At 58.5% G+C, this 63,484-nt stretch overlaps 5 protein-coding genes across 5 annotated transcripts; 2 read left to right on the top strand and 3 right to left on the bottom strand.

Annotated features, from left to right (window-relative positions):
- Nucleotides 1-10,790: 10,790 nt before the first annotated feature.
- Nucleotides 10,791-19,970, bottom strand: BXZ73DRAFT_82618 (uncharacterized protein; the record flags this gene model as incomplete). Its single annotated transcript, XM_048023747.1, has 28 exons — nt 10,791-10,836; nt 10,992-11,539; nt 11,577-11,825; nt 12,084-12,307; nt 12,708-12,941; nt 13,327-13,482; nt 13,637-13,848; nt 14,180-14,237; nt 14,503-14,605; nt 14,660-14,819; nt 14,864-15,183; nt 15,241-15,272; nt 15,333-15,465; nt 15,526-15,741; nt 15,797-16,058; nt 16,098-16,180; nt 16,225-16,452; nt 16,541-16,577; nt 16,758-16,962; nt 17,020-17,330; nt 17,523-18,093; nt 18,237-18,294; nt 18,350-18,508; nt 18,578-18,790; nt 18,850-19,016; nt 19,159-19,306; nt 19,363-19,671; nt 19,719-19,970. 28 exons carry the CDS (start codon nt 19,968-19,970, stop codon nt 10,791-10,793), a joined length of 5,694 nt encoding a protein of 1,897 aa, XP_047871570.1.
- A 3,388-nt stretch (nt 19,971-23,358) lies between these two features.
- Nucleotides 23,359-23,523, bottom strand: BXZ73DRAFT_56758 (uncharacterized protein; the record flags this gene model as incomplete). The annotated part of the gene is made up of 1 exon (XM_048021505.1): nt 23,359-23,523. A coding segment is annotated over one exon (165 nt), but the record flags the coding sequence as incomplete, so codon positions are not given.
- Nucleotides 23,524-26,291: 2,768 nt separating this feature from the next.
- BXZ73DRAFT_56741 (Dus-domain-containing protein) lies at nt 26,292-27,701 on the top strand (the record flags this gene model as incomplete). The annotated part of the gene is made up of 6 exons (XM_048021504.1): nt 26,292-26,327; nt 26,382-26,411; nt 26,482-26,744; nt 26,794-26,953; nt 27,004-27,509; nt 27,632-27,701. Coding segments are annotated over 6 exons (1,065 nt in total), but the record flags the coding sequence as incomplete, so codon positions are not given.
- Nucleotides 27,702-27,714: 13 nt separating this feature from the next.
- On the top strand, nt 27,715-28,373 carry BXZ73DRAFT_12618 (uncharacterized protein; the record flags this gene model as incomplete). Its single annotated transcript, XM_048017469.1, is given in 2 exon segments — nt 27,715-27,800; nt 27,812-28,373. Coding segments are annotated over 2 exon segments (648 nt in total), but the record flags the coding sequence as incomplete, so codon positions are not given.
- Nucleotides 28,374-28,673: 300 nt separating this feature from the next.
- BXZ73DRAFT_107807 (uncharacterized protein) lies at nt 28,674-30,857 on the bottom strand (the record flags this gene model as incomplete). The annotated part of the gene is made up of 9 exons (XM_048017008.1): nt 28,674-29,147; nt 29,201-29,455; nt 29,511-29,680; nt 29,738-29,803; nt 29,864-29,984; nt 30,035-30,307; nt 30,366-30,458; nt 30,520-30,699; nt 30,756-30,857. The coding sequence occupies 9 exons, from the start codon at nt 30,855-30,857 to the stop codon at nt 28,674-28,676; spliced, it is 1,734 nt and encodes a 577-aa protein (XP_047871566.1).
- Between the last annotated feature and the right edge of the window lie 32,627 nt (nt 30,858-63,484).

Here is a 63,484-nt window from a genome sequence, read left to right as displayed (position 1 = left end):
TCACGTTGTCGCCGCGGTGAGGATAGCGAAGAAGTTGTTCTTGTCCGTTCCGCTCAGTAGCTCCGAGCCGCCACCGAACCTGGGGAACCTCGTGAGCGAGACAAGCACGGAGAGGTGCATACACGGGCACTCACACCATATCGACATGTAATCGCACCTGCATGCGTGTCAGAAGCTGACGACGACATCAGATGCGTAGGACACTCACGAGAAGCGTTCGAACCACTCGTCGATGCAGATTTCTGTGCCCTTAAACTCGCCCAGGCGATCGACGAGCATCCGAGCCCGCCGGGAGACCATCACCTCGTAGTCTTTCAGCGCCGCCTGGGAGAGCCCGCGCTGCCACGAGCGCCGACGCTGCACATGCTCGTCCGCGTCTTGGATCGCGATCATGGTGAGCGGTTCCGCTTTCAGGTGGATGCCTTTCATGTCTGCGCGGTTGTCGAGGTGTGGTGAGCACTTCTTACTGATCGAGCGCGCGGCGACTTACGAGGGCCTTTCCGATTCAGCCCGGACGAGCCCAGAATCGCAGGCACGGCAGCTGGGTCGCGGATCGAAAGCTCGTTGGGACCTGCGATGTGCGAGCCTCGGTTAGCCGGGCGCGCGGGCAGTGCAGGAGTGATGGACTGACCGATGCGCACGATGTCCGATGCGTAGCGTTCGTGTAGGTTCTGGACGTACAGGTGCTGGCGGCCTACAGCAGCGATGGTGGCCATCCAGAACTTGGAAAGTTTGCATCCCAGAGGTCCGGGATATTGCGCGAGTGGGTGGAAGGGCGAGAGGCGGTAGATTAGCGTCGAGAGAACGAGCGATGCAACGTAGGTAGGAAGGACGAGGATGGATGCACGCGCGAGCGTGAGCGAAGGAGAGGTGACCACGATGGCGTTGACGAGGGACACCGGCGGGAGCAACAAAAGGGAGACATCGATACCGAGGGATACGCTGTCGTACCGTCTGAACAGCTGATGGACTATCTATGTGGAACTGCGAATCAACGGACTGGTTGATACCCCGTACTGAGGGGACTTACGAGAGCAACGCCAATGCTGGCGAGTTGAACGTGGGACATAGCGTGCAGAAGAGAAGAGCAACCAGCCAGAGATATCGACAGGGGGACGATAGTGTTGATATAAGCAGGCGGCGAGCGAAGTCGCGGTGGGCCTGTGGTGTGTAGGCTGATAGAAGGGGAGGGATTATATAAGTAAGTCAGCGTGCGACAAAGAACACGCACTTTTTGCTCGTAGGAGTGGGCAGCCTCTTCAGGCCGGCCGGAGAGTAGCCTTCGTCTTCGTGGTCCACGAGAGAAGGGTGCCCTCTGCCCTCTTTATATCTGCCGAGACTCGTCGGCAGCGCCAAATAGTACTGCTGCCATCACACTTGTGAAACCCACCGCTAGATCTCTTTCCCGAGTCTCACTCATGCAGCCCAAGGGCCAAGGCTCGCAAAGTGAAAAGTTTCATTTGTGCCCTGATCACGGCAGCTCAACGCATAAAAACCCCATGTTTGAAGTCACGCATACGGCGGAGGAGTATCCGCGCGGCACAATTTTCAAGCTCGATGAGCGAAGGCGGGAGTTCGAGTACCACACTTATAATTACTCTGAGACTGGCCCGGTCTAAACCGCAGCCAAGCCAAAAACGATGCTCAAAAACGACGTTGTGTCTCAGATCTCGATCTCAGCCCCTGGCACACTCCGTCTTCCGCCGTCGTCCCATGCACGAGGCGGAACGCGTGAGAACGCGTGGTGCCGCGCAGTGCCGCGCGCGGTCGGGACTCGGCGAGTGTCACGGCGAGCTCTAGGAAATGGTCCGATCTGCAGGGAAGAGGCAACTTCAAGTTGATGTCAGAGCAGAGGTTAGGATGACGCTGGCACCTCGGGCGTAGACATGTAAGTATTGTGGCGAGGGAAAGCCGTGGGAATTTGAAGTAAAATGCAAGCGTGAGCGATAAGCGAGCACAGACGGAAGAGCGTTCGTCAGTGGTCACCCACAGCGCGGCTCGGAGCGAGACCGCGGGACCGGGGCGTGGGGGCTTGCGTTGGGTACGGCTCGGGACGTGCGCGGGGGGTGGCAGCGCCTCGTCTTGGAGCAGCAGTCAGCGTGCTGACGGACATAACCGTGTCGAGATACACCGTGCCATTGCTGCGATCGACCTTGAGGCGCAGGGGGTCGTATACGTGCAGGTGCGTTAAAGCGCGAGGTAACAGAATCCAAGACGGCTTCCGAGTCGTCCTCGACAGCGAGCATGGCGTCCTCGACGTGTTTCGTGGGCGGGGTGGGCGCGCGTCTGACCAGCCCGACGCAGCCTGGCTCCCAAGGTCGGCGTGGCGTCAGCGCTGGCGGGCCGAAAGCGAGTGAGTACGTGCCACTACGCAGGTTGAGGCATCTTTCAGTGTTTTCCAAAACATGTTTTGCCAGTCTTCACAGGTGTGGAGCGAGGAATGGCACGAGACAAGGCGGGCGAGCGAGACAAGGCGCTGCAAAGCGGGAAGACAAGACGTGGCCGAGCATACAAAAGGTCCAAGGATACTCCCAAAGCCGGCCACCGACGGGTTCATGGCAACGGCAGACGTCGAATCTGCGTCGAGGAACTCGGTCGACGCGATGGATGGCACTGCGGCGCCAGCGGATGGGTGGCGCGAGCAAGCAGCACCAAACAACAAAGTCCGAGACGGCCGGAGTGGCCCAGCTCCCCTCTTCGCCTTGTCGAAGTCCCATCCACGACCGCAACTTGTTCACCGCCTCGCGATCGGCCACCCGCCAGAGCTCTCTCGCTGAGCTCGATTGGCACCACGCCTTGTCTTCTTCTTGTCATCGCTCTCTCTCTCCCGCCGTCGATGGCTCCCTGTCTTGCACCCTCCATGACCCTTATCAGCCATTCGTTTGGCGCATATTCTCCAGCCATTGACAGGTTCGAGCCCGCCGGGCCGTTACCATGGCCAGACCATCTGCAATATCTTGAAGCTGCAGATGTGCGCCATTGTGCTATTGCGATAGTCTATACAGTGACAGCGCACCCAGTTCCTCATCGGTACGTTCCCCTCCATCTCTCGCGCATACAGCCGGATACATACACAAGCTCTCTAGTAGGGCCCAGAAAACTATCCTTCCGAGACCCGCCCCTCACCCCGTCTGGACTTGAAACATGACCCGGATTTTCGAAAGCCCGCGTACGTCCTTGACAATCGCTCTCTTGCGCATTTGCTCATTCCCGGTAATAGAGCTGGGAAAAACTTCCTTGATTGCCATGCGCTCGACACGTCTGCACCGACGGATTTCGCCGACGTCCTGATCGCCCGTTCTTCCCGGAGCCCCTCCAACGCCAGGTTCACCATCTCCATGTACGCACCCCACCGTCCTCCACTGCCTCGGGTCACGACGCATCTCGCATGGTGCGTGGACTTCTAGCCACGTTAACTGCGAATTCCACTTGACGCAGCGCCTCGAAGCCTGGGGACACCAACGCCGCGCACAGCGCGCCAAAGGCGTCAGACCGGGGCCGCTTGGGCAGCGGGTCTCCGGCGCCCGCGCGCAGAGTCAACGCGAAGGCCTCGAGACCGAGAAAACGTGCGACGCCATCGGGGCGGGCGCGTACACGAACGCCTCGCGAGGCTCAGGCGTGGACGAAGATGTCGGCACGGGTGGGGGGCTGCAACGGACGGGCAGTACGTGCAGCACGGTGCACGTTCAGAGGAGGGCGGACGAAGGAGGCGAAGCGCAATTTGGAGCGCGCGCGGCGAAAAACACAGGCTACAAGGGCCAGTTCGCGCAGTTGATGTTGAAGTACGGGTATGGAGGCGGGCCGTGTCCGACGAGGATGTGAGGCAGGCTTCACCGGCACCCACAGGGTGAGTATAGGCATGGTGTTCCTGTACGACAAGACTGTTTGTAGCCATTCACCGAAGTTGATAAGATACGTGTCCTCTACTGCATTCAATGTGCGAGGCCTGTTCCACAGTGATTCCAGGAAGGATGCACCATGTAGTTGAGCAGAGCCCTTCGTCCTCTCCCTCTCAAGCACGACGAGCGAGCTCGCGCGGCTACTCAGGGGGCAATATCTAATCTAATCAATATCGCCCTTGGCGCTGATAAGCCGGAGCAGGCAGCCTCCTGTTTCCGCTTCGTCACATACCACCACGACGTGCGGAGTACACAGGTAACAGACCATCCAGATAACGCTCTTGTGCGTATATGTGCTGACGAATATTCTCCTTCTTGCAGCAGGTAAATGCCCCCGATTCCGAGTACTCTCCACTCCAGGGCAAGTGCTACCTTGTGGATATCACTCACGAAAACGTGCTAATTTATCCCATTCCACATCCCAGCCATGGAAACTCCCATAGATCGTCTCAACGACGATGTTCTGCTCATCATCCTCTCCTATCTCGAGAAGCGAGATCTCTGCGCCTCTTCGCTCACCTGCAAACACTTCCATATGGTTTCCTCTCCAAGACTCTGGACAGTTCTTCCGATAGATCGGGCCTTCTTCGTATCCTGGTGGCATGGTAATCTCGGCACGAACGCTCATCATGTCCGTGAGATAGTGATCCATCCCAACTTCGACAAGCCACCTACGCTTCCCGATGTCCTGTTCGCAACCAAGAACATCCGTTCACTCAAAATAACCCATATGTCTCTCCACTATGACGACCCGCGTCTTTCTATCGCTCTCGCAGAACTGCGCGAGCTCCGGACACTCTCTTGCAACTGGATCGAGGACAAAATGCTGCCGACGATCCAAAGCATCCCCTCTTCCAATCTCACAAGCCTCAGTCTAGCCTACGAAAGCGACACAAACGCTTGCGTCGACCTCCCCTCCATCATCTCCGTCGTCAGATCCTTCCCTCGCCTGCATGATCTAAAGCTGGAGTTCCTGAAGCCGACCACTGCCATCGACATCACCAGCTACCCGCCTTTCACCTCCATCCGGCAGCTCACCCTCAACGGAGTCACCGGACCTGTGACAGACATCATCTATCTCTGCCCCAACCTCATCTTCCTGAAACTCAGTGTCGAATATCTTCGCGAAGGGGACCCTCACCAATCCCGACCGAGATGGCGCCCTTCGCCGATCCCTCGACTCACCCTCACGGTTCCGCGCACGCAGGCCAAAGACCCCATTGTCTCGTTGCTGGAGCGACGGGCCTTGCGCGCGGCACACGTTCGATTCGCCATGCTGTGGAAGTTCACGGAAGACGGTATTTCGCTCACGAAGGGCGAAGCCACGTCGCGACTCACGCGCATCCTCGACGTACTCAAACCGCACTCCCTCCACCTGGAAATGTCAGCGATGTGGACCGCCAATCTGTCTGATCGCACGGGAACGCTCTGGAAAGAGGTCGCCGCAGCCGCGCCGCACCTGCGCGCGCTCGTGCTCGATGTGGACTCATCCTACGACAATACCGAGCACGAGGGGCCGCGGATGTGGTCGCCCCCGGTACGTCGCGCTCCGTCCGATTCGAGCGCGCCCCATGCTCACCCGATATTCTCCACCCGCCAGAACGCGCTCGCGGCGGAGCTCGCGCGCCTCCCGCTCGTCTGCGTCCATCTCAAGGCGGATCCAGAACCGCTCGAGCCGAAGGGAGACGCGGACCGCCAACGCCTCCGCGCGCTCGCCGCGTTCTCCGGGAGGCTCGCCGCGGCGATCCCCACACTGCGCGTCGTGGGCGTGTCGGACGGGTGGCGCCAGGAGCGGAGCGTGCGGTCCACGCGGTGGTGGCGCGTCGAGCGCGGCGACGGCGCGTCGCGGTGGCTGGTCGAGCTCTGGCGCGAGGACGGGGAGCGGGCGCTGCGGCTCGTGCAGAACGAGGCGTTTTGCATGTCCGATCTTGACGGTGAGGAGATGACTTGAGCTCTCATCTTATGCAGCGGCTGACTTGTTTTCCTGTAGACATCTACTCGGAGAAGTGCCGTTACGTGCCGAGGTAAGCGGGGAGCACGCCGAGCGGGCCGCGAAGACATTCGGAACCCCGCTGTCGCCGCGCGAATGCGGGAGACCGGACGTGAGGGGACTGTCGTCTCGCGCGCCGCGGGCTCGTTCGTCACTCCGAAGACGGCAGAGCCCCGCGTGCGGGCTCTCGCGCGGGGATCGCTCGCGGATGGGACGTTGGTGCCGAATCAGGCCGAGGTGCTCACGGGCGATATGGAGGGGATACCGGATGGTCTCGCGAGGATCTCGGGGGGAAGGTGGGCGGGACGAAGCTTTGGTCCCAAGACAACGATAGGAGGCGGTACTTAAAAACGCAGCAGCGTGCGGCGTGCTGTAAGCTGGCCATCTATTCACTAGTATTACAGAGTTGTCGCAATGTCGCCAACTGCCACCCTGGATTTTGATCGACGGTGTCCAACAAACCATAGTAGGAGCGCGAGCGTCGTTAAGTGCCGTGACGAGAGTAGAGTAACGGTGAAGCATGTGAAGTAACACCAAAACATGTCCAATGAGAGCACCGCGACCGCGACCTCACGCCCCGCCACTGAATCCGTACTTGGCCGTGAACTTCGCGAACTCGGCCTCGCGCGCCCGCCGCGCCACGTCCTTCCTCCGCTCCTCCTCCGTCATCGGTGGCGGCGCGGGCTTCGACTTGCGCGCGGGGCTCGACTGCGACGGCGCACCGAGCGCGCGCTTCAGCCACGAGGGAGAGTTTGAGCGGTGCGGTGCGGGAGGGGATGGCGTCGGGGACGCGAGGCCGTACTGCGATTGGAGGGTGCCGAACGCGGACTCGTAGTCCTTCGGTTTTGAGCCGGGGCGAAGTGGGGTGGTGGAGACGGCGGTGGAGGTGCTCGCGAGCGATGCGAGGGACGGAGAGGATGGGAAGGAAGTCTGGGTGATGGTTGCGGACATTGCGGAGGTGGTCTGGGTCTGGGCGGTGGTTGCGAGAGGGAGGTGGACCGGAATGGTGGGCGCAGAAGTAGGAGGAAGATGCGCGGAGAGGTGCCGATGCGGTTGAAGGGGTATGCGTAGTTGTGGCGAGTGGTGGGCGAGGCGACGATCTTATATCGACCTCAGACTCACGAACGACGATTAGGTGTGCCCAGGCGTCCACCTGAGGTCCGGGTTTGACTCCACGGGGCGCCTGTTGGTGAAGTGGCACTGCGCACTCATCGCAAGAACCCTGGATACAGCTGTGCGCACTATGACTCGCCTGACAGTTCGCCGCACCGAAATCGGGTTTTGTCGGAGATGCAACGGCGGCGTGAAGGCACTGATACGATTCAGGAGCTTCGGGAATCGGGATGCTTAAGGGGCGTAGACTGGAAGGACCGAGGTCTTCTTCGGGGCGGTACAAACTCTGAAAGACAGCGTTCGCCGAGTCACCGACCGGGAGCCTCGCGAGAGGACGCTCGTCATATCGCAGCCGGCCAGAAGCAGAACCATTGAGCGCCTGAAGACGGGAAGCAGGACTAACCGGATGGTGTGCACCTTACAGTGACCCAGCATGCAGCAGTACCCTGCGCCTCCCGCTGACGTGCCGCGTTGTGTGGTAAACATAGCGTCGATGCGTTCCGCTTCGGAAGACCGGCCGGGGACGATTCCGCGCGGCAATGGCTGGCACTTGCATGCAAATTCGAGGCACATAGATGCTGCACGAATAGGTCCATCAGTATTTGTTCCTCACAAAAGCAAACCCAGACCAAGACGCACCTGACCTGTCCAGCGACGCATGTATTGGCATCGCGTGCACCGCGGAGAGGCCGTCTCCATGTTGATCTACGGATCCACCCGGGAAACCACTTAACGCCATGTCGCACGGGTCCTGGGCGATATGAGCAGTGCAAAGTTGACGCCAACGATGGCCTGAGGCTCATGGAAATGGAAACGGACGGTCAAATGGAAACCACAGGTATACGGCGGGGGCGACCAGGGAACAGGGTTATCCCAGGGAAATAACTCACTCAGTATGAAATGAGACCGCCATTTCTCAGCGCACCAGGTCACACAGTGCCCACGACGAACGCTGTCCTCCCATACCACACTTCGTCAATTTGCATCGGCGAGCTGTTGCAAGGTTCTGGGCGTCCAAGATCGTGCGAGACTTGCGGAGATGCTTGGCAGAAATGCACGTTCTTGAAATCGAGACGCGCGTGGGGAAGTGCGAGGGTCTGAGGGATCGGGTGCGCAGCCGGGGATTCGAGGAGGAGGACGGAGGAAGAGAGCATGGGTGGCTGACTGGCGCCGGCCGAATCGGACTCGGAGCCCCGGCCTCCGCGGTTACCGGGCCCGTGGTCGGAGCGCGGTCAGGCTGACTGCGGCAGATCCGGGGACCGCGATGACTCTTTCCACATCCTCCAGTTCACAGTGTGCTCGGATTCGTGCCCAGGTGTCGCACGCGAGGCATCCACCATCCAGAAACAGCTCAAGTGCATATGTGATAACGAGGGTTCTCCTTGAGCAGCAGGTAAAGGCTCCGGATTCCGAGTTCGACCTCACGTTTCTACACTCCAAGGTAAGTGCGATCTGGCAGGCATTACTTATGCCAACGTGCTCATCTATCCCTGTGCAGGACCAAGTCATGGCACTCTCAGCCATCGATATTCTCAACGACGATATTCTCCTCATCATCCTTTCCTACCTCCAGCAGCGAGACCTCTGTGCCTTGTCGCTCACCTGCAAACACTTCCACACGCTTTCCTCTCCAGGGATCTGGAAAGCCGTTCCGATAACATGGGCTTTCTTCATCTCCCGGTCTCATGAGAATATCTACACCAATGCTCATTATGTTCGTGAGATAGTGATCTATGTCCACAACAACGCACCTCAGGTCTCCGATGTCTCGTTCGCAACCAAAAACATCCGTTCCCTCAAGATAGCCTATCTATCCCTCCTCTCTGACGACCCGCGTTTTTCTAGAGCTCTCTCAAGGCTGGGCGAGCTCCGGAAGCTCTCTTGCCATTGTGTCGATGACAAAATGCTGCCGACGATCCAAAGCATCCCCTCTCCCAATCTCACAAGCCTCAGTCTAGGCCATAAAGGCGCTCCCGTCGACCTCCCCTCCCTCATATCCGTCATCAGATCCTTCCCTCGCTTGTATACTCTCATTATAGAGGACCTCAAGCTTACCAGGGCGGTCGACATCACTAGCCACCCGCCATTCGCCTCCATCCAGCAGCTCACCCTCGACAGGGTCACCGAACCTGCGACAGATCTCATTTACCTCTGTCCCAACCTCAGTTCCCTGGACCTTGGTGTCGACTACACTGGCAAAAGGGACCCTCGCCGATCCCTACAGAGATGGCGCCCCTCGCCAATCCCTCGACTCTATCTCACGGTTCTGCGCATGCAGGACAGAGACATCATAGTCTCGTTGCTGGAACAACGAGCCTTGCGCGCGGCACACGTTTGATTCGCCATGCTATGGAATTTCACGGAAGACGGTATTTCGCTCAGGAAGGGCGAAGCCACGTCCCGACTCACGCGCGTTCTCGACGTGCTCAAGCCGAGCCGTCTGGCCCCGCGGGAACTCTCTGGCAAGAGGTCGCCGCGGTCGCGCCGCACCTGCGCGCGCTCGTGCTCGTCGTAGAATCGTTCGGCGGCGGCGGTACCGAGGACGGGGGGTGGTCGCAGATGTGGACACCCCCGGTACGTCGCGCGCCGTCTGCTTCGAGCGCGCCGCATGCTCACCCGATTCTCCACCCGCCAGGACGCGCTCGAGGCCAAGCTCGCCCGACTACCGCTCGTCTGCGTCCATCTCGAGCTCGAGATGGACCCAGACCTGTTCTATCGGCGGCCTGGGGACGCGTCGGAGCACCCACGGGAACGCGCGCTCGCCGTGTTCCCCGGGAAGCTCGCCGCGGCGATCCCACACTGCGCGTCATGGGCGTGTCGGACGAGTGGCGCAAGTTGGGGGGCTTGCGGTCCACGCAGTGGTGGCGCGTCGAGCGCGGCGAAGACGGCGGCGGCGACGCGTCGGCGTCCCTGGTCGAGCTCTGGCGCGAGGACGGGGAGCGGGTGCTGCGGTTCGTGCAGAACGAGGGTTTTTGCATGTCCGATCTTGACGGTGAGGAAATGGCGTGAGTTATAGTTTTATCCAGTGGTTGACTTGCTTTCCTATAGAAATCTACTCGGAGAAGTGCAGTTACGTGAGGGGGTAAAGTTGGGGCAAAGGGGGAGCACTCGGGGCGCCACGAAGGCGTTCGACGCGGCCCGCTCCCGGCGTCGTTCGCACTAGAGGCCACGCCGTGCAGTGTGTGGCTTCCTGAACTGTCACTGTGTGGTCGCCTATCTTTCACATGCGCCTATCCACCCCCTGCAGAACAACTATCCAGGCTATACATCGCCTATCCAACCTATCACACGTCTGTACCAATGGGTTTGAAGGGCTTTGCAAATTTGTGAATAGATTCCGCTCAGATGATCTAACCTCGTGCTGTCCCAGGTTTGATAGATTTTCAATTACGAACCCTCACAAACGGCCTATCCGCGAATGTGATGGTTGGAGGATGTATGCCGTATCCTGCCTAGCCACAGCGTGATTAATGGCCTATCCCCCTCATGCAAAGGGCACGTCCACACCCTGGGGGACTCGAGGACACCGCAACAAGTCAGCTCGTGCAACTTCCCGGGTCCCCAGTTTGACGTGCAGCTCGACATGGGGCTGCTGTGGTAGCGTCATAAGCCGTCCTCTGATGTAGCCGTACATATATTTAATGCACGTTGGGCTTGTATGCACGGGGTGGGCACACGTACGGGTCTCTGGATCTACTGGTTCTCAGGGTCGGCCGTGGCAGGCGCATCAGGAAAACCCCAACATGCGGATTCGCACTAACAGCGTGGAATTGGTCGTAATGGAACGACTAACTAGTTTCTACGTGAGGGGCCCAAGTAGTATGCCGGGGGGAGCTGTGCATATGGAGTCATGAGTGCATTTGCAGACACAACCATGATTACGACAAGCTTAAGCTTGTAGGTGGGAGGCTGATGTATCGTACACACCCAAGCCCGAGCAAGACCAGGTCGGGGAAGCCGGTCTCGCTTCCAAGGTCGGAGAGGCTCACCGTGAGCGGGCTCCCTCGCGACTCGCAAGGCGTGCGGCGAGCGCGTGACCCTGAGCAGGCTCGTGAGGTGGGTAGAGCGGAGGTACTGCGCGATCGTCTGCTACGGGAAGTTGACTGAACGGCGGCAATGGGGGCTGGTCCGAGATCGTCGTCGATTTCGAGTAGATCGAGCTCTCCCGCCTCGCGTCTGTGGTCGGACGCGGAGATCCGAACCCCCGTGCGTCGTGGACTCGTGCTCCGCAGCGGAATGCGCACCCATCGGCTGGTGAGAGCGGGCCTTGTGCAGCCTGCTTCTGCGCCTGCATGCTCCGTTGGATCTCCTCTGCGAGCGTGTCGACGGAGGAACGCGAAACCATGTCCACCTCATCCTCAGTCTCTGGTGACGGTGCGGGTTCGGGCTCGGGTGTAGGCGACTTCAGGCGCGTGCGAGAGCTGCTGGGTGCAGAGTCGTGCCCATAGCTGGTCGCATACGACGTTTTGCGGGACCGCGTCTGCTGCTCGACAGGGGCATGGGCGCGGATAATTTCGGATATCGAGGGTGCCACCGTCTTGGGCGCCGTCGGGGGATCGGTGGGCCATGGGTACCTGGGGAACTCGGTCGCCGCAGGCCCGGGGCTCGTGGACGGGGATGCGACGCGTCCGTTGGCCTTTCGCGAGCGCGGATGTGGAGAGCGGGTGCGAGTCCTCATCCGCGTCCGAGTTGCTGTCGCGTTCCCACTCTCGCTCTCGCTCCCGCGTTTTTTTTTGCGGGGGGAGAGCCCCACCGAGCTTGACGCCAGGCGGAGGCTTGGGCAGCGGGGGCTGGTAGATCGGGAGGAAGCCGACCTTCAGAGTCTGCATATCCGCCGAAGCCGTTCATCCCATCAACGAGGGTGTCCATCGTTTCCACTGCCGCGACGAGTGCGGCCACGACAACCAGCCCGAACGCGGGGTCGTGGAAGAAGAGCTAGTCGTCGACTGGCGTTGACGGTGTTAGGTCCTCGAAGTGGGAGAGGGAGGACGGGTTGGAGTCGCGGACGGGGTACGAGCTGCTGCCATAGCTGGTGAGACTGGTGATGTGCGTGAAGGGCCGGAGCGTGCGCGAGAGCGCACCTTATTCGAGCTCTCGTCCGGGCTGTGGGGAGCGCGGGGCTCGGCGGAGGGGAACTCGAGGAAGCTCTGGACGTGTTCAGGCAGCTCGTCGTCATCGTCGTCGTCGGCTCTGTCGTCCCAGCCTCGGTCCTGGTCCCGGTCAGGCTGGTTCCAGTCTCGCTCTGTGTCCCACGGGCGGCTGGAGGACTTGGGTGTTGGGAAGCTCAGTTCGTGGCGCAGGCTGGCTGTCTTGGACGAGCGGCGGCCATGTGTGCGGCGTGCGCGGAGGATCGGGCACGCGGGATGTCACGGGGGTGGGGTAGTCCTGGAGAGCATGGGAAGAGAAGGGTGATGTGGATTTTGCGGGGGGAGAACGGCTGGTGGGGGAGGCGGGGTATGGTTCCGTGGAGGCAGGTTGGTCACGACGGAGGGAGAGGAAGGATGATCTACGGGGGCCTTCTGAGAGAATGACGAGGGCGGGTCCTGGGCCCACACGCGGCTTGACATCTGGGGTGTGGCACGTCTTGACACTAGCGAGCGAGCGCGTGGAAGGAGCGGTGGATGTATGAGAACAGGAAACGACCGAGGACCGTGTGGTCGACGCCCTTGCTGCCGCACCCGTATAACTTCCCCTCGCGCACCTACGTGCTGTGCACGAGCCGCTGAGCGACCCACCGCGGAACTTGACGGAGAGCATGACGAGGTTCATCGCGATGCGGTTACCAGGTGGGCGCGCCTGGACGACGAGCCTGTTTCCCTTCGGCCAGATATCGAGCTCGTCATGCACGATGGTGAGGTAGTGGCCGACGGGGAGAGGGTTTAAGAGCGAGTTGCGCACAGTGTTGAAGAAAGGCGTCAGAGCGGGAATGTGGGGTCGAGCTGTGTGGACGCTCCTGTTGATGAATGACAGGGGTGCGAGCTTGCTCGATATCGTGGTACATGGGTTATACTAGAGGTGGCGTCGTGGCGTCGGCAGTGGCACGCCCGTGGAGGCTATTTTGCGATTCCGACGGATGGTGCACTGAACCTTGCGCGATGGCACGACACGTGGTGTCGAGCGGTGAGAGCGCACATAGCTCCATCACCGGCGGGGCGAGAGGAGGGGAGAGAGCGAGATGAGAGTACAATGCTGGCGGTTGACGTCGGCTTCAGAGATGCGGGTGGTTTGGATGGCGGAGTTGGCAAGGGTATGCAATCGGTCAATCTGCATGGTTTGCGTAAGGATGTGGAAAGTGACGCTGAAAAGCAAGAGAGCCTCGCTTACCATAGCTGGCCGAAGGCCTCCAATGCCCCGTTGAGTCGCCCCACACCACCTCGTTCTTCTCCATCTGTGACGTCTCCTGGGATACAATCGGCTCCATCATGTCCACATCCCCATTGCATCGGTTTGGTGTTCCTGAGGCTCGTAGTGGGATGTTGACTGCAACGTTGAGCGCGCCTTAGGCTGCAGTTTGGGAGCGATGCTTGAGGGACTCGGTCTAGGGCTGCATCTGCTGCACGTCCTTGAGCATGTCAGGTTCTGCACGGGAGGTGGTGTACACGTCGCTGTCCTTGGATTTGGAGACGGGGCGCACAGCACAGAGCTTCGTGTTCGTGTTCATGTTCGTCCTTGCCCTGGCCCGCCGCCGCCCACCGCGAGATGTGCAAGTTTGCCAGTGGCGAGGATTCGGCAAGGCCAGAATCCATCCACCGGCTAGCCTCGCTGTGGGCCGCACCCGCGCCCTCGAGCTTCCAAGGCCGGGTATGATGAGGCAGGTCGGATGAACGCGATCGAGATCGAGGTGACCTGAGCGAGTGAAAGAGGTCAGTGAACTGCTGAATCAAGTACGGAGGAATAAAATAACGCCGTCACACGCAGACCCTCTGCACATGCATACCAGAGTCGACACAATAAGTGATGTCGTCTGGAATCGGAGGAGCGCCGCTTGAGCTGCCCCGAGGGGATGCTGTTGGCCGCACACTCCACTGATTCCAGACAACACACCCGGAAGCGTCGCATCGCCACAGGCATGCACATATTTGACTCCATGGTAGAGGAGTAGAAGAGGACGGAGTGCACAGGAGGACGTTTAACTTCTCACCTTTGGACGGAGCCACGAGTATTGCACACAGCTCACTGACGAGTTGGTACACATGTACAGGGACGAGCAGCTGCCATAAAGGTGCGCTTGTGTGCTGCACGTGAGGATTTTCTGCTGTGGGCAGCGAGGCAGAATGGTGGTGGTAAAAGCATAGCTGAGGGCGGGAGGGTGGTGGTGGAGAAGACAAGCACCAAACCGCAGAGGCGTCAGACCCGCGCTCAACGCGTACAATAGACGCCTACCATAGACGCCTACGCACGACGGTACTCGGATTGCGCGCACTTGGCTGAATTGCGCGGCGCGCGCAGTTCAACCGAAGCTCGCCCCTGCCGGTCGAGGCTTTCAAGTCTGCTACGCACACGCGCGAATTTTGCTGATGACCGCAGGTTGGGGAGACAGGATACGGGCCCCTTGCAGCCGCAACGCATGTGCTTGCCTCTCCCATCTAGCGCCGCCGTCTAGCTGAGAGACCAGATACATATAACACCGATGCCGCTACATCCGCTTAATAGGTACGGTAACGTAGTGCCTCTGGCCCTTGATAACGGTGCTGTGTCGAACAGCTAAAGAGACTAGGTCTTGAAGGGGGATCAATGGAGGAGGGCCGGGCTGTGCTGAGTTGATGTACACGCCCTCGTCGAATAGCTGCAGGCCGAAAATGTTTGCGCTAGGGCACCTAAACTCAGCAAGCCGAAAACGAAGTCCACTGAGAGCACTCACAACTGCCCCCATGGTGTGTTGGTGATGTTGATATCGGAGCACTGAAGCCACCGAACGTGGGCGAGCAGACAGGGCGGAATGTGAGGTGCCTGGTAGTGGAATATGTCCTGCAGCTCCCCAACCCAGTAGCGTCCGAAGGGCTGCTGTCGATCGGTGGGAATGATGACGATGCTATTGGCAGAGTGCGGATGCCTTCGCGCTGGATGATATCGCGTGCCAGAAACCACGGCGTGCTCGAAGAAGGTGGCGACATCAGGGACAAACACGGACCCCGGTTGGGCTACCTCGATGTAAGAGTGATACATCTGAGCCGGGCTTCTCTGTCAGATATGTGCAAGGACGGCGTAGTAGAGCTCTACGCTCATGCTCTCGCGCACAGAACGAGCCCCCAGCTCTAGTTGAACGCCATCTGTTGTTTCGTCAGTCGATATAACACCGGAAGCGTTGCGAAGCAGGGAGTCGGACTCACCGTCCTCATGTGCGCTCTTCAGGTCGTTGGCCAACCCCTGCACCGTGCCTCTGAGGTCTTGGGTAGCAAGGCCCATCGCATCAAACGTAGCCTTGACCCTGATGTCGACACCGGAGGCATCCACTTGCGACATCTGTTCAGTGCAATTAGTCGGGGCTAGACTCTCCGAGGCGCATGAAACCGGCCGGCTTACAAGCTGATTCAACCTCACCATCCGGTGGAACTCTCGGAAGAACGTGCACTCAAGCTCCCCGCCAGCGTGGCCTGAAGTTTTGAAGCTCTTCAATACCTTGTTGATGCGCTCAAAAAGGAAAGTCCAGAACTCTTTCATCGGCCCAAAGTCCCTCACAAACTCCGCCGTGTGAGTGGCGTAATGGTGGTTTGGTTTGATGACCTCCTCTCCGTATATCTAGGAAACGTTGGTAAGCAGGTGTTTATCGCTAGCTTTAGCAGTCAAAGCTCACCTCCAACAGATGCGTGCAGTACTGTCGCATCAGCTGCGACGCGGTGAGGAGCTGTGTGCTGTTGACGCCTGGGAGCAGAAGGAAGGATATCGCGGCACAGAGCATAAGGAAGTTCGGGGCGTCAGCCGGATTCATGTGAGTGTCAGTATTGACAGGGCCCTCCTCCTCTTCCTCTTCCGCCCATTCCTCTTCTTCATCCACTTCAATTGCACCGTCGTCGTCTGATTCAATAACCGCCTCCTGCCGTGATTTGGGGTTTTCGCTGTAAACGATGGGCAGAGCTGATTTTTAGGGTGCTTACCTTCGCTTTCTCTGTTGGTCGCCTCTCTCGTGACGATTGTCGGCTCGGAGTTTGGCTAGCTGCCTGTAGAAGTAGACGGTGACCTTTTAAGTTTTCACAGTCTAAATGAAAATACTGCGCGACTAACCTGGCCCTGAACGCGGGTTAGTAGGGCAGACTTGGATTGGCTTGCGTGCCGCTTGGCTTTGGCACGCTTGAGCTTGCTCATGCCCTTGAGCCGCTGGGCTTCGCCTTTGAGCCACAGCTTCCTTTCGGCAAGCTTGGTGCCCTCCGGATCTGGAGGGCACGTGGCCCAGAGCTCTGGTATCTGGTAGTGACTGGCATCAGCATACCAGTTAGCGGCAATAGTGGTAAGCTGATTCCAACCAAGAGAGGGGCAACCACCGTCGCTAACGTTCGCCATTGGTCTGCACTCAGCGAGCCGCCAGACGCATCCCCTATACCTGAAGGGAGTCGCCCGAGCTGGGTTGGAAGATGTAGCTGCGTGTGCGTGTGAGTCAACTTCCCCACAGCGACGGGAGGGGTTTACACACATTAGAGACCATTGATTGAAACCGCAAAAGCTCCCTGTTCTTGCGAAGCACGCCAAGCTTGATCCATATGTTGTGGAAGTGGTTTTTTACCAAGCCTACGAACAGCAGTTAGCGGTGAGATATCCACGATGACAGAGATGGCCTGCCTAGGAATAGATTGTGCATGGGATCCACGACGATTTGACGGCACATGTCAAAGTACGGAAGCTTTGCGAGCTCCGACCACCGCGTGGCATATTGCTTGACAAACTTGTCGCGGGCCGAAGTTGATGTGCAACTCTGGTACCTTTCCATCATCTCGCGGTGCTCGTGATCACTTCTTGGCTGAAATGCTATGTGTCGTCATCGTTAGAAAGAAAGGGCATGCAGGCTCTATAGTGCTTACTTACCACCATCTTGGAACGACTCTGGTGTGGCCCGTTTATCCTTAGTGATCCAATCACGTGTGCAGAAAAACGTATGAGAGTGAGAGCCAAAGCCGCCAATCTTGTGAGCGGCGGGCTTGTCACAAAATACGCCAACAAGAATTACCCTGACCAAACGGCCGTGTGGGCATCGGGGGGTTGGGAGCCATACACCGTCTTTCCATAGAGAGAGAAGCTCGCTGATGAGGAGGCTGAGAAAGTGCTGCACCTCGTCCGCATTAGCCTCTCGAGGCCCGGGTAGAATACCCCAGAGCAACAGAGATGCGGCACGAAACCTGGTACAAAGTTTCAAGATCCCTCGAGCTCCGAATGTTAATCAGGGCTCACCGCAGCTTGGGAGGGAGATTGACAATGCTCAGAGATATGGGGCATGAGGAATGTGTTGACGAATAGTGGCTTCGAAGATATGAGAACCTTTTGCAAAGAGTCAGGGAGCTAGTACGACCATGACAGATGGATAAACGCACCAGTCGCATGCAAGAGTAACGCCTATTCGCAGCTCGCCGTCTGGATCATCTTGGAGATCAAAACGGAAGAACGGCTTGCCATCTGGGCCAGGGAGATCGCGGCACACTCCTCCATCGAAGATGTCTCTGAACACTCCGGGGGTCCTTGGGATGCGATGCCAAGCCTCAAGCCCTTCTTCGACGCCGGGAATGGCCAAAACCGTCGCAAGTAGTTGTGTGAGGGAGACGTACGGAAACTGAAGCTGTGGGGTTGGTGGCGTCTTGGTACTTGCTCGTCGCCCGTGGCGAACAAAGAGGTGGTGGCCACATGCGGTACATTTTGCGTGCTGTTTGAGGGGCGAGTTGCTAGAGGTCAAAAACACTTTGAGGCATTGAGGGCATACGGGAGCAATATTGAATTTTGGTTCGATGCCAAGCGACTTGATAGTGTTGGCGAGCGATGCTGGGAGGCTGGGAATAAGGTCGACGCGACCCAGTGCATGAAGAATGTACGCAACGGCCGAAAGAACCGCATTGGCAAACCTAAACGGCAGATGTGCAACGAGATGCAGCCACACAGCCAAAAAGGTTGCTATCAACACCGCGGGGTGGATAATAGACAGCGTTGACCAAGCAGGAAGGCGATGCAAGCCTTCAGGGAAATCGGAGCAGGGTTCGGGAACTAAGGATGGAGTGCGTTAAGGGCATGCCCTAACGTTGCAAAGATGACCTGACCTTGGGGCGTGCCACGAGAGCCGTTTGGCCGGTCTGTATCAGTTGCCGTGAGAGGTTCCTTATGAAGTTTTGTTCAGATGAGAGTATGTTAGATGATAGGAAAGCAGACACACCGTGCTTATGTTCTCGTCATCGACCACAGCGTCGACCATTTCCACATCCTCCCACTCGCCGTTCTCCGGCATGGCGCCTGCTTGTACCGCGTCAGGCGAAGCCTCGCTGTGCGCCTGAGCCGCATCCAGTGATGGAGACGTCAACCTGGGGGCCACCTCCTACACCAATGACCCGTTGAGGTTGAGAGGCAACTTGAAAGCGAACAAACAAGCACCAAGATCACTTACAGTCGAACCCGAGCACCCACTCCCAACGCGCTGCTTCCCTCCCGCTTGAGCCTCCTTGCATACGGAGAGCTCATCCTTTGGAATGGCTTTGATGAATGAGCCTGTATTAGGGCGTCGACTCTGCTTCAAATGAGAGTTGCGCGTAGTTCTTCGTACCCACGCCCCGTTGCATTGAGCACAAGGGCAAGGTACTTTGGGTTGGATCTTTTTGAACTGAGGGTAAAAAACCTCAGAATCTAACACCTTAAATGTGAACAGCTCACTGAACTAACCATTTTCCAGATGATGCCCAGATGCCAGTGATCAGGACTTGAGAAGGCAGGCCGTCGATGGCCGCATGAAGAGAGGGGTGACCAAGCGCGCAGACGACCGAGCCCCGACGAAAGTTCGCCTAAGGCCACGCCGGCGCCTTTCCTCTCATCGCACGGCGCCGGAAACACTGAATATCGGAGAGATAAATTTGTTCAAGCACCAGTGAAACAGCACGCAGGTTGTGGACGATCCAAAGGCTGAATAATATCATATATCCCATTACACCTCAGCCGCCTTCATGCGCGAACAAAGCCCATCAATAGATACACCATCATCCATCTGCATCGCCAACACTCCATTCACCAGCTTCTCCACCTCAGGGTCCGCACGTAGTATCTTGCGATGACGTGGGCGCGGTTGTGGACGTAGGTGAGGATATCCGTCGTCCTTGGCGTTTTGCAAGATCCGAAAGTGGAACTAGGAACTGTGTGTCAGACGTCGTGAGGAGACTAGATGAAGACGAGAGGGTTTACCGTAAAATCATCCACGGCAGTAAGGGTAGACAACCAGCCCTCGCGGGCGTATAGGGAGAGATCTTGCTCCAGTGTGTCGGAGGCAAATTTGCGCAACCATGAGGCCGGGCAAGAACGAGTTATGGGGCCGTTTCTCATAGGCTTGATGTCCGCTGCCCAGAGCGGAGCACCCACCTGGTCTCTCGACCAGCCCAAAAACCGGTCGAGTTTTGCAGTGACCAGAGGGCGATTAGGCATTGGGAACGGGGACCACACATCCATCGTCAAAATGTATTCGTTGGGGTTGATAAAGATCCCATCTTCCTTCCCCTTACACATGGTCAATTACTGAGAATCACGGAGAGAGAAGGACTCACAGGAATGGTGACCACACGGATTTCAAGCTCCATTTGAATACGAAGCCTCTCCTCGTGATCCACAGGTGGTATCTTGCCCTGTAGGACCATCCGAACAAAGATTTCGGAGGCTGACGACGGAGCCCTGCCCGAGTCGTCAATCGGCACCAGGTAGGTTGCTCGTTTGGCCATGCGTTCACGGCGAGAGGTGGCGTTGGCCTCAGTTCGACGAAAGTGGCTGCGCACTGTGGGCACGAGCAGTTGCTTGGGCATTGCGGGTGAAGAGATCGTCGGGGGAGCAACAGAAGGGCGGGCTGGCAGACCGGAGAGTGATGGGCATTTTGAGTCTAGGAGAGGTTGATGGAGCAGAGGATAGATGAGGGAAAACGAAGAGATCGCTTCGGCACAGGTGGGCTATCATGCCCATAGATCTGGCAGAGGGCAATGGAGCAGAGGATGGATGAAGGAGAACGAAGAGATTGCTTTGGCACAGGTGGGCTATCGTGCACGGGATAGGCGGCACGGCCCCACGGGAGGCGTCTATTGCACGGGATAGGCGGCACGGCCCCACGGGAGGCGTCTATTGCACGGGAAATCGCCCGAGTCCATCCTCCTCCCAGGCATCCCTTCTCCCACCACCTGCAACCAACTCTCAAAACTCGCAAACTCGACACTTAAGGTCCCGGAGTTACCCCGATCAAGTCGGTCAGCCGGGACACCGCCATTTGCCGAAGGTACCGTTCACCCGGGCTCGGCCGGACTCACCCGGTTACCTCGGCAGAGTCGTCCGGCCGGACTCACCTGGTTTTCCTGGGGGAGCCGTTCGGCCGGACCCGGTTGAAGTAAGTATGGTGTATAGTATGTGTAAATATGTTGTAGGGTGTATGTAAAGCTTCAATTAGGTAGCTTGGCATTATGAAGGGCAGCTAATGGGGTATATACCGCACGCTGCACAGGTAGGGCTAGGGTGTGTTACAGCACAGAACCCAGTCACTAGGTGCCAGCTGAGCCTACCCAAGGACACAGCAGCCACCTTTGTGACCTTACTATCTGACATAAGGTCTGGCACAGTGAGCAGGGTCCAATGCAAGTAGTGGACCACCGGGCTGTGGTGCGGGACCGACACACTGGGTGGCAGTACACAGATGGCCGGTAGTGATAGATGACCGTCGGCAAACAGACGGCCGGTGATGCAGCTTGAAGCGGACCGACTGTCGGCAGTGGAAGCCTCGGACCGGCCGCAGCGGAGCGCCGCCTGACGGCGGTCGTGCATAGCGCCGCCTGATGGCGGTCGTGCATAGCGCCGCCGCATCGGCGGCTGTGCACTGCCGCCCGCGCTCCGAGTGATCTGAAGTGGCCGCCCCCCCGACATGTTTGTATTCGTTCTCCGCCGTTATTGGTCTTAATGACATGCGAAAGAGCGCGTTATGTGCGTATTAACAGCGCGAATCAAAAGTGCCCTGGAACGTTACGTTCTGTGCAGGCGCCGGCCCGTGACGTTATATGTAAAAATGGGGATGAGATGGAGTATGCTGACATTAACTTACATCGGACGGACGGATGAATACCCAGATAGTCTCTGCATAATCTGTGGATAACGAAAGAAGCAAGAAGCGTGAAGAAATAGCAGAAACTCGCGAAGATATACTGTTTTGACCAAAAGTGTGGTTCACATGTAGGTGGGCTTCCATATGTTGGGATGGAGGATAGATATTGCATATCTGTAAGCTTTAACATTGATTGTAGTGTACACAGACCAGGAATCTATGTTTGTGCGCAGACAGATTAAGAATTGATGGTACAGTGCGATATGTCATTTTTCAATGACATACACAATATCGATACAACATGCGAGCTCATCACAGCACACAATAGCAGAACAGACTCGCCTTTACAGCAGCTTTCCAACGCAAAAAGAATCTCGAAATTCCGACAGGAACCCATGGAGATGTCGCACATGTGCTCAGAATGCATGCAGTGGTCAAGTCGTACCAAATCACCAAGCACACGAAGCCACATTCTGAGCACATGTGCGACATCTCCATGGGTTCCTGTCGGAATTTCGAGATTCTTTTTGCGTTGGAAAGCTGCTGTAAAGGCGAGTCTGTTCTGCTATTGTGTGCTGTGATGAGCTCGCATGTTGTATCGATATTGTGTATGTCATTGAAAAATGACATATCGCACTGTACCATCAATTCTTAATCTGTCTGCGCACAAACATAGATTCCTGGTCTGTGTACACTACAATCAATGTTAAAGCTTACAGATATGCAATATCTATCCTCCATCCCAACATATGGAAGCCCACCTACATGTGAACCACACTTTTGGTCAAAACAGTATATCTTCGCGAGTTTCTGCTATTTCTTCACGCTTCTTGCTTCTTTCGTTATCCACAGATTATGCAGAGACTATCTGGGTATTCATCCGTCCGTCCGATGTAAGTTAATGTCAGCATACTCCATCTCATCCCCATTTTTACATATAACGTCACGGGCCGGCGCCTGCACAGAACGTAACGTTCCAGGGCACTTTTGATTCGCGCTGTTAATACGCACATAACGCGCTCTTTCGCATGTCATTAAGACCAATAACGGCGGAGAACGAATACAAACATGTCGGGGGGGCGGCCACTTCAGATCACTCGGAGCGCGGGCGGCAGTGCACAGCCGCCGATGCGGCGGCGCTACATCAGCAAAGTGGGCGCGGAAACGGTAGCGTCTGATAGTGCACAGGGGCATTCATAGCGTACGATAGTTAGTGATAGCGAAGACAATAGACGGTAGCTGAGCACCCAAGTAATGCAGTAACTCGTAGTGTATTATCGTCTGCTTCTTCCGCTATCAAATGATGATCGATTCTCGCGGACAGGGCTATCATTTCTGAGTGCGCGCGCGACCATATACCGGTCATCTGCGGCGCATGAGATGATAGCGCTACATGATAAAACGTCAGATTTAGCGGAGGGGATGACAGCATCATGCAGAACATTATGGTCTTCCATCGCACACTGGGGATCACATATTACGCAGAGAGTACAATCCAATTGTGCAATAGTAATCCATTTGGGTAGATACGAAACAGCAGGTATCCTATACAATGGACATAAGAGCAGAATAAACGACTTACACAGTCAGCAATGTGGGCGCGTCCTTGAGGCCTCTCAACCAGCAGTGAGCACATCGACATAGTACTCCTGTGATGCATAGGGTCGTCCCTGCCATGAGTGCCATGAGAGTGGTCAGTAACGGCCTGTAGAAAATGCGAATATATATAGTGCTCACCCAGTGATAGAGCAGTCAGTGTGGAGGGCACGGAAAGGCCGGTCGAGCGCAGCGAGGCGCGTGGGGAGGCGCGGGGAGATGGTCGTGATGGTGAGCATGGATGGCCGTGTATTCATCGTCTTTCCTCCTCACTCCAGTTTGTGGGGAACTCCTCAACGTGCTCGTCGTTCGGAAGCGTGGTGAACGGGGAAGGGGAAAGCGAGGAGGGAGTAGTCAGCGGGTGTGGCCACGGAGAACGCGGAGGAAGCGAAACTCACCTGGGTGAACTGGGACACGTTTACGAACCGGATCGTCTCCTCAACCGAGTGGCCGACGGGGACGTTGTCAATTGCGGTGGTTCAGTTGTCCGACCCCACCGAACGCACCTGAGGATCCCCTTATGGGTCGATGATGAAGAGCCCACAGAGGGCGATGCCCTCGTCCTCAACGAGCACGACGTGATCGGGCGAGATGGACATGTCGCGGTGTGCGACGAGCAGGAGCTTGAGGTTTGGACCGAGACCGCTGCTTGCGTGGGGAGGTCGCTCAAGCGATGTGTGAGTACTGCAAGTTGGTCAAGGCAGCTATGGACGAGCGGTCAGTGCGGAACTGATCTCGGTGGAAAAGGGAAAGGAACGCAACCCGGCGAGCCGCTGCTCCTACAAAACGGGCTGGTGCTCGGGGTGGACGTTTCGCGCGCATTCAGCAACACCTGCCGGAAGTGGTCACCCGCAGGTCTAGCAGCAGAAGCCCACAAAGCGTGGGCTCAACCGTGTAGTGTCCTGGCATCCTGCTCACCTGCCAGCCTGTGTGGAAGTTCTGAAGACGTACCTGTACACCACACTCCCACTGAGTGGCTGCCGCAACACCTCCACCACATTTCCTTACATCCCCGATTACAAGCGGAGTCACTCGGGACTGATGTAAGAGCACGCGGAGCAACGTTGACACTGCCGGCGAGGCTGAGGAATCAGCGCGAAGGGGAGGAGAAGAGGTAAAAGAGGAATTTCACACCGCGCGCCGTGACCATAAGCGCTTAAGCACCATGACTTCAAGCTTGATTACGTTCTGGAGGCGCACCAAGCTCGCGCGGTTGAGGAAAAAACATCGTGACTTGTGGTGGGTACGAGGAGGCGGAAATGCAGGGAGTGGGTGGTCATGTTGGCTTTGTGGAGGTGGGAAGTTGAACGTACCGAGCGCAGAGTGGCGGCCATGAGGGCGACGAGACAATGATGGTCTGCGAGAAGTTGTTAAAAGCCACATCAATGTCGATAGAAATGTGGGTACTGTGAACGAGATGCTGAGAGCAAAGGGAGGAACTCACCATGTCTTGATGGATCACCCGCGAGCGTGAGTGGCACATCGCGCTGAGGGGATGATGGCGGTCGCAGGGGAAGTCCAGTAGGCGCGCACGCGCGCACACGCGCCCATGCAGTCTGGCGACCGAACGGAGGCCAAAGCGGGACGCCACTGCGGCGCCGCCGCATCGAACCACGACAATTAGCAAGAAATAATCGTAAGCAAATTTTGCCAGACCACACTGCACAGACTCTTCGTCATTGCTAACACCGACTGTAGTACGTCTTCCCAACGATGTATATATCTTGACTTAAATTTTGTATTCGCAACCTGCTCACTGCCCTCGCCCGTGCCCCGTGCGGCGTGCGCCGCGCGTTTGCCGTGCCGCGCGTGACTACGAGCGCGTCGAATAGGAGAAGGAAGAGGCGGAGGCGGGTGATTCACTCGTAACGGTGGTGGTCCAGTTGTGTCCCAGAGAAGCAAACATTCTGATGAAGAGGATACACATGGAAAGACCAGGTTCCGCAGAGCAGCGAGAAATCAGAAGAGATGTCAAGAACAAATTTGGGGAACAGAGGCCCCGGATGGGAGAGGGGGAGGTGGTGAGGCTCGCCGTCGCCGGACTCCGTCCATAAGCGGTACAGGCGCCCGCGCTGACCCGTGTATCCTCGCGCGCACCGCGTTCTCTGCCGCGCGCACTGTTCGCGCACTCGCGAACCGACCGTATAGCTCATTAAAAACTTACCATGCACCCAGCGCGCCATGAATCACCCTTTGAGGGGTGCATGATCGTCTACTATCATTATCATATCATCGACTATAGCTTTCCGTCTAAGCTACTAGTGCCTGTAGTCGATCCATCATAACCTGTATGCGGCCACGAAATATGATCAAACGTCATATCGAAGACGAATGAATATCAGCTGCTACCGTTCTGCTACCATCATTTGTCGTGCAGACAAAAGACGACCTGTCCCGATCTGGCAGAGTCGGGCGCTATCGGGCGCTACCGTTAAAAACACCTTTTGCTGATGTATGCACGACCGCCATCAGGCGGCGCTATGCACGACCGCCGTCAGGCGGCGCTCCGCTGCGGCCGGTCCGAGGCTTCCACTGCCGACAGTCGGTCCGCTTCAAGCTGCATCACCGGCCGTCTGTTTGCCGGCGGTCATCCATCTACTGCCCAGTGCCGGCCATCCATCTAATACCGGCCATCTGTTTATCGCCGGCCATCCGTCCATTGCCACCTGGTGCAGTGTCGGGCCTGCACCACTGCCTGGTGGTCTGCTGCTTGCATTGGACCCTGGTGCTCCCTGGTATGTCTGTCCTTGGACACCCACCTCCAAGTATCAGAGGTTTTGAAGGTGGCTGCTGCATGCTTGGGTAGGTTCAGCCAGACCTGGGTGACCAAGTTCTGTGCTATAACACACCACAGCACTACCTGTGTGGTGTATACTCCATAACTATCCAACCTTGAGGCCTAATTGATCATATGAAGCCTTACATACACCACACAACATGTTTTATGCATGCTACACTGTACTCACTTCGACCGGGTCCGGCCGGGCGGCTCCTCTGGGAAAACCAGGGGAGTCCGGCCGAACGACTCCCCTGGGAAAACCGGGTGAGTCCGGCCGGAAGACTCTGCCGAGGTAACCGGGTGAGTCCGGCCGAGCCCGGGTGAACGGTACCTTCGGCAAATGGCGGTGTCCCGGCTGACCGACTTTGCCGAGGAAAGCCGGGACATGCACTGAACTCGAATTACTCGCCATGTACGTGCAGCGTCCACCAGCATTTCAGATATGAGCTTGTATCGCTGACGTTGACTCCCGCGTGTAGCCAGAACACGTGCTGCTTGGTGGTCGCTCGAAACGCAGTGCGTTCTATTAACTGCTCCGCACCTTCGCATCACCTCCGTCAATGTCCGTAACCCACTACTCGTCCCGTAGGACAACCGCAAGTATCTCGTACATTTCCCCTCTGCCTCCTTCTCTTCGTGCGCTGTGCTGTATCTCACTGACTTTTCCCGCAGGCTTGGCGGAAGCTCTCTAGGAGGTATGGCGCCCGGGTGCGTCTCTCAGCGTGCCGCGCTTACGACGCGTGCTGAAGGTGATCGCGATAGTTGGTATACACGCCCATGATCAACGCCAAGGTACGCTTTACCGGTTCCTGTATCCTCCTTGCGGCTACTTGTATGTGCGATGAACACTGACCCTATGCAGATGTTCGCTGACGCAAAGCACAAACACTACCGCGAAGTCCGGTTTAACACCGCGCATGGAGAAGAAGGCGGACCTGAAGACAGGCCGCTCATCATCCAGTTCTGCGCCAACAACCCTGACCACCTCCTCACCTCTGCCAAGGCACTCGAGACGTACTGCGATGCGGTCGACATCAACCTTGGGTGCCCGCAAGACATCACGAAGAAGGGTCATTATGGGTCGTTCTTGCAGGATGAGTGGGATCTCATTCACGACCTCAGTGAGTCTCTCCCTTCTCTCGTGGCAGACACACCCCTCAACTCCGGAGGCCAGTCGGCATCGGCACAAGAACCTGTCCATCCGCGTCACTGCCAAGTTCCGGGCGTTCCCAACGGTCGAGAAGACGGTCGCATACGCGAAGATGCTCGAGCACGCCGGGGCGCAAATGCTCAGATGTCACGGCCGCACGCGCGAACAACGGGGCCACAGATCTGTAAGTTTGCGCCTTCGTTGCGTAGGTTTTTCTCATCTTCGGCATGACAGGGAGTCGCGGACTGGGAGAAGAACCGGGCGGTGAAGAACGCGGTCTCCGTGCCCGTCGTCGCGAACGGGAACATGCTCTTCCACGGGGACGTCGAGAGGTGCCTCGCTGCGACGGGCGCGGACGCTGTCATGTCCGCCGAGGGTAACCTCTACAACCCTGCCATCTTCACTCCCGCCCAACCCTCTGCCTCTACCTCCACGACCGCCTCCCCCATAGCGAAATACCTCACCGGCCTTCACCCGCGAAGCACCATCCTGGCCTCAGAGTACCTCACGATCGTCCGCGAGCAGAAGACGCCCACGGCGCCGAGCGCGGTCAAGGGCCACCTCTTCAAGCTCCTCCGGACGGCGCCTGCGAAGCACACGGACCTGAGGGAGCGAATGGGCCGCGTGCGCGTGGAGAAGGATGAGCGCACCTGGGACGGCACGTTCGAGCAGTACGAGGAGATCGTGCGGGAGCTCGACGCACGGCTGGATGTGAGTGCTCATGCCGCCCCTTGTCTTGAGTTTGCGCATCTCCGATCTCCTCTCCCTCCCTCCATTTCCCTCTTTGAGCCTTATCTGATGCCTTTTCGCTGTTCGGCAGGCAGACATCGAGGCCATGGATGCAAAGGACAAGCCACTCAAGGAGCTCGCGGCGCACGCACCTTGATACCGCGACCAGCTTCCCTATCCTCCCCCACTGGCTCGTGTGCTGACAGTCATCCAGCCGGCGACGGTGTCAACGACAATCCAAGTCTGTCACATGCAGACGTTGGCATTGTGATGGGAAGTGGGTCGGATGTCACGAAGAATGAGTCGGGGTAAGTGTCTTTTTATTTATCCCTTGTGCCCATTTCTCACGGCGCACAGACATCGTCCTGTCAGACAACTTCGCCTCCATCATCGCCGCCATTCGCGAGGGCCACCGTTCATACGACAACATCAAGGTGTTCACCCTGCGCCCCCTTGCGAGTAACGTTGCCCAGGCGATCGTGCTACTGGTCGGCCTCGTGTTCAAGGACCAGAAGGTCCTCTCCATCTTCCCTCTCAGCTCCGTCGAGGTGCAGTGGGTAGTCATCATCAGCGCAGGACCACCCGCGATGGGGCTCGGCATGCAGGCCACAACCGAGAATGGCATCATGCGCCACCTGCCCCACAACGCCCGCTGTGGCATCCGGTCCGTCCTCCTCGCACGCCCAGCGTCTCACAACCCGCTCACTTTCCCTCCTGCAGAGGTCCTCATCGACATGGTCACGTACGAGATCATCCTCAGCGCGCTCTCGCTCCCGTCCTTCGTCGCCGTCATCTACGGCTTCAGCTTCCACGATCTCGGTGCGGGCGACTGCAATGAATCACGTGCGGGGTGCGAGGTCGTGTTCCGTGCGCGCAGGAACATGCCTGCCCGCACGGGTGGCCATCACCCGTGGTGATGACTCCTAGGTCTCACTCATCATTGAGGGTGAGTTCATCCCAACTCGCCTGTTCTCAGTGCTCACTGTGAGTGTGCACACCCGTTTCTAGCCGTAGCTCCTCACTGCGAAGCTCGTCTGTGCGACTATTCACTGATCGGAAAAATCGGTTGAGGCGCCTCCAAACACACGCATCATTACAATCACAATCAAGTAAGTGCAGTTCGACCTGGAACATTTGACGAGCTGCTTATTTACGACTGCTAGTACTTTGTATTTCTACATGTCTGACTGAGGTGGGGCAGCCAAGCGGCCATCCTCCTGAACAACCATGTCAAACACGGTGAACTCAGCTGGACGAAGTGCTAACCCAACATAAAGGTTCATCCGATCACCAGGCGACTCCATAGCCCACTTCTCACCCATACATTCCTTATACAGGTACTTTTGCGAGGCCTTTGCCATCCGGGGAAGATCGTTGCTGACTTTAATGCCGCGGACGCGCTCACGACGAGGCATCGTCTTGCTTGAGCCGGTCAACTTCCCGGTGGAGCGCCTAGGCAGCTGCACTGCGGCTTGGGCCGCCCTGCGCTTGCCTAAGGTGACCGGCTCGTCACGGTTGTCTTCACTCTCATCTCCGTTGCCAAGCTCATCACCCCCCATGTTTTCCTCGTCAGTGTCGCTTAGGACGCCGTAGTCTACCCCTTCCTTGGCGGGGCCAACAGCATCAAGTGATGCGTAAAGAGCACGAAGCTGGTATGTTGTGTCAGCATGTTGAAGCCCCAAAATGAGGCTAACCTGCATACCTTATCTGACAGCCATCCGACCTCAACCACGTACAAAGCGCCCTTCTCGCGCAAATCCGCTGCGGCAGCCCGCCGAGCCTCACGTGCAGCGAGAGCAACCTCGTCGTCATTGGAGTCTGAACCTTCGCTCTCCGAACCAGCAGTCACCTCCCCACTCTGCCAGTCGCTCCAGATGAGCTTTGCGACGCCACGCGTCTGCTCCCGCCCATGCTTGCTGCGGAAGGGCCGGATGCAGCACCGACGGGCATTCGCTTTCTGTTAAGTTGGAGGTGAGCATCCGCACGGCATATAACTCGTAATATTGACTCACCTCCGGTGGGCGAACGTGACGACGAGACCTCTTTCTCCTCTTAGTACCCTTCTCAATGCCCTCAGGAGTATGGTGCTCCTTGTAGCCCCTCACCAAGTTGACGAAGTAGCCCTTTGACGCTTTGACAATCCTGTCCATGCTGATATCATCTGGGATGCTGAACTCAGTATCTGGTGTGGAGATGGTGAGATTCGATGCCATAAATGTAAGCATGCTTATTAACTCACTCCGGTTTTGAAAAACAGTCTCTGCAACCGCCGAGATGAACCCATGGTTTACTTGGTGTTGAACGCCTGCGGTCCACACCGGGTTCCACAGTCATGTCTGGCCATCGGGAGCGAAACGAGGCATACTCCCAGGAGGCAATGGCTCGGGAAGGGGGTACGTCGCCGGCCTCTCGTCGTCAGGGTCGAGTTTGACCTTTGCAGCCTGGGATATGCCCATCAGGCGAAATGAGGTTGTATGGATCGCCTCCTGTAGGTGATGTTAGCTCACTGGCGCTCTGAGCTGATGAGACGCAGCACCTCTAGAGAAGGAATACGACGCGCACGATCCAGCTGGGGTGTAGCGCACCCCGAAGGCGCCCTCAAGGCCGTCAAGCCCTTGACAACCTCTGTGGTCTCTGCTTGCAGCGTGGCGAGAGAGGTAAGCCGGTTCGCCAAGTTCTCCAAGCGTGAATTCTGGTCCTGAACGACTCTGACCATCCGTTCAACAGTCTGATGCAAGGGAACAATTGCACGCTTTGTCGTGTTGATGGCCATAGTTTCCATTGATGCTTTGCACGACTGCTCGACCTCCTAGCCCGCCCGTGAGCATTGACAATCACCGCACTACTGAGCACGCTGATCCACATACCTCCAGAGTCCGGCCATAAACATCGTGCAGCCCGTCAAGCGGACGAGAAGGCAAGAGATTGCTCAAGTCGAAGTCGTTCGGGATGAACGACGTCTACTCAGGGTGGCCTGTGTGAGTTTGTGGTCTTGCTCATATAAATGAATACGTAGCTCACCTGCATACCTCGGGGGCCATATCCCCAGGACCCACCATCGGCCTCTTGCAACTGAGGGCCCATCGAGTCCCGGCCGTAAGAAGCCGAAGGCATACCTGGACGTGCAGCGGGCGACGCTGCCCCACCAGAGAACGCGAACATGTGCTCTGGTTGGAGCGAGTGCGGCGTCGCTGTCGTGATCTCCATGCAAGTCAGGTAAGCCCGTTGAAACTGAGCACGCAGGCGACCGTACTCACTGGAGGCCCAGTCTGGGATGTTGACTGCTCGAGCATATCAAATGCATCTCGCAGGGCCCCTCCTGGATCGACGCCAGCCCCCGGAGGTGTGGGCTGGGACATAGAAACAAGGTGAGCGAGTCGCAAGCAGATGAGCGCCGGGTGTGTACTGATGGAGGATGAGGCAAGGTCGTGAGCAGCCCTGTTGTCTGCTCACGACCTTATATACGCCTTTCCCAGGACCCTTTCCCGCACAGACCTGGAACCTGGACGCGTCCGAACAGCAGGAACAACACCAGCCGGAAGCCTTACTCCCTGTTAAACATGCTGCCTAGACCAGGGACCCAGAGCGCGCGGCGTTGAGTACCTGATATCTGTGCCAATGAGACGCGAGTGCCATCGGTGAGCTTCATTATGAATCTCCCTTCGTTGCTGGTTTTAAACCATCTTATGCTAGCTGCAGTGCAGTACGATATTGGCAGGAGGTTGGTATAGCTTTAGAGCGGGTTTAGATATCGTCGAGCAGTGGACGGTGCCGAAATTCAAATTCGGGTGGCCTGTAAATTGTGTGATGTCATTGATATGCGTGAGCCGCCGATCGGCGATGGAAAACCAATCACACCCCCATTTGTTGCTGGATAGAAGGCCCAGCCACAGTGCATAAATATATGCTGAGACATCTGTAAAGTCTGGTTGGATGATGCGTCCGGCCTGGCCACTAAGGAAAGACCATGTGCACGCAGGTGATGGGAGATGGTCAGACAATCCGGCTGCCGACCATTGATGTGTAATCCATGGTCCATCACCCTCTGGTTGAATGGCGTGTCCAGTCTGGCCACTGAGGAAAGACCATGTACCCACGGGCGATGGGAGACTGTCAGGTAATCTGTCTGAGAGGTATCAACGCATAATTAGTGGTTCATCACCTGTCCTGTCCGCAGGCATTTAGGAAATGTGTCGGCGTGCAATATGACGGGTACAGACGATCCGCACGGGCGTGCAATAACTGGTGGATCGATTATGAATGCACACGTCTATTCAGCATTCAGAGGTTGTATGGACAGCGCGTGATATATGGGATGCACATGATCTTTCCGGCATCTTTCGCAGTGTAGAAAGATTGCAGATGACACGGTGTGTATATTTAAACACTTTTACGCGTGTTGAATCAATGGCGGTCCAGACATCCGCGAGGTGCATACCTCGAGCTAACGCTACGTGACCGTCAACCCATGATATCTGTTGGTTTCTAGTGTTCCGGTGTACGCCCTCATCCGAGGCACGACCAGTATGCTTAGTCATGTATACTACGTTCCCACGCATTGTACAGTACTATGCCGCCGTATCATCTGAGGTCAAAATTCATTCTATCATCTAGCTATCCACCATCGTCGTCCTATCCGACACCCTGTCCGTCATCCGGCGTCCTTTCGCCTCTACGGCTCTCTTCGTCCACTGCTCGATTCTTCACACCATCTCCTCCTCTTCCCACTGTGCTCCGACGTCACCAGAATCTAATGCCACCGTAACCATCCATGCGCCGTCCGGGCTCCGACGTGTCCGTGGTAGACCCTAGCGCGCGCGAGCGGGTGGCCCGGGCGAGCCTACGCGCCGCGACGGAGCCCCTCTCCCAGACAGTATGAAGCCACGGGCTCCTATAAGCCCCTCTTTCCTTCTTCCTTCGACTAAGTAAACCTGAACTAAGCGCGCCTCCCAGTCCCGTATCTGCCGTATCTGCTGGGCGAGAATACGTACCGGTGCGTCTCAGTACGGTACCTTGTGTTCGCGAATTGGTCCCTGATTCATTTGAACTTCCAGTGGCCACGATGTCTACTTCCATCATCCATCGGCTGAACGAAGACATCCTCCTTGCCATCCTCTCCTATCTTCCAGGCCACGATGCAGTACAACTCGCTCGTACCTGCAAGTTCATGTACGCGCTCTCCTGTCCAAATTGTAGTGTGGAGATATCCCACTTGGAACAACACAAGGTATCTCGGCTGGCTGAGGCGATCTGTCGGCCTGGTTCTTCCTGCGCAGCCTACTTGGGAGATCTCGGCATCTCCCTGATGTCAAATAAAGACGAAGACATAAGGGCCTTGGGCGAGATCCTCAGGACTATCAAGAGCCTCCGCACGCTGAGTCTTTCCGCCGCGACTCAGAAAGGCTGGACGGAATGCCCATCGATCATCCACGCTCTCACTCAAATGAAGGATCTACGAGCACTCGATTATTATCCAATCTTCCTCGACGACGTACTTCCGATGATCCAGTCCATCCCCTCGCCTAACCTCGTCAACCTCAGTCTTGGGTATGATGTAGTCTGCCATCACGATTTCGCTCCTCTGCTATCGGCGCTCAAATCATTCCCCAAGCTCGTCATCCTCACCTTGTATAACTTCACCCCGGAATTGGGCTCTCTTGATGCTATTCTGACATCATCGCTCCCGTCCATCCGGCATATCGCCCTTAAGGCGGTCTCCATCGCCGCCACGGACATCCTCTACCTCTGCCCTAACCTCGAAACGATCGAGCTCTCCCCAAGCCACGAAAGAAAGCACATGCAAGGCCACACGGATCAGACCCGGCCGAGATGGCCCACCGGCAAGGTCTCCAGCTTCACCGTGGACATCCGCCACGGAACGAGATTCGGCGGGCTCGTCGTCCTGCTCCACGACGAACAGCTGCAGGATATCCTCGTCGAGCTGCTCGAGCGCCGCGCGAGCCCCGTCCCGTGCCTCGAGCTCGGTGGAGATTGGGAGTTCACCCGCGACGGCGCCACCGCCGTCGACGCCGACACGTCGCGCCGCCTCGCGCGCCTCCTCGCGGCGCTCCAGCCCCGCGCGCTCACCCTCCCAGTGCACGCGGGCTACCAGAGCCCGGACACGGATCTCGACGGCCGGATGTGGATCGCGGCCGCGCGGAGGCTCACGCGCCTGCGTTCGCTCACCCTGCGCAGCGTCGGAGCGGACGACTGGGAGGTCCTGGCAGTGAGCCCGTCTGACGCGGAACTCATAGACCCCATCTCCCTGGTGCGAGTCTCGCGGGAAACGCTGCCGGCGGCGCTGGCGCAGCTCCCGCTGCACTGCCTGTTCATCGATGCCAGCGCTCGCCCCGTGGGCTCGTCGGACGGGCGCCGCAGGCGTGGCTCGCTCGAGCCCTACATAGAGCTGAAGCGTGTGGAAGCGTTGGATGCGCTCCCCGCGAACCTGCTTCCCGCGCTCACGGAGATGCGCGTTCTGGGCATCAAGGGGATGGCGGCGCAACCCGCAGAAGTGTTCAAGGACGCCAAGGACTCGGAGCTGTTGCTTCGAGAGTTGGATGGGTGGAGGAAGCAGCACGCCGGTGAACGGAACACGCGTTGGTGGCGGGTCGATGGGACAGGGGCGGAGCGGAGGTTGGTGGAGATTTGGCGCGAGTACGGGGAGCAAGCGCAGAAGCTGGTGGAAAATGGCGACGCGGACCTGGCCGGTGAGTACATCGGATGTGGAGCCTGTTCTGGACGCTGACTTGATCCGACCTCTTCAGACATATATTTGGAGCGCTGCCGGTATGAGCCTTGAATGTGTACAATGGAGCACAGGGCCCCTCTCTGGGGGAGGATCCAGTTCTGGACGTCTGGACTCTGGTTGAGCACGTCGCGGTCAGCTTTGTTGGCGAGAACGACTGTAGCGAGCTGTAGCACCGGCGCCCTGGATCGAACCGTACCGATTCTGACCGACTCTGTTCCATACATACGAGGAGCCGGAGGATTCGAACGGAATCAGTGCGTGTGTACGGACTCGGGCGGATCGTGGCCAACGTGCGGGAAAATATCTGTATCTTAAATGTGTACGTCTGACAGCAGTACCCAACAAGAGCTGAACTTGAACGTCGTTGGGACTCTATGGCGGGAGAGATAAGATAAGATCTGTCCACAGATGGTGCTCAGATGGGCGCCAAACGCTCCCCAGTCTCGTCTTGACCGCCACTCGATGATCCTCCTCGTCCAGGCTGCGCATCCTCCCCCTCCCTGCTTGCATGCGGGTTATCTCACGTCCCAGAGCTGTATGAATGGAAAGAAGAAGGCTGGGGGGCGTAGTATTGTCTCGGTGAGGGTCTTGTTGTTCCGCCTACGCACTGGCCTTGTCATCGGCTTCTCTAGAATGGAGTTGTTTTGTGCTGCAGCCTGCCCCCCATCATTCGAGACGCTTTAAATGTGGGCGGTTTTGTGCCCGCCCACACAGTCCACCCTCTGTCTACCCGCCACCACAAGCCTCTTTCACCCAACACCGTTCCCCATGTCGATCCCCCACTCCCTCTACAGTTCGCCCGGAAGCTCGGCCCCGGTGTCTTTTCCACCGTCACAAGGCACCGTGTCCCTCAATGAGGACGTTTTGCACGCCATCGCCTCCTTTCTCGATCCCAAGCACGCCCTCGCCCTGTCCTGCGCCTGCAAAGCCGCTTACCGCGCCGCCATATCCCATGTACACACCCGGATCACCATCTCGCCGAGAGCCATCCTCCCCGCCGAGCATATTGCCGCAGATCTCCTTCGGTACATGCTAGGACGCGGTCCCATGTCATATTCCCTCCGCGCCAACACTCTCCGGCACATATCTTTCTCGCCCAACAACGGAGACCAGGTCAAGCATATGGTGATGTCCCTCATCCAGATTCTCGAGCACGCCCCCAATGTCCTCAGCCTCGACACCGACGTGAGGCAGTTCTCGTACGATTGGCTCGAAAAGTTCTCCGATGCAGTTGGCCAAATCCCCGCCCTCGAGGACATCTCGCTCACGAGCCTTGGCGTGTCTGCGACCTCGTTCCTATCTCGGTTCCTTGCGAGTCCCAAGCTCGCCAAAGTCTCTTTGTCGTTCCGGCTGCCAATCCCACGACTGGATGCGCTTATAGCCAAGGCCTGCGTTCACCGCGTGCATTCCGCACTCACATCCCTCTCATCTGTCCACACTCTCAAGCTTGCGATAGAGGGCAAACAGTGGGACACTTCCGAACTGCCCCGGGACGTCGGAATGCCCTCGGTTCGTCATTTCCACCTGTATTGCCCATCTCCGGGCGTGGCCGCCGGCATCATTCCCTTCTTCCCGAACCTCGACACGCTCTTCCTGCGAGTTTCGGACCCGGTCCCCGACCCAATATGCGCCAGCCTTCAAGGTCCGTGGCCCGCTATACGCCAACTGACGACGTACTATCCCCTCCGCATTCAATCCGGTGGCCCGGGCACTGTCGGTAGCGTCGAACGGCTGGTTCTCGGACACCGGGACAAGATAACGGACGAATACACCCTTCTCCGCCTCGTCTCCCTTCTCTCCGTCTTCCGGCCGACGGGGCTCGAGTTCACGATGGATTGTCCGAAGCCGTTCGACACCTTCACCTTGTACTCAGCGCTCATCGCCGCGCCGCAGCTGCGCTCTCTCCACCTCACCATCAACCTCAACAGCCACCTCGTCTCGAACATCACGGTGAGCCCGCCCGCCACGCCCCGCGCCCCCCGCGCACTGACGCACGTTCCGCCACGTAGAGACAGCTCCTCCCGGCGCTCAAGTCCCTCCCGCTCGTCTACCTCGGCCTCCACTTCGAGTCCGACGTCCGCGTGTGCGGCACGTGGGTCCAGCACCCCGAGCTCGCCGCCGTGCGCGCGGCGCAAGGCCGGGAGCTGAACCGCCTCTGGAGCCTGCCGTACGTGCCCGCGTACGTCGCGCAGGAGCTCCCCTCCCTCCGCGTCGTCCGCGTCGGCCCGTGCTTCCCCGGGGGACACGCCACGCTCGTGACGGCGGCGGGGTGGCACGACTCCGGGACCTCGAAGGGCGTCGTGGGCGAGGAGGACGCGCGGGTGGACGCGCAGTACATCGAGAAGGTGGAGGGGTTCAGGCGGCAGTGCCCGCGGGACGACCGGTGGTGGTGGGTCGAAGATCCGGAGGTCGGGAGGAAACGCGAACTCGGCGAGATGTTGAGGGAGGATGGAGAGCGGGCGCGGAGGATCATCGAGGGTGCTGACTTCGATCCCGAGAGGAGCCTGAAAGGTAAGAATAAATCAGTATGTGCGCCATATCGCAGCGGTCTGACCAGTCTTGCGCCAGGTTTCTTTGTGGAAAAGTGTCGCTACCATGTGCCACCGGAGAATTGAGGTCACAGCGCCCTTGCAAGTGGACGCTCGGAAATTGGACGGTGGTGGCCGAATCTCGATCCGTGGCAATGGCTCGGTCTTTTGTGTTAACTTGGGCGTGAGGTGCATGTATTAGTGGCTGCTTTTCGAACGAACAGAAACATGAACATGATTTAGGTTGGCTTTTGTGCGTGCTGTCAGATCTTCCAACCGGTGACTAGATTAGATAAGATTGTATTTGTCCATGTAAGACACCCTCCTCCTCGGACCTTCGACCCTGGAGTCGTACTTTCTTCCTCGGACATATCTGTACATGACGCTGTCGTCATCGTCTAGATTGATGCTTCAGCGCTAAATTCGCCACTCTTACCCGTTCGGCGGACACTCCTTGTTCCCTCAACAGCACCCCACTGCGATGGATCCGGATTGGTTAATGGAGACCCAATCCAGGAGGGGGAGGCACAAGGACCGTGCCTGGGTACGTTGTTGGTCGTCTCCAGACATCTTGTCGCAAATCCGTCCTCTCCAGAACTCATCCACCTGCAAGATCTCGAGTGGCTGATCGGCGTCGATGGCACCTGCCTGGTCGGCGGACTCTGTAAGCTGGATGAGCTCTCGTTCATGAGCGCAGGTTCGCTCGCTGCCCCTTAACTACCCGTCCGACAAGCCCGTCCACGTCAGCCTGGACGTGGAGGAGCCGGTCGCTGCCTTATTAATTACAACTACATTGCCATACATAGCACCAATGGGCTCGCCGAGAGGTGCCGCTGGATGAGTCGGAGACGGGGTTGCCCTTTCCTTGCACTCGTTGCACAATCTTCGCTCAAGCTTCCAAAGGGTGGGAGAGAGGCGAGCAACATGAGGGAGAAGGATGGACCAAGCCCAAAGTACTTCCGTCGAACGCGTCAATACACCAAGATAGCAAAACCCGTATGAACCTCCCTACTGCTTCAAGCCCGCCTTAAGCCCGCCTTAACCAGCGACGCCGCGCGCTCCGCGACTATGTACGTCGGCCCCTGTGTATGCGCCGACGGGACGAACGGCTTCGCCACCCCCAAACCAAAATCAGCCGCCGCCAGCCCCACCGACAGAACTCGGAAGAGGCACTCACGAACGTGCTCGCGTCGACGACCCTCAGCCCCCTCGTGCCCTTGACGCGAAAGTCGCGCTCGAGCGCGCTCCCCAGCGCGACGGTCCCGACGGGGTGGTCGACCGTGTCCGCGTTGTCCGCCGCGTACGCGTCGATCTCGTCCGCGCTCCGCGCCGCGCCGAACGCGCCGAACTCGCCGACGAGGTAGCCGGCGAACGCGGGCGCGGCGGCGAACCGGCGCACGGCGGCGATCGCGGCGCGCATGATCGCGCGGTCGACGTCCGTCGAGAGCAGCGCGGGGTTGATGAGGGGGGCGTCGAACGGGTCGGTGGTGTTCAGGGTGATGCTGCCGCCTGCGGGCGCGGGAAGATGAGCGCGTGAAAGGGAAGCGCTGGGGACAGGGACCTACGGGACGAAGGGGAGATGACGTTCGTGATGAGGGAGAGGAAGCGGCCTGTTGACGGGAGGGGAACGCGCTTCGACACGAAGTTGTCCTAAGTATGGAGTCAGTTTTAGCCGGAATGAGCGTGCGTCATGGTGAGATACGTACATTGATGATGATCTCGAAGTGAGCGGAGGTAGGACCTGCGCTTGGGTCCTCCGCATCGATGTCGGTAAAAATCGAGTCATTTGCACGCAGCCACATGAACTGATCAGAAGGCGGAAGTCCCAAAAAGCCTGTTCCGTTTGTCATCCAGAGCTGAAGCTGCTCGGCGGTCAGGTTGGCACTTCGGTGAAGGTCATCGAGAGTGAAGTTGGCAGTGACATTCCACGAGTTAGGGAGGAAGACGTGGTCCTTGATCCAGGAACTGTAAGCGATGATATCGTTGCAGGTGAAGGAAACATCTCGAACCTGCAGGTTTCTGCCTACAGCAGTGAGATTGACAATAGGAGTGATACCTTTGTCAGAAAGGTGTCTTGCATCACCAATGCCAGATAACATGACTGTATAACGGCCGTGAGCGCGAATCTCCAGGTAAGGAGCTTGCATGCTCACGGATGTGAGGAGTCTTGATAGACCCCGCAGACAAAATCACCTCCTTTGACGCAGTGAGGTTGTAAGTCGGACCTGACGTTGCGTTAGCTAGCTTCCAGTACGCATGCTACGAGACCCACCATCTACAGATTGAGCAAACTCGACTGTCCGCATATCTGGAGTGTCAGCACGAGAGCCAACTGGCAGTATCTTCGTCACACGAGTATTGACGAGGATGTCGAGGTTAGTGCGGCTGGAAGCTTGGGCAAGATACGAGGACGCTGAAGTGACGCGGACGCCGTCGTGGATCTGTGGTCTGGCAGGTTAGGGATGCGTCTCACCAAGCATTCCGAAACGCATACAGTCCATTGAGCCCAACCTAGAGCTCGTTAGATAGTGCATTGGATACCCGCAGAAGAGCATCTTACTGAAGCCAATTGTGTCGCCGGAGTTGTAGTCAAGGTTGAAAGGGAATTCGTCTGGGAGTTCCGCAGAGGAGTTCAGAGCAATGGAGTCGATGGGCTCCAGGAACATCCCCGGGACGCTAATGTCCACGACTCCTAAACCAAGATCAGCAGCTACCCATCTCCATCGTTCCGGGAAAAGAACGCTCACCATGGCGGTGGACCGCCGGATTGTACTGCCCAGTCGTGTTATGCCCGTCCGCCGGGGCCGTTATGTTGTCGACCTTCAGCACGAAGGGTAGAAGATTCTCCCACTCCCATCCACTGTCTCCAGTAACGTTTGCGATCCTGCCGAAGTCGTCCTTGGTCCCGCGGCAGAAGGCCATGAGGTCTGAACATTCAGACATGAGCGATAATCGAACGCAAGCAAAAGGTCGTACTGATCGCAGTGGAGCCGCCGAGGACGAAGCCGCGAGGGTATTGGATTGCCCGGTTGTTCAGGCCTTCTTGTGGGGTCGTGGTAAAGTTCCAGTCCTGGAACAAAAACCGTAGTTAGACACCGCAGGTATGGGAAGCACATTCGGAACTGCACTCACAAACTGTGACCCAGTGAGCCTGGAGGCGAATCCAGGTACCGAGATGTTCAAGTTCATGAAGTCGCTGTGCGTATGTTTGCGCTCGATGGGCACGTGAAAGCGTAGAGCATAGATCAGCACTCACTCTGAGCCTGCCTCGATGAGCAGAACGCTTGTGTCCGGATCTTCAGTGAGGCGGTTCGCCATCACCGCCCCTGCCGCGCCAGCTACACGCGCATATATCGCTCAGCAACAAAAGGAGATGAGATCAAAAGGCGAGGCGACTCACCGCCAACAACGATGACATCGTAGGACTTGCTGAGCACTTCACTCGTCGGGCTCACGAACAGCGCAGCCTGGGCCGCATGTAGCCCGAGCGCGACGGCTGCAAGCGCCTGGACTACAGAGAAACGCGGAGAGGGCATCGCTCGGCGCAACTGGATGGGCAGATGAGCAGAGAGAAGGACGCCGGGGGGAGCTATATGGATCCCCCGCGCGCGAATGGGAGGCGGGGGAAAGGGGTGGAGTGGTACGTACTCAGATCACGCTCTCCCCACGCCTGCCACGCTGAGAAGTAGCAGCTTCGTCCCTTCTCAGAAGATATCGCGTATTTATGGCACCCGCAGCGGGGCACGCGTGCCCTGCGTCATGTGCCCGTCTTCTGCACAGAGTACCTCGAAGGTGTGAATCCGGAGACCCATGGATTCAAGGAGCATGTCCCTAGAGATCCACGCGTGACCTGGCAAGAAACTACGAAGAACGAAATGGTGGAGGGGTCAATGCCGGAGATTCGAGAGAGGCTCACTGCGGTCACAGGAAATTTGACTGAAAAATTATTATTGGGTTGGCCCGCTAGCATCGTCGTCGGTGAGATGTCGAGTCGATGAGCTAGCTCGGAGCAGCATGCCACGGGGATGGGCCAGCGGTTTCCATGGGAGGCGGATGGTAGAGGAAGGCGGTAGATTCGGCGCATGGATACATACGAACAGATTACAGTCCAAGCACGCAGATCCCATCTCCAGTTCGTCCACCGACACGTCCACCGGCTCTGCACGACCTCCATCCAGGTCCATCCTTGCCGCTCCTGCCTTGAATTCATCTTGAAGCGTTGTCAACGCTGGGCATTCCAGTATACATGTCTGAGTGTTGACAAGTTTGTTTGTTGCGGAGCGTGGAGATCGAAAACGGCGGATACGGGGTTGAGGTCGAAGAGAAGAAGAGGCGGGATCTCGGAACGAACTAGATGATGGTGGATGACGGTAAGAGGCTGGCTGGACTTGCCATGCCATTCCGCCGGCTAGCCTCACTGCCACTTGACTCCCGCCACCACCGCGACCTTTGCGACCAGCCTCCTCATATCCAGTGCCCCTGCCTTGACAACCAATAACCTTGAAAGAAAAGCTTATAGGACATTCGGAGCTCAGCGAGAGTTCCACTCTCAACAGAGTGCTCCGCGTCTCTGTTGAAGCTGCTACGGGGAACCGCCTGAGGAGTGCCGGACCGACGAGGAAGGTGGAAGAATCATGGTCAACCCGTGCTCGACTTACATAGGAGGAGCTTCTTGCGTCGGTCGGTACGGTACACACATTTTCTTACGAATGTCTGCGGGCTTGGTCTCTTACCCGATGAAGATGTTCTCCAGCTATCCATATGGCTCGTCGGACGCCCCAACGGATTGCGCCTAGTTATATATACCACCTCACTCTACCAGGACTCATGGCCGAAGTCTTTCGGTGCTACGCACGTCTTTGGCCGCAATGTCCCCACGAGCGGCTCGCCTTCGCGATCAGGGATATCACGAACGGCGCAATACTGCTGTACGCTTGCGATGCCATTCGACCAAAGAAGCTCCCCAGACGACGGCGAGCATACTTATCGGCCGTGCATGAAACCAATGTGCTCGGTTGTGGAACTCGCATCTCGCCAGCGGCCGAAGGAATGCCCAATTGTCGTACGTCATATCGCTGTCTTGTAGGGAGGAAGATGCTATGATAGGTCCGTCGCTACCCCCAGGAATCAGTTGCTTCTTTTCTCATTACGACACCCAGACCACGAGATCCCCCGCGTACCCACATCGCGTCCCGCCAACTTTGGTCCCCTTGATCAGCTCGAACCGGCGAATGTTTATAATGTCGGTACTGGAGTGGGTGGTCTCCACCACAATGCCGGCGAATCACTGCAGCCGCGGTCCCAACTGCAAAATCTCGTGAACTAGCATCATCCGCGTCCTGAAACTGCAGAGTTCACCGCTCCCACAGCCACCCCTCCATCCGTATCCTTCAGTATGGCCCCGAAGACGCAGAAGATCCTCCTTGTCCCTTCTGAGCGCGCTCCTTGGGAGCTCCGCACTGATTTTCCTGTCCCTACCCCTAAGCCTGGCGAGGTACTCATCAAGGTCATGGCTGCCGGGCTCAACCCTGCCGACTGGATCCTTCAATCTGCTGGCGCAGATTTTATCGAGAGCTACCCGTGGACGGGCGGGATGGACGGCGCCGGCGTCGTCGAGGAGGTGGGCGAGAGCGTTACCAACGTCGTGAAGGGCGATAAAGTGTACGTATTCGTCCAACTTTTCGCGCGTTTTGGGACCCGTGTTGAAACCGCACTAGGCTCTTCCCCGGCGCGGTAGACCCCCCGCGGAACTCGTCCTTCGCAGAGTACAGCGTGGCCGTCGCCGAGAACGTCGCCCGCGTAAGTCCTCGCGCTTTCGACGCTCCCAGCCGAGCTAAAGCATGCGTACCAGGTCCCGGAGAACATCTCCCTCGACCAGGCCGCCACTATCCCTCTCTGCTTTGCCACCGTCGTCACCGGACTCTGGAGCCGCCACCCCGACGCGCAGTCGCTCGACATCCCCGCGCCCTGGGAAGAGGGCAGCACGACCAAGTACGCGGGGCAGCCCGCGCTCATCTTCGGTGCCTCCACCACCGTCGGGCGGTTCGGTACGTCCCGCTCGCCCGCCACCGTCCACGCTCGCGCCGCTCACCCGCCGGCGTCCGGCAGCCGTCCAAGTCGCGCACTACCACAGATTCTCGCCCATCATCGCCTTCGCCTCGCCCAAGCACGAGCTCTGGCTCAAGTCCCTCGGCGCGACGCACGTCGTCGATCGCGCGCTCCCCCCGCGGATGTCCTTGCGCTCCTGCCGTCGCTCACGGGCGGGAAAGGCGTCCCGTTCGCGTTCGACGCGAGGCCGACGCCAGAGTCGCTCCCGCTCGCTTACGACGCGCTCGCGCCCGGCGGGGGCCTCGCGTGCGTGCACCCCAACGCGCCGTGGCTCGACGGGCGCATCAAGCCCGAGGACGAGAAGAAGTTCGTCCGCCAGTTCGGGTCGTTCGGCGTCCCCGTCAATAAGGCGCTCGGGGTCGAGGTGTATAAGCGCATGACGAGGTGGCTGGAGGACGGGACGATCAAGCCGGCGAGGGTGGAGCTGCTGCCTGGGGGGTTGAAGGGCGTCGAAGCGGGTCTAGAGAAGCTGAGGAAGGGGGAGGTGAGCGGGGTGAAGCTGGTCATGCGGCCGCATGAGACGGCGTGAGTGGTCGCGGAGGACGAGAGCAGTGACGATATAGATTCATACTCTACAAACATTCGAAGACCCCTCCCCCATGGGAGCATAAATATTATGAGTTAGAGCAGGCTGTGAATACGGACGAACTCGCCGTAATCCGCCCACAAACGGCCGCGGTGGACATCTACTTACACCGTCGGTCAGTCGACCGCCAACTGTCCAGTGAGGGAGCAACAGTAATATTGGGGATCTTCGCTATGTATGAACTCGACGCTAAGGTTAGTTGAGTATGTGTACCAGTTGGAGAGCTCTATACACGAGGTTTGGCCCGGGTAATAAGAAGCTTGCAGGTCTGGCAGCTTGGCGGGCTGGCGCCCCGCTTGCTTTTTGCCGTGAACCATCACCATCCACCACCGTCGTCCCTTCCTCGCTCCCTTCTCCAGATCTAACTTGCTCTCTCCTCCGCTCTGCTTGTATGTGCTCTTGCTGTCCTCTGCAACGATCATAATCGACGAGAGTCTGGTCCCCGAAATTCGAACGTGTGCAGGATCTCGGTATGTATGACTCATGATAGACTGGGGGGCTGGGGGGCTGGGACGGACTTGCGGAGGATATACGGGGTGCATACAGGGCCCTGTGCTTTTGACTCGCAGTCGCGCAACATGTGTACGTGTCGTGATTTGTATCCTTCAGGCGACTACATACATATCAGTTTCCAACCTCATCCCCACCCTCACGCCTTACTTCCATGCCTCCACTTCTACTGTCACTCAATGAAGACGTTCTCTTCCTCATTTTATCCCTATTGAAAGCACCGGAGGCCCTCGCTGTGGCGTGCTGCTCCAGGGCTGCCTACCGCCTCGCTATTTCCCAAGTCTTTTTCGATATCCATGCAAAAGGCAGCAGTCCTCCGATTGAAGATCAACCCCGATTGGCGAAGATCTGCTCGCTGCTGCTCAGCTGTGAGCCAGTGTCCCAGGTCCCTCGGGTCCACTACCTCCGTCGGTTCACCCTCTATTGCGAGCCCTCCTGGCCACAGGACTTTGCTCCACTCTTCACGGATTTCCTCTTTAAAGCGGTTAATCTCCAGTTCCTTCTCACTCACTGTGTCGAGGAGATCATCCGAGGAGATTCCCGGCTCAGCTCGGCCATCGGCGCGTTGTCCAGACTGGAGGAACTCGCTCTGCACGGCATGGAGGCCGTCGCGACAGCCTCTCTCCCGGTCATGCTGCTCGGCCAAAAACTCACCGATCTACACCTCGAGTTTGGTCAGGACGACTTGGATCTCGACTTCGTCATCCGCACACTCGCCTCCCTCCCACTCTTGGACGTTCTCCACCTTTTTCTTCCCGAGTCCTTCTCTCAATTTGAGAGCACTTCGAAGGACTTGAAATTGCCACAGGTCCATCGCCTCCATCTTTCCTGCCCTCCATCGGCATACTACGCGGTCACTGCCCGTTTCTCCGCCCTCGTCGCCTTAGATGCGAGCCTTTATTTCTCGTGCGATGGGCCAGTCACTGGGCCGGCGGTTGGCAGCGGCTGGCCTGCGCTCCAGAAATTGACTTGTGTCAACCCGCCCCCGCACGTCCGGGTGGACTCTGCCGGGCACATGCAGAACATCCGAGATTTGCTCGTCGGACCCTCGAGCTCTGTGCCCAAGTTCACCCCCGTCCTCCACGCCGCGCGCCCGATCGTGGTCGAATTCGAGACTAGCGCCTTCAGGTTGGTGGACCATCCGTCGTTCTGGCCGGACCTGTGTCGCGCAGCGCCTCAGCTGCGCTCCCTTCGTGCCACGATCCATCCCATAGCCGACGAGTTGCACTGCATGCTTCCGTTCGTGGTGAGCATCCCGTGGTCCTCCGGCCGTCTTGCGACTGATAGCCCCGGCATGCACAGGCACCGATGCTCGATGCCCTCTCATCCATATCTCTTGTCCACCTGTCGCTCTTGCTACCGTTCCCTCCGAGGCTCTCCCCCAGCGGCATGCACATCGTAACCTCCGTACGCAAAATGGAGCTGCGCCGACTCAACGCTCTACGCGCGCTCCCGAGCCTCGTCATCACGGCCGCACTTCCGAGCCTGCGTGTCCTCCACATCGGCCCCTGCACGCCTCGCCTGTTCACCCTCAACGAGGTGATACTCAACTTATCGCATGGAGCTCAAATTCGGCCAAAAGTATTGGAAGCGCTGGAGGCGGAGGAACGGGGTGCTACGGATGCGTGTCCTGAGCTGGAGCAGCTGCGGAAGCTGAAGCGCGAGATGCGAGTCCGTGACGAACGGTGGTGGTGGGTCGGGGAGGACGGCGGTGGCGGCCGGACGTTGGACGAGATGTGGAGAGAAGACGGCGAACGCGCGTGCGGAATCATCTGCGGCTCGTCTTTCGATGCGAACACGAGCTTTGAAGGTGAGTGTTTAGGGCCTCCAGAATGTGTGCGTCGCTGAGCACATGTTTTAGGATTCTTCACCGAAAAGCGTCGAAGCCGGTTCCGACTCTGACTTGGAGGAGTGTCGGAGGCGTGAGCAGGGAGGTCGAGATACCAGAGGGTGGCGGGTCGATGAAGGGATCGGGGTTTTCGCGACGGAAATTCTCGTTCGTCTCCACTTGACGGTCGGATGGACGCATACTGCGCGCCACGCAGGCAGATTTTCTTTTCTGCAGATAGTTACTTATAAAAATATCCCCATGAACGATGATTGAAAGCCGTCCGTGCATGGAATGACATCGTATTGACTCGGTCGTAATTTTGGCATACGACCATTCCACTATGATTCGGCTTCCACCCCGTACAAAGACTTTAATGTACCAGCTCTTCCCTGGCATTTAGAGAATCCTTTCCTCTTTCAGCGTAGTTGTGGAGGAAGGTCGCGATTGAAACGGCGGCAACGCGCTCGTGCTCAACGCTCACCCCGGCACGTAACGACACTTCTCCGAGTAGATGTCTACAGGAAAACAAGTCAGCCGCTGCTCCAGGTCAGAGCTCAAGCCATCTCCTCACCGTCAAGATCGGACATGCAAAACGCCTCGTGCTGCACGAGCCGCAGCGCCCGCTCCCCGTCCTCGCGCCAGAGCTCCACCAGCGACGGCGCGTCGCCCCCGTTACCGCGCTCGACGCGCCACCACTGCGTGTATCGCACGCCCTCCAGCTTGAGCCGCCCGTCCGACACGCCCACGACGCGCAGTGTGGGGATCGCCGCGGCGAGCTTCTCTGGAAACGCGGCGAGGGCGCGGAGGCGCCGGCGCTCCGCGTTAGGCTCCCCTGGCTTCCGGTCAAACAGCCTTGGGTCCGCCTTGAGATAGACGCAGACGAGCGGGAGCCGCGCGAGCTCCGCCGCGAGCGTGTCCTGGCGTGTGGAGAACATCGGGTGAGCAAGGGGCGCACTCGGGTCAGACGCGCGACGTACCGGGGGCATCCACAGTGTCCGCGGCCTCTCGACCTCGGTATCGTCGTTGATTGAGCCTACGTCGAACTCGGTATCGGCCTCGTCGGACGATTCTACATGGAGCACGAGCGCGCGCAGGTGTGGGGCGGCTGCGGCGACCTCTTTCCAGAGAGGTCTCGTGGGGTCGGACAGCTTGGCGTCCGGCGCGACTGACGCCTCCAGGTAGAGGGAGCGCGGCTTGAGCACGGCGAGAACGCGCGAGAGGCGGGACGCGGGTTCTCTCTTCGTGCACGAGACGCCGTCCCGCGTGAACCACCAGAGCATGGAGAGTCGAACGTGTGTCGCGCGCACGGCCCGTTGTTCCAGCAACGAGACTATGGGGTCTTTGGCCCGCATGCGCAGAACCGTGAGAGTGAGTCGAGGGATCGGGGAGGGGCGCCACGTGGGTCGGGATTTGCGAGGGTCTCCTGTGCGCAGATCGTCGAAGCCGAGTTCGAGGGAGGTGAGGTTGGGACAGAGATAAACGAGGTCTGTCGCGGCCTCGGTGACGCCGTTGATGTAGAGCTGCTGGATGGAGGCGAATGGCGGGTACCTGGCGATGTCGACGGCGGTGGTCGGATTACTAGCTTGCTCTATCATGAGAGAGTGCAGGCGAGGGAAGGACGTAATGGCGGAAATGAGAGGGGGGAGGTTGTAGGGAACGTCTTCATGTCCTTGATAGCCTATGCAGAGGCTCGTGAGATTGGGAGAGGGGATGCATTGGATCGTCGGCAGCATTTTGTCCTCGACACAACCGCAAGAGAGCTCGCGCAGTTCTGCGAGAGCCATAGAAAGACGCGGGTCGTCATAGAGGAGAGACATATGGGTTATTTCGAGTGAACGGATGTTCTTGGTTGCGAACAAGACATCGGGAAGCTTGTCGAAGTTGAGATGGATCGCTATCTCACGGACATGATGAGCGTTGGTGCGGAGATTATCATGCCACCAGGATACGAAGAAGGCCTCATCTATCGGAAGGACTGTCCAGAGTCTTGGAGAGGAAACCACATGGAAGTGCTTGCAGGTGAGCGACAAGGCGCAGAGATCTCGCTTCTTGAGATAGGAGAGGATGATGAGCAGAACGTCGTTGTTGAGACGATCTATGGGAGGTGCCATGGCTGGGGCCTGGAAATGAATAGATTAGCACGTTGGCATGAGTAATACCCGCAAGATAGCACTTGCCCTGGAGTTTTGACCTGGAGATGAGGACCGTCGAAGGGTCGTAAGGATCATTTACGAGCTGGAAAAATGAGCAATTTCGTTAGCAAATATGCACATAAACCGTGTTTGATTGGTGTGTCACCTGCGGACTCTAGGTCGTGGTGGTAGGTGACGAAGCAGATTTTGCGGCTTATCTCGTCGCCAAGGTCAAAGTAGATTAGATTAGATGTTGCTCTCTAAGTATTTATCGGTTGATCAACCAGAAGGAGCTTCGCGAGTCCATCAACGGAATAAACATGGAGTGATTGTCAGTAATACAACGAACTCGCTCCTGGTTGCACTCAAAAGGTCGGGGACGAAGGGGGGCTCTGCTCGACTCCATGGCGCGATCAGCAAAGGTCAGACCTACGCCGGCCTCCCGACATGCATCGTGGGGTGGGAAGAGACTCGCACTTTGAGTTCAGTGGAGGTCACGTATATCATCAACTTCGACTAACGGCTACAAATAGTCTCCCCTGCAGTGCGCGAAGACATGCATACGGACGTCCGATCACTGCGCGAACCAGCGTCCTCTCACATCCTCGTCGGACCCGGCCCGCCTCCAAACCCGTACTTTGCCGTCAACTGTGCGAACTGGTCCTCGTAGTAGTTTCTCCGCGCCCGCTCCGCCTCGCGCTCCGCCTCCTTCGCCCGCCTCTCCTCTGACTGCGGCGTCGGCTGTGGTGCAGAGGCGCGCGGGGGTGAAGAGGGCGAGGGCGAGGCTGAGCTCGAGCCGAGCGCGCGCTTGAGCCAAGAAGCCGATTTTGACTGCGAATGCGACTGCGACTTGGGCGAGGGGCGGGAGGGGGCGGGCGCGGAGGCCTGGAAGCCGTATTGCGTCTGGAGCGCGCCGAATGCGGACTCGTAGTCCTTTGCTTTGGGCGTGGGGGTGGTGGAAACCGCGGTGGAAGTGCTCGCGACGGAGAGGGAGGAGGGTGAGGATGGGATGGAGGCGGTTGTGGTGCTTGTGGGCATCGTGGTGATAGTGGTGGGATTGTTTCCGGAATGGCGGAAGGGTGAGGGTGTTGGGGCTATGAACGCTCGAGCGCGGTTTGAGACGTTGGGTTGGTGAGGAAGAGGACTGGGAGGCATGCCAGCTTTATACGACTCTGCGCGCGTGCTCGAGTGCTGTGCATGTGAACCTACGTTCGCTGACGAACACGAAAAGATGGTGTTGGTGATAGGACATGGTTCGCAGCGATGGTACGGCGAGGATGCGGACTGCGGGAGCGCAGCGTGACTCAGCTGCGCACCAATAGCTTGGAGGATGCCTCGCGCGCGACACCTGCGCACCAGCGTTAGCACACTATGAACTGGGGAGGTGGAAGGAGTCATCGCGGTCTCTCGATCTGCCGCAGTAGTCGCTCCGCGCTCCGACATCGGGCCCGGTGGCCGCGGAGGCCGGGCCCCGAGTCCGAGGCCGGCCGGCGCCGGTTAGCGCTTCAGCACTGACCAGCGTGCGGTGTGCACCGCGCACTCTTCCTCTCTTCTCCTCCTCGAATCTCAAGCAGTGCGCGCCCCATCTCTCGAAAACTCACACTGCCTCACGCGCGTTGGTGTAATGAACGTGCTTCTTCGCCAAGACTCTCCGCAAGTCTCGCAGACGTCTGGTCACTCGCCGATGCACATTGACAAAGTGCGATTAGGACAGCGTCCTCTCATGGACAGTGTGGCATGGTGCATAAGCATAAACGGTCATATTAGTGGGTGAGTTCTTTCGCATTGGACAGGCCCTGAGAGCCTTGGTCTGTTTTGGCCTTGTCGGGAAGAAGTACTGGCAGTGCAAAGCTTGTAAGCCCAGCGTCCTCCGCCTCGCCATTTCCGCGCGGAATCGTCCCCATCGATTTTCCAAAGTGGGACACATCGACACCACGTTCTCCACGCGGCGCGGCACGACACCTGCTGCATAGTGGGCTCGCCGTGATGTTGCGGCAGACAGGCCGCACGGCGCACGCCATGCACGAGATACATACCCTGGTCTCACGTCTTCAGACGCTCCATTGCTCACAATAAGATACCAGATGGATGAGACGTACAACTTCTGGGCCACGAGCATCCTCCGAGCCGATGCTAAGTTTAGCGAACGTTCGGTCGGTGACTCGGCGGACACCGTCTTTCAGAGTTTCCGACAAGCACTCGCACCGCCCCGAAGAAGACCTCGGGGCCTTTCCGATCAACACGCCTCACAGCATCCGGAAGCTCCTCAGTTGCATCTAACACGATCGCTCGCGACATGCCGTTACACCTACGGCACAACGTGATCTCGGTGCCGCGAACTGTCAAGCGAGTCATCCGTCCTGAGGGTGCACAGCTGTATGCAGGGTTCTTGCGATGAGTGCGCAGTGACCCTGCAACTGCAGGCGCCGCGCGGAGTCAATCCTGGTGCATGGTGGACGGGGTGCATCTGCGCTCAGTATAAGTTCGAGTGACGCACCTCGCCCAGCCGCCTCACCAACTACTCGCCACAACCACGCATACCCCTTCAACAGCCTCTGCACCTCCCACGCAGCCTCCTCCTACTTCTGTGCCCACCATTCCGGTCCTCATCCCTCTCGCAACCACCACCCAGACCACCGCATCCGCAATGTCCGCAACCACCACCCAGACTGCCTTCCCATCCTCTCCGTCCCTCGCATCGCTCGCGAGCACCTCCACCGCCGTCTCCACCACCCCTCTTCGCGGCCCAAAATCGAAGGACTACGAGTCCGCGTTCGGCACCCTCCAATCGCAGTACGGCCTCGCGTCCCCGACGCCCTCCCCTCCCACGCCGCCCCGCTCAAAATCCCCCTCGTGGCTGAAGCGCGCGCTTGGTGCACCGTCGCGGTCAAGCCCCGCGCGCAAGTCGAAACCCGCGCCGCCGCCGATGACGGAGGAGGAGCGAAGGAAGGACGTGGCGCGGCGGGCGCGCGAGGCCGAGTTCGCGAAGTTCACGGCCAAGTACGGGTTCAGCGGCGGGGCGTGAGGTCGCGGTCGAGGTGCTCTTCTCGGACACAGTGTTTTGGCGTTACTTCACCCTCACCTTTACTTTACTCTCGTCGCAGCACTTGGTAATGCTCGCTCCCCTTCTATGGTATGGTGGACATATTCTATCAGAAGGCAGGATGGCAGTCGGCGACACTGCGACGACTCTGTAATCCTAGTACTGCATAGATAGCCAGTTTATAATACCCCGCACGCTGCTGGACTTTTAAGTACCGCCTCCCATGCGCTTCGTTGTAACTTGGGACCAGATTCTCACACTCCCTCAGGCTGTAGCGGATGGTATAACCTCAAGCTTCGTCCCGCTCACTTTCACCACCGAGATCCTGCGAGCCCATCCGGGATATCGAATCCCCTCCACAACGCCCTTGAGCACCTCGACCTGGTTCGGCACCAACTTCCCATCCGCGAGCCATACCCCAACGCGCGCAGGAGACTGCGCGCCGAGCTCCGCCGTCTGCGGGACGATAAATGACCCCACGGCACGCGAGACGACAATACCCTCACGTCCGGTCCCTGAGCTCATTCGCGCGCGGGTTCCGAACGTTTTTGTGGCCCGCTCGGCGTGCTCCCCGCTTACCCCCACACGTAACGGCACTTCTCCGAGTAGATGTCTACAGAGACACAAGTTAGCCGCTGCATAAAATCAGAGCTCAGACATCTGTTCACCGTCAAGATCGGACATGGAAAACGCCTCGTTCTGCACGAGCCGCAGCGCCCGCTCCCCGTCCTCGCGCCAGAGCTCGACCAGAGACCGCGACGCGTCGCCGTCGCCACGCTCGACGCGCCACCACTGCGTGGACCGCAAGCCCTCCACCTTGCGCCACCCGTCCGACACGCCCACGACGCGCAGTGTGGGGATCGCCGCGGCGAGCTTCTCGGGGAACGCGGCGAGCGCGCGGATGCGCTGGCGCTCCGCCTCCCCTGGCTTCCGGTAGGACGATTCTGAGTCCGCCTCCAGATGGACGCAGACGAGCGGGAGCCGCGCGAGTTCCGCCACGAGCGCATCCTGGCGTGCGGGGGACGCTCGGTGAGCGAGGGGCGTGCTCGACGCAGACGGCGCACGACGTACCGAGGGAGAATCCAACTCACCCCCTTAACCCGGCGCCTAAATGGCTCGATTTGGTAGTCTTAGTAATGCAGGTGTTCTTTCGATGGAATCTAACGCCCGAAATGGGCCGAGTACGGAGGAGTGGAGCGAAGAGGTGCGTGATTTGAGGAGGAGGAGGAGTTTACGGGAGCGATAGGCCGTTCTCGCGAGTGGGCCACAACGCTAGCGCCCTCGCGCACCACCGCGCGACGGGCAGCGCGAGTCCGAGCGCACCGCTGCGAGCACCGCGCGCGCGTGGCGATATACGTGCACCACGGATCTAAACTCCTCGCGCACGACGAGTCCCGTGGAATGGCCTCTGCACCTGGTGCGAGGGTATGTCCAATGTTCAAGTCCTGACAGAAGGTTTGGCATGATCCCTCGCACGCGAGCACAATGCGCAGTGGGGGTGCACACAGAGACATCGCCACGACTGCGCGGCGCTCACGGTGGTGCGCGCTGCCCGTCGCGCGGTGGTGCGCGAGGGCGCTAGCGCTCATGTGGCCCGCTCCAAGACGCTCCTGCGCGAGAACGGCCTATCGATATTGGAACAGTTGTACTTGCGGGGCGGCGTGGGATACGCAAATAACTCGGTGGGTTTCGGTCAGCCATAAGTAGGTGGCTATCTGCGTGCGAGGCGCAGAAAGACTCACGTCAGCGGCGGGAGGCATGGCTGCTGGTTCCTGGGCCCACGGCCCGTGTGTGGGTCTGTATGGCGTTGCTACACTCCGATTGCGGGAGTGACAGAATCCTGCAAGTACTGTCACACAATGTAAAAAAAGCGAGTGTAATATGGGACACTGACTCGTTCATCGGACAGCCGGGACATGCCGTGTACTCGCGCGGGGCACACATGAATAAAACGAGGGACAGACAGAAAATTCACTTCCGGATGTACAACCAGTGGCAACAATTGAAAAAAAGAAAACACATACACCAGGATTCGAACCATGAGCCCTCCACAATTCTTACACTGACTACAGCATCATAGACAGCTAGAGTACATCGCCATATAACCCAAGGCATTTTAAATACAATATGTAGACAATGCGCACATAAAGAAGCGTCCCAAAACGACAGGAAGCCTTTGGAAGCTGCCGCCGCCGCCGCCACATCGCGCGCCCCATCTTCCTTGCGCCTTGTCCTTTCGGTTGCGTTAAGGGGGTGAGTTGGAATTTCGTACCGAGGGCGCCCATGTCAGCGGCCACTGCTCGCTCTCGGTACTGCGGTCGTCGAATGCTTCTACGTGGAGCACGAGCGCACGCAGGTGCGGCGCGGCCGCGGCGACCTCTTTCCAGAGACTTCCCGTGGGGTCCGACGGCCCGGCGCCCCACACCACCGCTATTTCCAGGTGGAAGGAGCGCGGATTGAGCACGTCGAGGATGCGCATCAGTTGTGACGAGGCGTCGTCCTTCGCGAACGACATGCCGTCGTTCGTGAACGACATGCCGTCATTCGTGAACTCCCATAGCTTTGCGAATCGAACGTGTGCCGCGCGCAAGGCCCATTGCTCCAGCAACGAGACAATGGAGGCTCTGGTCGCTGGGCGCAGGACCGTGAGGGTGAGTCGAGGGATCGGCGACGGGCGCCATCTCGGTCGGGATCCGTGAGGGTTCCCTCGGAAAGGATAGTCGGCACCAAGGTCCAGGGAAGTGAGGTTTGGACAGAGGTAAATGAGATCTGTCGCAGGTTTGGTGACGTTGTAGAGGGTGAGCTGCTGGATGGAGGTGAATGGCGGGTAGCTGGCGATGTCGACGGCGGTGGTCGGCTTCAGGAACTCTAGCTTTAGATCATGCAGGCGAGGGAAGGATCTGATGACGGAGATGATGGAGGGGAGGTCGACGCAAGCGTTTGTTTTTCCTCTATAGGCTAGACTGAGGCTTGTGAGATTGGGAGAGGGGATGCTTTGGATCGTCGGCAGCATTTCGTCCTCGATCCAGTTGCAAGAGAGTGTCCGGAGCTCGCGCAGTTCTGCGAGAGCGATAGAAAGACGCGGGTCGTCATAGAGGAGAGACATATGGATTATTTCGAGCGAACGGATGTTCTTGGTTGCGAACAAGACATCGGGAAATGTACGTGGCTTGTCGAAGTCGAGATGGATCACTATCTCACGGACATGATGAGCGTTGGTGCGGAGATTGTCATGCCACCAGGACACGAAGAACTCCCAATCTATCGGAAGAACTGTCCAGAGTGTTGGAGAGGAAACCATATGGAAGTGTTTGCAAGTGAGCGACAAGGCGCAGAGATCTCGCTTCTTGAGATGGGAGAGGATGATGAGCAGAACATCGTCGTTGAGACGATCTATGAGAGGTTCCATGGCCAGTGGGATCTAGAATAATTAAATTAGCACGTTGGCATGAGTGATATTCGCAAGACGGCACTTGCCCTGGAGTGGAGAGACGGTTGGACAAGCGTGCGAAGTCGTTCTCGTCGTGGTACGTGACGAACCAGGACCAGAGGCAGCGAGGCCCGCTGCGGCTTATCGGCGCCCGGAGATTAGATTAGATGGTGTCCCCCTAGCCGCTTGGCAAGAGGATTCTTCGGCGGGGGCTTCGCAAGTCCATGAACAGAAATTGCATGCAGCGAGTGTCAGAAACCACGAGAGCACCCTCCCATCCGCGCTTGAGAGGGAGAGGACGAAGGGCTCTGCTCAACTACACGGCGCATCCTTGGCACCAGTGGAGAAGCCACGCTGTGTCCCAACTTCATACATCACGAGGAAGCATTGAAAGAGGCCTCGCACACTTGCAGTGGAGGACACGTATCTCGTCGACTTCGAAGAACGGCTACAAACAGTCTCGTCGTATAGGAACACCACGCCTATCACCCTGTGGTCGGGCGAAGCCTGCCTCACATCCTCGTCGGACACGCCCCGCGCACTTCGCCTTCAGCTGCGCGTCGGCTGTGGCGCAGAGGCGCGCGGCGGTGAGGAGCACAAGGGTGCTGAACTTTCTTCGAAACACTCCTAGCGTTACGGACCTGTGATCCAGGACGCTGACGCGCTCCGAACGCTTGGATATCCGGCGTCTCCTAATGGGGCTCCAGGAGAAACTTGCGGAAGCCGTGCCTCCGCTGCACCGTAGTAGATGTGACGAAGACGCTTCAAAGGAGACACACGCGCTGGCAGGACGACCCGCGGAGCAGGGTGTGATGCCAGGGGCAAGGTGCGCGGAATAAGCCGCGACGTGGTGGCAAATCGACGGTGGAGGTTCGGCTCCATTGTGTCGGTGACGGTGCTGGAGGCTGAAGACCCGACGCTTTTCCGGCCAGGTTCCGGTACGAGTCCTGAGGCCTCAGGCCTGAGGTCGAGAAGTAGAGAGAATTCAAGTGGCACAACCTGAGCCAACACTTGCTTGATCAGCATTAAGCGCGCTTACCAACACGGGCGTCCCCGGCGTCTATCCCTTTTGTCTCCTGACTCTCTCAACTGATTGGCGACTGGCAAGTGTTCTTAAACACACAAGTGCAGATTCTGAGCTCGATTATCACTTTAGGGGCCTCCGAATTGTGCACGGCTAGGGCCACCCTCACTCCATCGCGAGTCCACGACTTCCTCAGGTAAGTCCCCGCAGTCTCCTAAATATCTTCGTCTTCTCACACCTGCCTAGACCGGCGCAGTAATCCATGCATTCGCGATTCATTTCTTAACACGCGGCTCACAAATCTAAATGCCGCCGTCCTCAGTGGTCTGTCGGCTCAACGAAGATATTGTGCACAACATCGTCTCCTATCTCCCAGGATACGCCGCAGTGCAACTCGCCCACACATGCAAGTTCATGTATGCGCTTTGTTCTCCCAGATTCACCATCAAGATCTCAAGTCGAACCCAACTCACTGGACGCCATTACGACATCTGTCAGCTACGCACCCGCAGCGCGGTTTACATACACCACCTGAAAATCAACCTCGAACCACCTACTACGATACACAAACAGTACCTGCATACCATTGGCGATATTCTCACTGCGACGAAGGATCTGCGAAACTTGGAATTTCAGGTTTGCGATGCTAGCTTCATACTCCACCCACCAGCCGCTCGTGCCCTCGCTCAGATGCAAGAGTTGCGATCTATGTCTTGCCGTCCAGTTAGCCCTGGCGTCCTGTCGATCATCAAGTCTATCCCTTCACGCAATCTCGTCATGCTCGATATCTGGCACGGATTTCAGTTGCCACACGATTTCTCTCCTCTTTTGTCCACCATTGAGGCCTTCCCGAAGCTCTCTACACTCGCACTGAACTACTTCCTGCCAGGCCCGACTCCTCTCGACACCACCCGGCCATCGTTCTCGTCCATCCTGCACATCACGTTGCGCGGCTGTTCGGTAACCTCCACGGACCTCGTCTACCTCTGCCCCAACCTCGAGTCCTTGAACCTCTCTCTCGACCACGTAGACCGCTCTGTGGCAGGTCACATGGACCCCCGCCCAAGATGGCCCAAGCTCTCCCGCCTCACCATAACCGTCGCCCACACGACGAGGTGGGGCGGTGGATTCACCACGCTCGGCGCCGCCGAGGTGCAGACCGTGCTCGTCAAGCTGCTCGAGCGCCGTGCGAGCGCCGTCTCGCGTCTCGAGCTCGCCGCGGGCGAGTGGGAGCTCACCCACGACGGCGTCACCGCCGTCGACGCCGACGCGTCGCGCCGCCTCACGCGCCTCCTCGCCGCGCTGCAGCCGCGCGCGCTCACCCTCCCGGTGCACGCCGGCTTCCACATCCCGGACAGGAGGCTCGACGGCCGGATGTGGACCGAGGTCGCGCGGGTGCTTCCGCGCCTGCGCGCTCTGACGCTGCGCCGCGTCGGAGCGGACGACTGGGAGCTCCCGGTGAGCCCGTCTGGCGCGGAGCTCTCACGCCATCACCTCGCTGATGCCGGTCTCGCAGGACGCGCTGCCAGCGGCGCTGGCGCGACTCCCACTCCGCTGCCTGTTCGTCGACGCCAGCCCCGTGGACCGTTCGGTGAGCAGCAGGTACGGCTCGCCCCGCATGGAGCTGGGGCGCGTCAGAGCGTTGGACGCGCTCCCCGCGAAGCTGCTTGCCGCGCTCCCGAAGATGCGAGTGCTGGGGATCACGGGGACGGCGGCGCTGCCGGACGCCGTGGTGGACACCAGCGAAAAATGGGGTCTGGAGGATCTGAGGGAATGGAGGAAGGGGCACGGCGAGCGGAACACGCGGTGGTGGCGCGTCGACGGCGAAGGGGCGGAGCGGAAGTTGGTTGAACTCTGGCGCGAGTACGGGGAGCAAGCGCAGAAGCTGGTAGAAAACGCCGAGAAGTACCGCGTCGCGGACCTGGCCGGTGAGTACATCGGACGCCGGGTTGGGTAATTTCCGAGTACGCTCTGAGCTGACCTGGTTCCACAGAGATATACTTGGACAAGTGCCGCTACGAGCCCTAAGCAAGGAAGGAACGAGCACGAATCACACGTACGCTACTTTGATGAGAAGGGGATATGTAAATTAGTGCCAGTTTTGAGTCATATAGTTGAATCCGCGTTTGTGCTCCCGCACGCGATAGTTCTAGCGCCACGCCGCGCATAGCGCCGCGAAAGCTAGCTAAGGTGTCACTAACGTGAGGGAAAGCGGGCGCGGCGAGGCACGGGGCCGAGGACTACAAACCGCCGAGCCAGACAGTGAGTCTTCGCGGGCGAGGCGGTCGCGAGGCGGGCGAGCAGCGGAGCCACCCACGCGGGCTCAGTCGCGCAGCTCCCACCTTTTCGTCAACACTCGCGAGAGAAGCCCCTCCCACACACGCGCGCGCGCGCGCGCGCCTTGGTCACGCGACAATCAGGAAGCCATTACGGGGAAGAAACGGACGTGCCATAGCGTATCCTTCAACTCAGTGGACACGAATACAACTAAATGAGCCAGCGGCTTCAATGTCGATCTCCATAAATATCGTCCGTATATAATCGTATGTGCATGTCTTATATTCAGGGCTCATACCGACACCTGTCCAAGTATATAGCTGCGTAAGCGCAGAGTCAGCGTCCAACCCGAGCACCCAGGACTTCGATAAGCTCACCGTCGAGATCTGCCGCGATGCCGTCCTCCTCAGAGTCTTCGACGATCTTCTGCGCTTGTTCTCCGTACTCGCGCCAGAGCTCGACCAATATTCGCTCCTCACCTACACCATCCACCCGCCACCATCGCGTATTCCGCTCGCCGTGGTCGTTCCTCCACTCATCCAGCTCCTCCAGACATGCTTCCGCCTTAAGATTCTTGAACGCATCTGCAGGTAGCGCGGCCGTTCCTTTGAACCCCAGTACGCGCATCTCCGTGAGCGCCGGAACCAGCTTCGTGGGGAGCGCATCCAAAGCTTTCACGCGCTCGAGTTCACGGCGGTCCGAACCCGGTTCCTTCGGATCGTCGACCGGGCTGGTGTCGATGAAGAGGCAGCGGAGCGAGAGCTGCGCGAGCGCGGCCGGCAGCGTTTCCTGTAGGCAGAGCCGGAGCGTCGATGTCAGCGCGGACGCCTGACTGACAACGTTGCCCGGATGGACTCACCGGAGGGACCCAGCTGAGGCGCGGGGCGCAGCGTAGCGTCAGCGCGCGCAGGCATGGGAGCGCGCGCGCGACCTCGGTCCACATCCAGCCGTCGAGCCTCTTTTCCGGGGTCTGCACGCCGGTGGCATGCACCGGGAGCGTGAGCGCGCGGGGCTGGAGCGCGGCGAGGAGGCGCGCGAGGCGGCCCATCGTGTCGGCGTCGACGGCGGTGACGCCGTCGCGGGTGAACTCCCACTCGCCGGCGAGCTCGAGGCGCGAGACGGCGCTCGCGCGGCGCTCGAGCAGCTCGACGAAGACGGTCTGCAGCTGCGCGTCGTCGAGTGCTTCGACGCCTCTGTACCATCTCCTCGCGCGGCCCTGGATGGCCACGGTGAGGCGGGAGACCTTGGGCCATCTCGGTTGGGGTTCCATGTGGCCTTGCGTGAAGTTCCACCCGTAGCTTGGGGAGAGGTCGATGGTGTCGAGGTTGGGGCAGAGGTAGAGGATGTCCGTAGCGGCGACGGACACGTTTTCGAGGATGATATGCCGAATGGATGGAAGCGATGTTCGGGTAGCATCGAGAGAGGTCGGTTGTGGGACGAAATTACTCAGGGTGAGGGTGACGAGCTTGGGGAACGATCTGAGTACTGAGAGCAGAGGAGGAAACTGAGGGTCCCAGTTGACATCGTACCAAAGATAGAGGTTGGCGAGGTTAGGCGAGGGGATGTGTTGGATCATTGGAAGTATGCCGTCGAGGAAGATTGGAGAATAACGGAGTGCTCGCAGATCCTTCATTTGAGTGAGAGCGTGCACGATCGAGGGATACCCCACCCCACCTGGAGGGATCACGATGGAAAGACTCAGCGTACGAAGGTTCTTGGTGGTCCTCAGGATGTCGCACACTGCCTTGATGTCTTCGTCTCTACTATGCGACATCAGAGCCAACTCAAGGTCTTGCAAGCATGACGCGGAGGAAGAACCAGGCCGGCAGATCGCCTCAGCCCTCCGAGACAGTTGGTGTTGATCCCAGTAAGATATCTTCACATTGAAGCTTGGGCAGGAGAGCGCGTACATGAACTTGCATGCACGAGCGAGTTGTACTACGTCGTATCCTGGGAGGTAAGAGAGGACGGCTAGGAGGATGTCTTCGTTCAGACGGTGAACAATCGAAGAGGACATCGTGACAACTGCAGGGTCCGATGAGTCAAGGATCGCATGAAAATGTGGTAGATGGATGCTGACCGGAGTTGATGGATGAAGGCAAGAGGTTGGATTTCTCGCCTTTGTGTATGCCGTTAGGGGCGACTGGGATGGATCTGAGTCACATCCGCTCCGCGCTGTCTGCTCCTCCGGCGTCCGTGCCCTACAAGGTCCTGATGCCCATTGCCGGATTGCGCTCCGCGCCCATGCCGCCGCCACGGTGAGTGGCTCGGACATACACATGGATCAGTGCTGTTACGAGGCCTCAGCGCAGAGAGGACACGGGTATGAACGTTCACGTTCAGCACGCGTGGTGAGATCGTAGAATATGGTGGACATGACATGAGGACAGTACATGTGCGATGCGGCGACATACAAAGCGTGCGGATGCGGCTGGCAGCAAAGCGACAGGTGCGCGATGGTTTTACCCCTCCTGGGAGCACCCCTGCAAGCAGGCACGGAGTCAAACGCACACGCCTCGGCACGGTGACTGCCTCCCGCTTCTGCGCCCAGGACGACTTCGTGCCGACGTGCAGGCTGATCAACGCAAAGGGGGGCGATGCGCGAGCTTGAGACACCATGGCACGGCGAGAGCGCCATTTGGGGTGTAAAGAGAGACAGGACGATGGCCTCGTTCCCAAGGAACATTGCAACATGGAGTGAACACCGACGGGGGCGTTGTGCGACAACTGGTGGAGAAGGGAAAACGGCAAACTCCATGGTATGAAGACGTACAAGTAGCCACGCGTCGGACTTGTGCGACCGGTTCGCGACATCGACATGCTCCTCCAATCAACCCCGACGTTCCGTTCATCTCATCGCCCCTGCTGGGCCACCCAAATGTCCCCCGATGTTGAGGTTTGCCGAACTTGTGTCGATTTTCGCATGCAAATAGACAATGTCAGGATGGGTGGCAAGCGGAAGGGAGCGGTAGGAGGTTGAGAAAGACGATGGTGATGGCGAGAGACAGGCCGCGGCGCCGACGAGAGTGCGCGCGCGCTCACCGCGACCGCAGTGGCGCACGATTCTGGACTGGAATCAACTTGGGCTCGCCTAAGTAGGGATCAACTGCCTCGTTATCTTCCTCTTCACGATGTCCAAATGCTTGTTTACTTTGGAAAATCGTAGGTGAACCAACGCATGTGCGTCGTGAAAGAATCACACAGCCTGAAGTCGATAGCTGAACACGTTACTATGGGCCCGGAGTAGTCAACGATGTCCGGCGTGTTATACAGTTAATGCGGTAGTATATTACAGAGACTACATCCAAACTGATAATACTGTCTGATGATGTCTATCATGGGCGGTCATTCGTTAAGCGTAACGTGTATCATCGAGTTCGTTCATGTTGACTTTGTGCGGGGAGTCGTGTCGTTGAGTGTCTGCCACGCCTGCTGCGCGTCCTCCGCGTCCTCGAAGAGCATCTGCAGGAGCTCCGTCTCCTCCTCCGTCAGCCCATCCACCTTCCAGTCCGTATCCGAGAATGGTACCGTTCTGCCCGCCAGGCACTTTTCCGCGACGATCCCCTTCCATCGCTGCCACACCGGCGTGTCGTTCGGGATGAGGTCCCCAAGGATTTTGTGCGGGTTCAGCACCGGCCGGTCGCACTGCAGCGCGAGGCACGCAAACACGACCATCGCCGTCCGCGACGGGAGCTCGATCTTGCGCACCGCGCCCGGCGCGATCTTGAGCACGCGCTCGAACAGCAGCTCCGTCTGCACGTCCTCGCAGTCGATGCTCGACAGGTACGTGTTGTACGCCCACGAGACGACGATCGACGCGACGAACATGAGCCCGCCGAAGAGCGTGCCCTGCGGGACGAGGAGGAGCTGCCCGAGGAACTGCGCGGTGAGCAGCACCGAGCACCACCCGATCGGCGCGAACGCCGGCGCGCCCGCGTACTCGAGCCGGAAGCCGCCCCGCGTGAGCGCGCCGACGGCGGCCTCGGGCCCGCGCACGACGAGCGTCGCGTAGCCGTCGAGCAGGACGCCGTCGCCGGGCGGCGCGCCGCGCGCGGGCGTCGGGTGCGTGAACTCGAGCGTGCCCGCGCCGATGACGAGGCTCGCGACGCCGCCCGCGACGATGCCGAGCGCGATGCTCGCGAAGCACCACCAGTCGGCGAGGAGCGCGCAGACGACCGCCGCAGCGACGCTGGCGCCTATCGGGAGGAGCGCGAGGTAGCCGTGCGCGCCGGTGGTCTTGCCGGGGTGGAACGTCGTGGGAGGCACGTGGGCGAGGTCGACGAGCGTGACGGCGGCGGGGGTTGTGCGGCGGCCGCGCACGGACGCGATGGGCGCGAGGTCGCGGGCGCGGCGGGCGAGGAGGTACGCGGGGTGACCAGTGCTAGGGAGGTTCGAACCAGAGCGGGCGGCGAGGAAGGCAGGACCGGGCTTTCCGTCGAGACCGAAGAGTGCCGCGGGCTCGCACTTGGGTCCGGGAAACAGGCCGTCCCAGAGGCGAGAGTTGGCGAGTTGACCGTACCGCTTCGCGATCTCGTAGCTCCCGGGGGAGTTGTACCAACCGCTCCAGCGGCGGAGGGCGTAGAGGTGGACGGTGGCCATCCCAGAGACGGCGGTATCGCCTCCGAAGAAGCCTGCGACGCTGAGGGAGCTGAAGGTGAAGGAGGAGTGGGAGATCGGCGGCTGGAGGACTGGGTCGGAGCGCAAGGCAAGGTCGACGAGGTGGGAAATGGCGGGCATGGTGGGGTGTGGCGCGGGGAGCGAAGTTCAAATGTTCGCCACCAGGGGCCTTTATAGTCACAGTACACTCGATGCAGTCAAATTCACCAGGTCTGCGTACAAAGGACATCCGCGCTCGCTTCTCCTGTCCGCGCCCGAGAAGCTAAAAGCCTTTCTCGAACCAACCGGATCTGCAGACCGGATCTTCCTGTTGTACGAACACGCACTTGTCTCCGTGTGGTCGTACGAATTTCATTGAAAGGAGCGCCAATCACACGTGTGCCCAGCGTGTGGGCTGCAAAGAGCTGCGAAGAAACTGCGAAGATCAGAATCACAACCACACAGGCGTCCGGCGGAGTTGTCCCGGACAAGAATTTGCGTGCCTCGTGCACTGAAAGTCGGACGCACCGTCAACGTTGTCAATGGCGAGGGGAGCACGTGTGATAATTTCCGATGCCGCCGGAAGGCTTTCAAGTTGAGCGGTACGTCGAGGCAGTCTGGGAGATATTGCTTCAGCGATTGGGATCATTGGAAGAAAGTCATGAACCACGATCTGATTGACACTCCCTGCTTGGAACAACTTGATGCTATGTAAGTCTACACTTCTTGCCAAACTTCTTGACCGTCCGTCGGCGTGGCATGGAGCGCTACTCCGAGTCGATGCATTTGAAAAACGTTCTCACAAGTGGGCACATCAATGTCGAGGCAACATATTGCGCGGAGTCGTTACTGGGAGTGCATCCTGCCCGATGTCGGAGCGTGTATAACATGTTGATTCTCGAGGCTTGAAAGTTTCCAATTGATCGAAGCATGAAGAGCTCGTCAAAGGCGACTAGCGCTCTGCGATGGACTACTCACATCTATCGGCGCCTGAACATTTGAAACTGGGCCGGCCTTTGCCGGTTTCGGAGCGGTCTGTCACTGTTCTGGCGCACTCGACAGCACTACTCAGCACTCAGCACTTGGACAAGGCTGAATACTAGCCAGCATGGCCGGACTCCTGCTTTCACTCAACGAGGATGTCCTCTTTCTCGTCTTCTCCCACCTGGATCC

The sequence above is a fragment of the Epithele typhae genome (assembly GCF_022376455.1).
Source record: "Epithele typhae strain CBS 203.58 chromosome Unknown BXZ73scaffold_125, whole genome shotgun sequence".
In the NCBI taxonomy this organism is placed as follows: Eukaryota; Fungi; Basidiomycota; class Agaricomycetes; order Polyporales; family Epitheliaceae; genus Epithele; species Epithele typhae.
This window is presented reverse-complemented; position numbering and strand designations above follow the sequence as displayed.